This window comes from Mytilus trossulus, chromosome 2, assembly GCF_036588685.1.
Source record: "Mytilus trossulus isolate FHL-02 chromosome 2, PNRI_Mtr1.1.1.hap1, whole genome shotgun sequence".
Lineage (NCBI taxonomy): Eukaryota > Metazoa > Mollusca > Bivalvia > Mytilida > Mytilidae > Mytilus > Mytilus trossulus.
The window spans coordinates 82,908,433-82,966,697 of record NC_086374.1 but is presented as its reverse complement, the minus strand read 5'-3'; the positions used below and the strand labels follow the sequence as shown (position 1 = coordinate 82,966,697).

General features: G+C 32.2%; 3 protein-coding genes across 4 annotated transcripts; 2 read left to right on the top strand and 1 right to left on the bottom strand.

Moving 5' to 3' along the window:
- Nucleotides 1–202: 202 nt before the first annotated feature.
- Nucleotides 203–10,262, top strand: LOC134708166 (uncharacterized). 2 transcript variants are annotated; one of them, XR_010105811.1, is made up of 4 exons: nt 203–587; nt 2,208–2,351; nt 5,161–6,478; nt 7,510–10,262. XR_010105811.1 is itself a non-coding variant. In XM_063568490.1 (3 exons), the coding sequence occupies exons 1-3, from the start codon at nt 254–256 to the stop codon at nt 5,394–5,396; spliced, it is 714 nt and encodes a 237-aa protein (XP_063424560.1). In that variant the 5' UTR covers nt 203–253; the 3' UTR covers nt 5,397–10,260. The 2 variants fall into 2 exon arrangements, 1 of the variants encoding a protein (XP_063424560.1); XM_063568490.1 differs by having other exon boundaries at nt 5,161–10,260.
- A 6,517-nt stretch (nt 10,263–16,779) lies between these two features.
- Nucleotides 16,780–28,756, bottom strand: LOC134708164 (calcyclin-binding protein-like). Its single transcript, XM_063568489.1, has 6 exons — nt 28,607–28,756; nt 26,544–26,754; nt 25,691–25,787; nt 25,004–25,103; nt 17,874–17,971; nt 16,780–17,097 (listed from the first exon to the last, which is right to left on the bottom strand). The coding sequence occupies exons 1-6, from the start codon at nt 28,625–28,627 to the stop codon at nt 16,950–16,952; spliced, it is 675 nt and encodes a 224-aa protein (XP_063424559.1). The 5' UTR covers nt 28,628–28,756; the 3' UTR covers nt 16,780–16,949.
- An 87-nt stretch (nt 28,757–28,843) lies between these two features.
- LOC134708163 (phosphatidylserine lipase ABHD16A-like) lies at nt 28,844–57,891 on the top strand. The gene is made up of 19 exons (XM_063568488.1): nt 28,844–29,038; nt 30,341–30,397; nt 31,222–31,288; nt 31,615–31,701; nt 33,184–33,269; nt 33,652–33,725; nt 39,059–39,148; nt 40,118–40,191; nt 41,234–41,274; nt 41,932–42,033; nt 44,442–44,555; nt 47,323–47,487; nt 49,593–49,656; nt 51,627–51,690; nt 52,658–52,714; nt 53,472–53,617; nt 54,586–54,669; nt 55,449–55,495; nt 56,027–57,891. The coding sequence occupies exons 1-19, from the start codon at nt 28,952–28,954 to the stop codon at nt 56,114–56,116; spliced, it is 1,596 nt and encodes a 531-aa protein (XP_063424558.1). The 5' UTR covers nt 28,844–28,951; the 3' UTR covers nt 56,117–57,891.
- The last annotated feature ends 374 nt before the right edge of the window (nt 57,892–58,265 follow it).

The following is a 58,265-nucleotide window of genomic DNA, read 5'->3' as shown; positions in this document are numbered from 1 at the left end:
AAATAATATTTAATATTAATAAATGATTTTTTAATATTAATAAATAGGGAATAAATTCCACAACGGCTTGCCATAAAAAAAAGATCTTTCAATATTAGTTTATTAACTGCCTTTACTTTTGTGAAAAGTTAGGGGTCAGATATTCGTCTGTTTCCATTCATGGGGATTTGTGGAGTGTTGAAAGAAGTGAGTTAGGAATAAGCCGTTCCTTTCCCCGCATGTAAATGTCCCCTAAATAATTATTTTAAATATCATGGCGCGTTTTGAAAGTTGGAAAAACCTGACATTTTTAAACAAATGTCTATTCGTTTTAACAATTGTTGCAACATTATCGCTTGTCCTTGGATTTTGCACACCTTTCTGGCTGACTGTCAGTGTACCTGACGATTTTGCTACTAAGAATTACAAAAATCCAAGCGAATTGATAATTGATTTGGTTGAAACAAATCATTACCTAGGGCTCTGGCAATGGTGCTTCGGTGGCAATGGTTGTATTGATTTAGGATTAATTGCAAAGTTTGGATCGGAGAAAAAATACCAGTACCAATGGGAGAACGATTGGTACCAAAAAGTTACGAAGATTATTGGTAAGATTAAAAAGAAAATTGTTTATTTATATAGTGCATCTATACATCATATCCATGACTATTTCCAGAAATTTATCAATTAAATATACATGTGTATGCTCAGATATTCAAGTCACAATATGGTGTTGCACCGATCACATTGGCTGGACTGGAACCCCCTCCCGGCCCCCACTTTTTTTTGGTCGATCAATGCTTTTGAATGCTATTCAATGGGGACATATAGTTGGAACCCCCCCCCCCCCCTTTTTTAAATGGCTGGATCCGTGCCTGGGTCAAGAAAGTTGCATTGATTACTTTTGTATTAAGGTGCAGGAATTTAATATCTGTTCTAAAAATATAAATGATGTCATTGTTAAGGTGGTTTTTAAAAATTGGAGTTATCTCCCATAGTCCAGAATTTTAGTTGAATCAACTTCAACTAATGCTTTATTAAATGCAATTTTTGATTTTACTTGAATTAACGCAATCCTTACCCTTAACTGTGCTAAAAAGCACTAAGATTTTTTATATGGATAAATGGACTCTCTTTTTAAGGTATCAGGTCCGTTCGGGCCCAATATACCTTCGCACCCTACACGTTCGCATCTCTCACGTTCGCACCCAAGGTTCGTTCGCACTCTACACGTTCGCGCCCAATTTTAATTCAAATTCCAGTTGAATAATATGAAAATCATGATTGTTGTTTTTAATTGCTTTGATGTAAATACTGAATGTATTTATAGCTTGGTATGAGTAAAAAGATTGAATATTTTAAATACAGAACACAAAAGATAATTGTTTTTAACAGCTTGGTCCCTTTGATCTGAAACAATGAAATAATAAAATATGTCAATACACTATTATAAAAACCAAAACATGATAAAATTTATTCGACACAAAAAAACGTAGTCAGAATCTCCCTTTATTTTGAAACAAGTCAATGAAACAAAGTTATAGGCAATGCACTAAACAAAACATGATTAAGTGTTATTCAGCACAAAATAAAACGTTTACAGAATCCCACTTTAATTAGAAAGGAATGTTATTTTTTAACAATACACTCTCAAAAACTTGATAAAAAATTTATTCAACACATTAAAAATGCTGTCTCGTTTTGGTTTTTTGAGACAATTAAATCAATTATACTTTTAAGAATACTACTTGCCAAAACTTGATTACAAAGTTATTAGACACAAAACCAATTAAAATTGGGCGCGAACATGTAGGGTGCGAACCGACTTTGGGTGCGAACATGTGGGGTGCGAAAGTGAAAGGGGGTGAACATGAGTGGGTGCGAACGTGAATGGGCGCGAACGGACCCGGATTCTCTTTTTAACGGTGAACATTAACATTTTTTCATATCGAAAATGAGTTACAGGTGAAACATGCCTTTGTGTCAAAATAGATATAGGAAGATGTGGTGTGAGTGCCAATGAGACAACTCTCCCTCCAAATAACAATTTATAAAACTAAACCATTATACATTTTAGGTCAATCAGCCTTGGCTCATACCGATCAATAAACTATAAAGGGCCCCAAAGTAACTAGTGTAAAACCATTCAAATGGGAAAACCAAAGGTCTAGTCTATATTAAAAAAGTCTGGAATATGATCAAATAAGAAATTACATATATATTTGTAGATTACTGGATAGCAACAAGAGTACTTGCTTCTTTAGGATTTGTTAGTGCTGTTTTTGTGACGATTTTGCTGCTCTTGTTTATATGTAGAGGAACAGGGACCAGTTTATGTCAAGGTCTAACTGTAATAGGATGCTTTGTAACTGGTATGTAATTTTTAAATTAATAAGATGTCCCGCGATGTTATAATGACACTGCTGTGGAAGCAACACTCAGGGTACTTAGTTAGTGATCTTGAATGTTAAACCTTTTGCAGAGTTGGTTTTTATTCCACATGCATGTATATACAACCATATCAGAAAGAAATTCAAAGGTCTTTTTCTTATATAATTAAGATGTAATAGGATGAACAAATACAGTACCAAGAAAAAGTATTTCTTACAAAATCTATTTGCTATATGTACAACATGTACAATGATGTAAATATGTTTTGCTTGTAAGTTTAATTGACAATTTTTACCATTTGGATTTGTCATATTTTCATATTTATACAGACACGTCAAGTATTTTAAATTTAGTCTTTTCAGAACAAAAGTAATACAAGCCTGAAGAGAACTCTGTATTCAAAATAATAAACTAATCCTTGTAATACATAAATGACAAACATGTTTAACCCCGCCGCATTTTTATACAACCGCAAATTTTGAAAAAATTTTCGTCGTATATTGCTATCACGTTGGCGTCGTCGTCGTCGTCCGAATACTTTTAGTTTTCGCACTCTAACTTTAGTAAAAGTGAATAGAAATCTATGAAATTTTAACACAAGGTTTATGACCATAAAAGGAAGGCTGGTATTGATTTTGGGAGTTTTGGTCCCAACATTTTAGGAATTAGGGGCCAAAAAGGGCCCAAATAAGCATTTTCTTGGTTTTTGCACTATAACTTTAGTTGTTAATAGAAATCTATGAAAATTTGACACAAGGTTTATAACCACAAAATAAAGGTTGGGATTGATTTTGGGAGTTTCGGTCCCAACAGTTTAGGAATTAGGGGCCAAAAAGGGACCCAAATAAGCATTTTTCTTGGTTTTCGCACCATAGCGTTAGTATAAGTAAATAGAAATCTATGAAATTTAAACACAAGGTTTATGACAATAAAAGGAAGGTTGGTATTGATTTTGGAAGTTTTGGTCCCAACAGTTAAGGAAAAAGGGGCCCCAAAGGGTCCAAAATTAAACTTTGTTTGATTTCATCAAAATTGAATAATTGGGGTTCTTTAATATGCCGAATCTAACTGTGTATGTAGATTCTTAATTTTTGGTCCCGTTTTCAAATTGGTCTAAATTAAAGTGCAAAGGGTCCAAAATTAAACTAAGTTTGATTTTAACAAAAATTAAATTCTTGGGCCTCTTTGATATGCTGAATCTAAACATGTACTTAGATTTTTGATTATGGGCCCAGTTTTCAAGTTGGTCCAAATCAGGATCTAAAATTATTATATTAAGTATTGTGCAATAGCAAGTCTTTTCAATTGCACAGTATTGTGCAATGGCAAGAAATATCTAATTTCACAATATTGTGAAATAGCAATTTTTTTTTTAATTAAGAGTTATCTTTCTTTGTCCAGTATAGTAAGCAAGAAATATCTGCAAGAATTTTTTTTAATTGGAGTTATCTTTCTTTGTCCAGAATCAACTTAAATCTTTGTTATATACAATATACAATGTATATTCACTTTTTACTACCAACTGATAAATTTAAATAATCTTTACCATTCAGTGATAACAAGCAGTTTTTTTACATCATGTATTTAAATGAGTAGTAATTGTTGCAAACTCCATTAGAATATTTTAATTGAAATTAGTTTTGGAATAAGGGAAAGGGGGATGTGAATAAAAAATTGGGTTAAATTTTTCTCATTTGAAATTTCATAAATAAAAAGAAAATTTCTTCAAACATTTCTTTGAGAGGATTAATATTCAACAGCATAGTGAATTGCTCTAAGAGAAAACAAAAATTTTAAGTTCATTTGAAAACATTCATTCTGTGTCAGAAACCTATGCTGTGTCAACTATTTAATCACAATCCAAATTTAGAGCGGAATCCAGCTTGAATGTTGTGTCCATACTTGCCCCAACCGTTCAGGGTTCAACCTCTGCGGTCGTATAAAGCTACGCCCTGCGGAGCATCTGGTTGCGCCTGTCCCAAGTCAGGAGCCTCTGGCCTTTGTTAGTCTTGTATTATTTTAATTTAAGTTTCTTGTGTACAATTTGGAAATTAGTATGGCGTTCATTATCACTGAACAAGTATATATTTGTTTAGGGGCCAGCTGAAGGACGCATCTGGGTGCGGGAATTTCTCGCTACATTGAAGACCTGTTGGTGACCTTCTGCTGTTGTTTTTTATTTGGTCGGGTTGTTGTCTCTTTGACACATTCCCCATTTCAATTCTCAATTTTATAAATGATCTTTTTATATGGAAATATACAATATTATAGACCATAATTGTACTTTATAAGCACAAAACCTTTTTAACAATCAGTAAAAGCTACATCCTGTTATTTCACCAAACTCACTTACTATAAAAAAAAAACTGAATTTAAGTGTACTATTTCTAACTTTAGATAATTCAGAATTAAAAGAACATATCTTTTGTATTTGTAAAGACCTACTGTTGAATACCAATTTTTATTTAACACAATCATTATTACCAGTAATAGTTATAAAATTTGCCTCAAATATTATCTTGTAACACAAATCAGGTGAGACAGCAAGTAATCATTTGTTATGATAGGGGGTCTCATTGGGGGTTCCAGTCCCGGATCCCACTTACACTATGAATGTAAGCAATTCTTATTTTTTGTCATTTCCCGGGTCTCGCAAGACCTCATTTCCTGTTTTCACGACACAATAATTTGACTTTCACGTATCACACTTACAAAAAATAGGCAATATGGCGTCACGCTTAGACCCCAATGAGACATGATAGGATAATAATAATTTGATACTATTTTCAGGAGGATTTCTTGTGATATCTCTGGCTGTGTTTGGTTCTGGAATCTACAATAATGATGACATATACAGCTTACACCATTTCGATATTAATCATCATCTGAGTTTTTCTTTTGGGATGACGTGTATTGCAGCCATATTGTACACAGTTATTGGAACTGTTCTGACATTTATCTTATGTACTGGAGGAAACGAAAGTGGAGGAAGGCACAGAAAAGCATCAACCAATGAACATGCTTAAAGACTTGTTTAATGTGAAATCTCAATATGATCTGGGTTAAGTTCAATATCGTAGCGTCTATGTAGCTGCTATCAATATATATGTAACAACTAGTCTATAGCTACATGTTCAAAAGTCAAAATCTACGTAGCAGCTACGATATTGAACGTGGCCCTGTTGAACACTTACTTTCTGTTTGTTGATAATTATAGTTATTTGAAATATGTTGAATGAGATTTTTTAATTTTATCAGATTTTTCTGAAGTACTTATGACCATGATTAGTGGAAAGACTTCATACAAGGACTGAGGTCAGCAGCTTAAAATGATGAGTTTTTACTTGTTACTATTTTCAGGATCTGTAAGACACTGACTTCCCATTTTTGTTTAACTTTGAAATTTTTTATATCAAGGTTGGATGGACTTACAAAATCTTTATTATACTTTTCTCAGGTAATTCTTAACATAATGATGTCATATTTAGTAAGCAGCTCAAATGTTATGAGTTGTAACTTGTGAGATAACTTTAGGTATGTCAGACATATATTTTAGGTTTTTCCAATACTTTGAATCATGAGTGTTGGTTTGCCTTGAAGATTGTATCCATTCTTGTCATTTTTCAATTTTAATTTACTGCCTAAACTTATCTAGTTTCAGAATCAAGCTTGAATATTGTCACCAAATTTGCCCCGATTGTTCAGGGTTCAACCACGGGTCCTATAAAGCTGCGCCCTGCGGAGCACCTAATTCAATTTTAATTTACTGTCTATACTTATCTTGTACTACAAATCTACCAGGGATATTGATATACAACAGATGTCATATTTTTAATGTATTTAAATGTAATCTAGCTGCATTGAGCCATTACAAATTGTGATAGTTGTAATTAAAAATGTCCTCATCTACAATATATTACTGAGGCCCCTCATGGGGTGTTCAAGTTATCACATAATCATAAATGTTTAGCCAATATAATCACATTATCATTTATTTATTTTTAATAAAGATAATCAAATATACATTTTTTTAAACTAAAGATAATCAAATAATCAAAATACATTAATTGTTCTCAAATAATCAAATAATCATGAAATATTTTGTCTGGTAATTAAATGATCACTAAAAAATGGCAAAGTAAATCACATATCTAATCAAATACCATTACTGAATGTTTCATGTTGAAACAATGTTACCCCTTCTTTAAACAAGACTTGGTTTAATATGCAACCCCTTGAAATTGTATGGTTTTACAGTCATGACAGTGTTCAAAGTAAATTATAATGATGATGTGTTAAATGAATAATACTCACGTTTTTTTTAAGAATTATTAAGTATGTCTGCTTCCAACTTAACCTCGGGGTAGTTTAAGTACATGGAGTAAAAAAGCACACACAAAAAATTACCAGTTAGTTGAAAATGTGTGCAGGGGCGGATCCAGCCATTTTAAAAGGGGGGGTCCTTACCCAGGACAAAGGGGGAGGGGTTCCAACTATATGTCACCATTCAATTGCATTTATTGTCCAAAGAAAAAGGGGGTTCCAACTATATGTCACAATTCAAATGCATTGATCTTCCCAAAAAAAGGGGGGTTCCAACCCCTGGAACCGCGTCTGATATGTGTATGCTTAATCAAGGGACAATCAGATTTTAAAGAGCCATTTTTAGCAAGAAATCCTATTCTGTTGGAAAACAATAATGATTGTCTACAGTAAGAATATATTACTTCAGCTTCATTTCCAGGCAAACCTTTTTGGAATTCTCCAATGCTCTTTACTTTTGTACTTTTTTTGGCTTCATATTTTTTTATTAGAAAGTTACTTATTTGACGTGTATGTAAATTAAACCCTTAGTGAACTGCTTTATACAATTGTATAAACACCAATGTTAAAGGTGTACACTTACTGTATAATTCTAGGTTGTACTATTATGTACACCAATGTTAAATGTGTACACTTACTGTATAATTCTAGGTTGTTCTATTATGTACACCAATGTTAAAGGTGTACACTTACTGTATAATTCTAGGTTGTTCTATTATGTACACCAATGTTAAAGGTGTACACTTACTGTATAATTCTAGGTTGTACTATTATGTACACCAATATTAAATGTGTACACTTACAGTATAATTCTAGGTTGTGTTATATTACTGCTATATTTATATTGGGTGTTTAATGTGTACACCTATTATACTTTTGTATTGTTGTTGATCTTTTGACTTTTGTCAACAAGCGAGACATAGTGAGACATAGCTATCCTACATTCTGTTGGCGGTGTCCACAAATATTCACCCTTTGATTAAAGTTTTTGAAATTTTAATAACTTTCTTAAATTATCCTGGATTTCTACCAAAATTTGGACAGAAGCTTGTTTATGATCTTAATAACATGAAAGGTACCATTTTTTCTGCACCAGATGCGTATAAAATAGTATCAATATTAAAGTAAATTTTTAAAAAAAAAATCCGTATTTTACTTATAAATGGACTTAGTTTTTCTGCCAGGAAACATTATGTGGTTAAAGTTTTTAAAATTTTAATAACTTGAAAAAAACTATCCAGGATTTCTACCAAACTTGGACAGAAGCTTGTTTATGATCATAAGATAGTATCCAAAAGTAAAATTTGTAAAAAACAAATTCCCCATATTTTACTTTAATATAAATGGGCTGCCAGGAAACATCTATTAATTTTAGTTCCTTGTGTATGATTCAGAGTTTAGTATGACGTCCATTATCATTGAAACAATATACATGTTTTTTAAGGGGCCAGCTGAAGGACGCCTCCGGGTGCAGGAGATTCTCACTACATTGAAGACCCATTGGTGGCCTTCGGCTGTTGTCTGCTCTATGGTCGGAGCAGAAATTTGGTTCTTGTTTTTCAGTATTTTACATATAAATGGTTAAAGTTTTTAAAACAATTTTTAGATTCATAAACTATCCTATCCTGGATTTTTACCAAACTTAGACAGACGAGCTTCTTACAAACAGATAAGATAGAGAGGAATATTTTTATTAATGTTTTTAAACATTTATGTTGAGCCTGCGATTAACAGTAAAAGTAGGTGAGACACTGGGTTCTGCAGAACCCTTACAATTTTTTTTATTTTACTTACCAGTTTTCAAGGTGTACACCAACTTTACTTTTGTTTTGTTTTGTTTCACATACTGTTGTTAAAGGTGTACACCTAGGTACTTAACTTTTACATTGTTATGTTTTATATACCTGTGCTACAGGTGTACACCTAATTTTAAGATTGTTGCTTTTTTTTTTTTTTTTTTTGTATAGCATGTATACCAGAGCCTTGTGTAACATAAAAGTGTATTTTTAAATTAATTGGTAGTAAAGTTTAAACTTTAAAATCTTAACAGTTAAAATATTAAATTTAAATATCTCCTCTTAATCAAGGGACGACATCAAAAGTTTGATGTAGGATAAAAAAAAAAACTCAATTCACATTTTTTTTTCATTGACCCACCAAAGTTGCTTATCCTGCCTTTTACTCAATGGACTCGATGAATTAACGTTGTACTTAAAAATTGAAACTGTATACTTTACTACAAACACTTTTCATATTATTTGCCAAGTTTTAGGCATTCTTCATAGAATAGTGTTTTTTTTTCTGATTCCATCAACTTAAAGAAAAAAAATAAATCCCGAAATTGTAAGTAAATTCATAACATGTAACACGCTTTGTTAAGAAAAAATGGAGATGGCCAATCATGGCACAGCGGATAATTAAATGAAGTTTATACAAACGATATAATTCATGAGGTTTTTCTATTCTCGGTTGAAAAACGAACGTAAATTATATAGTGTAGATATTAAACCGTTGGTTTTCCCGTTTGAATGGTTTTACACTAATTTTGGGGCCCTTTATAGCTTGTTGTTCAGTGTGAGCCAAGGCTCCGTATTGAAGGCCGTACATTGACCTATAATGGTCTACTTTTATAAATTGTTATTTGTATGGAGAGTTGTCTTATTGGCACTCACACCACATCTTCCTATATCTATGTAAATAGAAACAAACAATGTCTGTATTCATTAAATCATTTAAATGTATTTATAAAAAGGTGAGTTTCATCTTGTACATACATTTAGTCATCCTTAATTTCTTGATATTTTTTTTATCAGTTTATCATACACGTTTCGTTTTGTATTTTATTTTAAATACGAATACATACTACATATACTCAAGTTAGCGGATTGTTCAACAATGTTATGCAACTCTATTCTTACAGTATAAATTTAAAAAATAAATATTCACCCATTCATAATCGAAAAACAGTACATTTAATAAATGTAAAAAAAGAAGATGTATGATTGCCAATGAGACAACTCTCCACAAGAGACCACAATGACACAGAAATTAACAACTATAGGTCACCGTACGGCTTTCAATAATGAGCAAAGCCAATACCGCATAGTCAGCTATAAAAGGCCCCGAAATAACAATGTAAAACAATTCAAACGGGAGTTGTTCCTTATAAACTACGACATTTCTCTCAAGTATTAATATTTATTTAGTTTCAAACATGCGAAAGAAATAATCTTCACTGAATTCATTCAGGTGCACAAATGATATGATTAGAGTTATTTTGTTTCTATCTTTGGGGGACAACTTCCTCCTTTTATGGTAGCTACTGTGTGTGTTTTTTAGCATAAAAATAATAAAAGAGGAATGTCAGTGCAACCCATCATTAATTATTGTAAAGCGGGATCAGTATTATGAAATACTTTATAAGTGACTACGACATTGTAAGGATTATAACCTATCGTAGGTATGAAAGAAATTAAAAGTGGTTCATTTATTCATCCGTATAAAAGCAGCACATGTATTTTATTTTATCCTTATATTTCTCATCATGCCGGGTACAAGATAATTGAGTTGCTGCATGCATAAAGAACTTGGAATATCAGTATACTATTTCGACCCCACTATTTGAAGTTAACAAAACATTTATTTAAATCTTTTGGCCAAAGGTTTGTAATCTATAACAAATCATTGTTTTTATACGACCGCAAATTTTGAAAAAATTTTCGTCGTATATTGCTATCACGTTGGCGTCGTCGTCGTCGTCGTCGTCGTCGTCGTCGTCCGAATACTTTTAGTTTTCGCACTCTAACTTTAGTAAAAGTGAATAGAAATCTATGAAATTTTAACACAAGGTTTATGACCATAAAAGGAAGGCTGGTATTGATTTTGGGAGTTTTGGTTCCAACATTTTAGGAATTAGGGGCCAAAAAGGGCCCAAATAAGCATTTTCTTGGTTTTCGCACTATAACTTTAGTTTAAGTTAATAGAAATCTATGAAATTTTGACACAAGGTTTATAACCACAAAATAAAGGTTGGGATTGATTTTGGGAGTTTTATTTTCAACAGTTTAGGAATTAGGGGCCAAAAAAGGGCCCAAATAAGCATTATTCTTGGTTTTCGCACAATTACTTTAGTTAAAGTAAATAGAAATCAATGAAATTTTGACACAATGTTTATGACCACAAAAGGAAGGTTGGTATTGATTTTGGGAGTTTCGGTCCCAACAGTTTAGGAATTAGGGGCCAAAAAGGGACCCAAATAAGCATTTTTCTTGGTTTTCGCACCATAGCGTTAGTATAAGTGAATAGAAATCTATGAAATTTAAACACAAGGTTTATGACTATAAAAGGAAGGTTGGTATTGATTTTGGAAGTTTTGGTCCCAACAGTTAAGGAAAAAGGGGCCCAAAGGGTCCAAAATTAAACTTTGTTTGATTTCATCAAAATTGAATAATTGGGGTTCTTTAATATGCCGAATCTAACTGTGTATGTAGATTCTTAATTTTTGGTCCCTTTTTCAAATTGGTCTACATTAAGGTCCAAAGGGTCCAAAATTAAACTTAGTTTGATTTTAACAAAAATTGAAACCTTGGGGTTCTTTGATATGCTGAATCTAAAAATGTACTTAGATTTTTGATTATTGGCCCAGTTTTCAAGTTGGCCCAAATCGGAGTCCAAAATTAAACATTGTTTGATTTCATCAAAAATTGAATAATTGGGGTTCTTTGATATGCCAAATCTAACTGTGTATGTAGATTCTTAATTTTTGGTCCAGTTTAAAAATTGGTCTAAATTAAAGTACAAAGGGTCCAAAATTAAACTAAGTTTGATTTTAACAAAAAATAAATTCTTGGGCCTCTTTGATATGCTGAATCTAAACATGTACTTAGATTTTTGATTATGGGCCCAGTTTTCAAGTTGGTCCAAATCAGGATCTAAAATTATTATATTAAGTATTGTGCAATAGCAAGTCTTTTCAATTGCACAGTATTGTGCAATGGCAAGAAATATCTAATTTCACAATATTGTGAAATAGCAAATTTTTTTTTTAATTAAGAGTTATCTTTCTTTGTCCAGTATAGTAAGCAAGAAATATCTGCAAGAATTTTGTTTAATTGGAGTTATCTTTCTTTGTCCAGAATCAACTTAAATCTTTGTTATATACAATATACAATGTATATTCACTTTTTACTACCAACTGATAAATTTAAATAATCTTTACCATTCAGTGATAACAAGCAGTTTTTTTACATCATGTATTTAAATGAGTAGTAATTGTTGCAAACTCCATTAGAATATTTTAATTGAAATTAGTTTTGGAATAAGGGAAAGGGGGATGTGGTTAAATTTTTCTCATTTGAAATTTCATAAATAAAAAGAAAATTTCTTCAAACATTTTTTTGAGAGGATTAATATTCAACAGCATAGTGAATTGCTCTAAGAGAAAACAAAAATTTTAAGTTCATTTGAATACATTCATTCTGTGTCAGAAACCTATGCTGTGTCAACTATTTAATCACAATCCAAATTTAGAGCGGAATCCAGCTTGAATGTTGTGTCCATACTTGCCCCAACCGTTCAGGGTTCAACCGCTGCGGTCGTATAAAGCTACGCCCTGCGGAGCATCTGGTTACGTTCGTAGTATCATATAGTAAATTCCATTGTCGGTCACCTGTGTCAATTCACGTGCAAACTGACTACATTGCTGTTGCATTTAAATCTTTCGGCCAATGAAATGAGACGTTACAAGTTGTTTGTTTATGATACGCCAGAATGTTATCAATGAACTATCAAATGCTAAACTTCACTGCATATCACTGTAAAGGCTCGGACACTTCAAATGTATAATAAAAACAAGAATCCTCCACCTATGGATACTGATATAACAGCATAAAATAATTACAAAAGTACCCGTATTGATTCAGTTGAAAAAGGCAAGACTCATCAGATTAAAACAAATAGCCCACAAAGTGCTTATCTGAGAGGAATCACAGTTACTGAAATCTAGTTAAAAGCCAATAATAACTGTTTCAAGCAATCTTGAAAATGAGGTCAAGGTCATATATACCAAATGAGAAATACATGTTCACCTAACAATCATTCAATACACTAAATATAGTTCAGTTATTGCTTATAGTTTCTGAACAAGACTTAACCAAGAAAACTAAACACTGACTAATGATCCACGAAAATGAGGTCAAGGTCAGATGAACCATGCTGGGCAGACATGTACAGCTTAGTCAAATACAACAAATATAGTTGACCTATTGCTTATAGTTTAAGAAAAACAGACCAAAACAAATAAACTTAACACTAAGCAATGAATTGTGAAAATGAGGTCAAGGTAAAAAAACTGCCAGACTTGACATGTACATGTATCATAAAATAGTTTGATACATCAAAAAAATTATAACCTATTGCATATAGTATAAGAAAAACGACCAAAACTCAAAAACTTAACTATAACCACTGAACCATGAAAATGAGGTAAAGGTCAGATGACACATGCCAGTTGGACATGCATGTACACCTTACAATCCTTCCATACATGTGACCAAATATACTAGACCTATTGCTTAATTACTGGTAGAGTATCTGAGATATGGACTTGACCACCAAAACTTAAAAGTTTTTAAAACATTTTTTAGTTTGGATTTTTACCAAACTCTGAAAGAAGCTTCTTACAAACAAAAGATAGTATAGAGAGGAATATTTAACCTTTAAGTATCTGAAATCATTAAAATGCTGATATATCACTTTCAACTTATCATGCTTTGTTAGGGCACTGATCCATAAAATGAGGTTGAGGGCAAGTGCAAACTGTCTGATGAGCATGAGTATCTAAGTCCTTGCAAGGTATTCACATACCAAATATAGTTATCCAGTAACTCATAAATTAGAGAGAAATAAACATTACAAAAAATCCTTACATTTTTTCAAGTAATCACTGAACTATAAAATGAAGTCAAGGACAATGAACATGTGACAGATGGAAACTTCATAAGACAAGGCATCTATATACAAAGTATCATGAAGCATCCAGGACTTCCACCTTCTAAAATATTAAGCTTAACAGAAGTTAGCTAACATTGCTGCCGAATCACTATCCCTATGTCAAGCTTTCTGTGACAAAAGTCAGACATCATGTATCAGAGACTAAATTATCAATAAGTGCATTGTAGTAAACATCCAATGGATTTGGTGAATATCGTGTAATAAAATTTGGAGAAAAACATGATCTTGTGTAATGCCGATAAAGAAATATTGACAGAATGTAGAACCATAGATGTATAGCAATAAGATCTATTTTGTTGATAACAAAATAAATATGTGTACCAAACACAATATTCAGCGATCTTATGAGTGTTAAATTGATTACCTTTTGGAATAAGTTTATCAATACTGAGGTGGTATAAATCTGGCAGGTGGCAGGTGTGTTTAGCTCCAATCTTAATTGACAGTTTGTCACTTTTTCTGTCAAAGGTCAGTGATTTTCTCCAGGCACTCTGGTTTACTCCACAAATATAACTGACCCCCATGATTTAATCCACCAATATAACTGACCCCCATAATATAACCCACCAATATAAGTGACCCCCATGATATAACCCACCAATATAAGTGACCCCCATGATATAACCCACCAATATAACTGACCCCCATGATATAACCCACCAATATAACTGACCCCCATGATATAACCCACCAATATAACTGACCCCCATGATATAACCCACCAATATAACTGACCCCCATGATATAACCCACCAATATAACTGACCCCCATGATATAACCCACCACTATAACTGACCCCCATGATATAACCCACCAATATAACTGACCCCCATGATATAACCCACCAATATAACTGACCCTCATGATATAACCCACCAATATAACTGACCCCCATGATATAACCCACCAATATAACTGACCCCCATGATATAACCCACCAATATAACTGACCCCCTTGATATAACCCACCAATATAACTGACCCCCATGATATAACCCACCAATATAACTGACCACCATGATATAACCCACCAATATAACTGACCGCCATGATATAACCTACCAATATAACTGACCGCCATGATATAACCCACCAATATAACTGACCCCCATGATATAACCCACCAATATAACTGACCGCCATGATATAACCCACCAATATAACTGAACCCCATGATATAACCCACCAATATAACTGAACCCCATGATATAACCCACCAATATAACTGACCCCCATGATATAACCTACCAATATAACTGACCGCCATGATATAACCCACCAATATAACTGACCGCCATGATATAACCAACCAATATAACTGACCGCCATGATCTAACCCACCAATATAACTGACTGCCATGATATAACCCACCAATATAACTGACTGCCATGATAAAACCCACCAATATAACTGACTGCCATGATAATACCCACCAATATAACTGACTGCTATTATATTATCCACCAATATAACTGACCCTCATGATATAACCCACCAATATAACTGACCGCCATGATATAACCCACCAATATAACTGACCCCCATGATATAACCCACCAATATAACTGACTGCTATTATATAACCCACCAATATAACTGACCACCATTATATAACCCACCAATATAACTGACCGCCATGATATAACCCACCAATATAACTGACCCCCATGATATAACCCACCAATATAACTGACTGCTATTATATAACCCACCAATATAACTGACCACCATTATATAACCCACCAATATAACTGACCGCCATGATATAACCAATTGTGCTGAAAGTGATGTTGAACACCAATCAATCAATCAAACCAAGTAATTGTTTCATTATTTTTTGTAATTAAGTTTAAACAGGTTTATTTACAGTGGATTGGGAAACAAGTTATTTGCAACTTATATTAATCCCTTTCCACTTTGTGGGTGCAAGTTCTGCCTTGTAACAGCATTTGCCTTCTCTTTTTTCGAAATCTACAAGGATGTCTTTTATGTGCAAGAGATATGGCTTTCTCTTTACATGAGTCAGACATTTATTGTCCCCTTTCGACTGACTATCATCGTTTCTCAAGATCATACTGTCAAATGGTGTCAAGAGAGATGATTTACCATCTTTTTTGGATTTGGTTGATCTAGATGAACCATTTAAGCAAACACTTACAAAACAAAACACTCAAAAGTCTGTTTGTCAATACCCGTTTTTTTATCCTGTATTTAAATCAGAGATCCCTTTTCTGGTTGTCTCCCTTAGGAGGCACATTAATATTTATTGACAATGGAGTGCTAGCAGAAAGAGCAAAGGTATCTGTGTGCAATGTGTGTAACCTTTAAGTATGTCAAATCATTTAATAACATTTAAAATTTGTTGTTAAGTAGGCTTGAGGGTACAAAAAAATCAGCAAAAATTCAAACATTTTTGTTTTCATTACAAAGTTTATTTATTTCTTTATTGGATGTTACTCTATCATATGGTACAAAAATCAACCAAAAAAATCAATTTGTTTTGGTCCCAGATGACTTTTAAAATTAAGGCCTCTTGATATTCATGAATTTTCTTCACATAAATTTCTTGACTGAATTGCTGTTTTATAAAGTGATATTGTAGGCTTCCAGTAAAAACTTATGATTTCTATATGGAAAAATTCTTAAGCAGCCTTTGCATTTGGGCAAAATTCATTAAAATGCAAAAAAACAGCCATGAAATGTATATCTTTTAGTGTATGTACAAGAAGTCAACAAAATAAAGAAGAAATGGTAGGAAATTGTTACAAGACTAATAGATGAAAAATCCTAAGACATGCTAAAAAATTACAAATTTTAACAACCTAGGGTCCCTTAATTGTGTACAGAACTTCAAAAAAGCATAATCAAAACACTGACAAAATAAACACCTTTGGTATATGAACAAACAGTATTATTAAACATAAGTACATAACTGTATAAAAAGTGTGCACAGACGTTTGAAATCCTACTGTGATAGTCGACTTTGGTATATTTTTACCCGGTTATTGATAGGATTTCAAACTCCTATGGAGTGTGCTTTGATATGAGATGTGGCTTAAAAATAGGTACAAACTACAAAATCAGAAATTTATTAGTTGATACATGATTATGACAGTTTAACACAATTAGTATGAAATTATACATTGATGAGTTAATTATTCTTCAGATATTTGATACATTTTAAAAAATCTATGCTACTTTTTGCTGTCAATCATTTGTACATGTATGTGATGATGACTGGAATTATTCCGTATCTTTGGATTGTTTGTTCCTATTTTCACTCCATGCCTTTGCTATAGTTTTCTTCATCTCATCATCTCCGTCTTCATACATCTGTTTCATCATAGTCATCAAACTGTCATTGGGATCAGCATTTTCATCCACTTTGGGTCTGAAACAAACAAGACAACATAAACTTTGAAAAAGATTGAAAATATTGTTCTATTTTAAAGATTTTTATAAGAGATGAAAAAATGCCTTGTACAACTTTCTTTTTTTTTAGAGTAGAAAAATTCGTAATATCGTATATGAATCAAATGTTACCAATTTCTATCTTGAATTATGAAGTTGTACTAAATTGACTCTCATTATTACAGTTATCTTTAAATAATAAATGGGAAATGTGTTAATTGGACACAGATAATGCCCCAGCTGGCATATATTGTTATAAAGAGACATAACTCAAGAATGGTAGAAGTGACGATACCTAACTTTGTACTTGATCTGAGTTTTGTGATAAGAACACATTAGGTTAGAGAAAGGAACCAAGAGAATCAGTAGTTTTTCCATTTGAACAGGGGCATAACTAACAGTAAAAGTGAAATCACCAAAATTCAAACTTGATCTGTGTTTGTGCTAAGTAATGTGTAAAAGTTAAATCACTAAATTCAGGCAAACTGAAGTTAGAGAACGGAAACTAATTTTGGGAAGTAAGGACAGACATATGCAACATTTAGTACAAAAAACGTTTTATGAACAGTATTAGACACAAAATTCTTAATAAAATATTTTATCAATATATAAGTTTGGCTTAAAAGTTGTCATCTGGCTTAATCATGGTTTTGAATTTCATGACTTTTATAGCAGGCAATACAAAAATGTAAAAAAGATGGATTAAAAGATGGAATTATGGGTAATGCAAAATGAATAAAAAATAGTATGTCTTACTTTTTGGCTTCCTTTTCTTTATGATCTCGCTGAGTGACATGTGACCAGGTTTTGGAATTGTCCTTTCTCATCATTACCAGGACAGTGTCTGTTTTAATCTGTAATAAAAAACAAAATTGTGATACCTCTTTACAGACAAACATTTATACCATAATTTTTTTGGTGAAATATCATTCATTTCACAGGTATCACAGGTTAAAAACAGGATAATCATAATAAATATGACAATTCATTGGCAGAAACAAGTTGGAGGAAAATATCATTAGTGTACAATAACACACAGAACTCTAAAATCTGGCATAATTTATGTCAATGCACCATAAATAATGACAAAGGTATTTCAGCAGATTACCTATGCCCCTTAAGGGAATACGATACAGTAGCAGGGGCAGATAATAACGTTTTCAAAACTGTTCGTGTCGTTTTCGCGACGTTGGTATCCGAACGTTGTAATTTCGCGATGTTTCTAATGAGAACGTTAACATTTCACGACGTCGCTTTAAAAGAAATCATATTTCGCGGAATATTCACTGACGTCATTAATTTCGGTTGCGCGAAAAAAAAAAGTACATGCTAAAAAAAAAGTTTCTAAAAGACGGAGAAATCCGCCGAAAATCAGTGAGATCAAAGAAAATACTTGAGATGTACAAAAATAAATCAAATACAATTTTGAATGACGAAATTGAAGAAATGGTGATAAACACAGAAGAGAGTACTGACAGTATAACATGGAAAGACGGAAGAAGTATTGTGGAGCTTTTTAGTCTGGCACTGAATAACTGCCAAAACTGCACGGCACAGCGGAATCTGCTCAAGGTAGAGAAAGAAAAATTGCAAGGAATTGGGGTCTTTCTTACTATTCGTTGCTTAAACTGTAACATGCTGAAAAACATTTTACCAATAACACAATTCGGAACAAAACGACCTGCAATAGCTAATTAGGAGTATTGGTCAGTATTGGTAGCTGCTTAATACGGAAGCCGATAAGGGCCATTCAAAAAAATATTTTATGTTGTAATTACGACATAGCATGTCGTTTTTACGACATCGCTATGTCGTAATTTCGAAATAACATGTCGTAATAACGACATCGCTATGTCGTAATTTCGACATATCATGTCGTAATAACGACATAACTAAGCTATGTCGTTAAAACGACATCGCCATTTATAAAAGAATATGTATTATGATTGGCAAATGACTAAATGACACAGAAATTAACAACTTTATGTCAGCATAATGCCCCCAATAATAAGAAAAGCCCCGCATAGTCAGCTATATAAAAGAGGGAGGAAAGATACCAGAGGAAGAGTCCCCAAAATGCTGTGTGGCAGTCAGTGTTATTATTTAATTATTAGCTCCCTTGGTAAAACTCCAAATTTCATATTCAATGTATTTTTTTTAAATAATTTACATGACGCATAATATGTATATATTTGTTAATTGCATAGCTTTTGCTATTTGAATTCATTGGTTAAAGATTTCTATTTATATTGTTAAGTTTAATATTTGCATCGTTGCAAAATCTTTGGTTACCTTCTTTGGATACCTTCAGTGAGAAACTTATATATTTCATAGATTCTATCTACAGATTTAAAGAATAAGAATAGGATTTAAACTCTTCTTTTCTAAAGTTCAAACTATGGGAATGTTATTAAAAGGGCTATACAGCCAGACTAGGTCATATGAAACTTAAAAGATTCTGTGGATTGATATATAAAGAAGGGACTGAAATTGCAAGTCTAGCATGCATTCCATCATCCTGTAAATAAGCGCAAACTACATGTCTTCTTGTAATAAGGGTGAATTAAAGTATTGACTGCTCACTTTCTACTTTTAAACGTTGGGCACGATGTTCCTACAACACGTTACACATAAAAAACGGTGTCGAAGAGGGTTTTTGACTTCGATTAATTTTTCCAAATTTTATTCGGTTTTTCATATTGTTGGTTGATTCTGGTTTTGTTCGTTTTGTGATGTCATTATATCAAAAATTACCTCGAGTTGTGGAAATCGATTTTATAATGTTTACCCTTTATTAGTTATTTCAACTAAAAATGCAGTACTGTCGCAAGTAATGTAGGAAGGAAAGATGGGACGGAAGTACATGTATACGGTTTTCCATATTTTTTCTATCATAGGATGTTTAACTTTCAAGGTGCATATCAGCCACTGTGATATCATCTGTCATTGCAAACTTTCTATATCTAAATTCAACCCCAATACAAATATATCTGACACTCTGCAAGTAAATTGAACATTTCTACCCTTGGTTGAATAGAATTGTATTTTCCCTAGCACATATGTTGCAGGGACAGATCAAGCCATTTTAAAAGGGGGTCCTAACCCAGGACAAAGGGGGGGGGGGTCCAACTATATGTTCCATTCAAATACATTGATCGTCCAACCCCCCAACCCCTTAACCCCTTCTGGATCCGCGCCTGTGTTTTCGAAATACACCCCTTCAATTACTTGAACCTTAGCTTTAGCATTATTTCCCATGTCATCTTCAGATATAAACATTTCAAAATATTAGTAATCTACTCCTGGATTGTCCGCGAAAACGGCAAATATAATCCCGGGGTTTTCATTAATACGATGAAACGGGTTTCGTTGCTGTTTGGGATTCGTCTTTCAATTACCTCCATTTCATGCACAAGTTTATATTGACGAAAAGTTCCGGCTTCGCTAGTACAGGAATTACTTTCATTACAACACTTATAACATGAATAGCAGGACAAATTGGGAAGTAAAACATTCCGTTAACTGTTATTAAGTCTTTTAATATTGGTGATTGCACCTCTAAGTTACTGAAGTGACGACTTTAAATGATCTATTTCGAAGTACTTCCGTAACATAAATTTCAATTCGCATTTTACATTTAGAGGACTGTCTTGGTGTCTCCAATTTGTCTTTGCAAACGTTGGACGAAGTTCATGTAATGGGATTTTTCCCCATTTCCAAATTCTTTTAAATAACTCGTTAAAAGCTATATACTATTAATAAACATTTCAAAATTTAACCTGTGTCGACCTAGGCGGGCGGAGTCTATATCAACATGCACTATTCTTTTTTTTTCCGGCAGCAATCATCAACCCCTTTTTCTAAATTTCATAACACGATTTGTTTTTTAATTATCATGAACATTTAATGGAAACTTTAGCACATGTAACGTCGGAATTTAGCGTCTTTAGGATTATAGACGTTTTCAGACGTTTGGACAAATTGGCTACCGTAATGTAATGTATGGAAGCATTCTATTCCTTTAAGACCCAAATGTGTAGTTAATAAGAAAAGCATCTTGGCATTTTTTACCCTTCGTGTATCTAACTTTTGTTTTGATCAATTATAAAAAATACGCGTTAACTGCTTTGAAAAATGAAATATCAACTTGGACAAAATGACTACCGTTTGAAAAACGACTGTGTAGAGAAGATTTTATTGAATCAGCAATATTGGAACTCACATGAGGCAAATATTTGTACTTTTGTTAGATATTATTATAATTGTCTTACTCTTTTTATTCATTTTCTGCTATATCTACTTTCAGTCGTTGAGTTAACGAAAAACGTCGGACAGTTTTCCTATTCCAGCCTAATATGCAGCCACCGAGTCAAATAAAATTTGGTAAAATAACGGCTTTAAAGCCACAAAAATCGACACCTGTCGTTGTTCTTGCCAAGAATCAAGAAGATCAGAGAATGAGAAATAGGATTACTATACATAAGAAATAAAACAGTTTTTCATAAATGTAACGTTGGACATCCGTTTTTTCACATAGCTTTCTTATTTCAATCCTCAAATATACTACATATTACTTAGGATATGACCAAGAGCTGTAAAAACATAATTCAAAACATATATTGAATTTGTTTTAATATTGGTTCGTGTTTTCTAACATTTTTATTTTGTTTTGCGGACGAAATTGTGAAGATTCTGTTTTAAATCCTAGGGGTTGTAGAAACATCGTGGCCAACGCTTGAAAGTAGAAATACAGTAATCAATACTTCAATTTACCCTTTTTTACAAGAAGCCATATAGTTTGCGCTTATGTGTAGGGAGGTAGAAAGAATGCCTTGCTTTGGTATGATAAGTCGGGTGCTGGAATTTCTCGCTACATTGAAGACCTGTTGGTGACCTTCTGCTGTTGTTTTTTTTATTTGGTCGGGTTGTTGTCTCTTTGACACATTCCCCATTTCCTTTCTCAATTTTATCAGTTCTCTAATAATTTCACATATCAAGTTTATATCCATCATGTCTTGCTAAACAGCTCTTATCGGTATCTTCCAATCATAACAACAGACAAATGGAATATTTTAACGACCTTGAATGACTATACAGCCCTTGCACGGTCGGCCCTGGCTTGAACCTTATAGGGCCATAATAATTTAATTTAATCCATATAGTTATCACCCTTTGTTGATATCTATAGAATATAAAATTCTCACTGAAGGTATCCAAAGTTGGTAACCAGGTAACCAAAGATTTTGCGACGATGCAAATATCACACTTTACAATATCAATAGAAATCTTTAACCAATGAATTAAAATTGCAAAAGTTATGCAATTAACAAATATAATTATACTTATTAAGCTTTATGTATTTTATTTAACAATAAAATACATTAAATATAAAATTTGGAGTTTTACCAAGGGAGCTAATAATTAAATAATAATACTGTCTGCCACACAGCATTTCGGGGACTCTCACTCTAGTATCTTTACTCCCTCTTTTATAGCTGACTATGCGGGCCTTTTCTAACTATTGGGGGCATTGTGATGACCTATAGTTGTTACTTTCTGTGTCATTTAGTCTCTTGCCAATCATAATACATATTCTTTTATATATAGCGATGTCGTTATTACGACATAGTTATGTCGAAATTACGACATAGCGATGTCGTTATTACGACATGTTATGTCGAAATTACGACATAGCGATGTCGTAATAACGACAGGTTATGTCGCAATTACGACATGCTATGTCGTAATTACGACATAAAATATTTTTTTTGAATGGCCCTTATCGGCTTCCGTAGCTTAACGTCCAGCGGCAAATATTTAATTGCACATTTATGACATCCAAATGTTATTTTAATGAAACTTAAAGAAATGAGAAAACGTATGAACCCGTAATTAATGAGAAAAATTTAACAAAATATATGGCGCATAGGGTGGCCAAATCGGGTCTGGTGTTGAAATCCATACACAAAAGTCATTACTACGGCGTGTTGTACAGCTGTGCAATATTTTTCATGACGAGAACAGTTATTTTCATTTATTGATAATGAATTCGAAGTAAATAATACTTGAATTGAAAAACATCCGAATCAAAATAGTTAAGTTTGTGTCTTTTTTTTTCTTTTCTTGTTTAGCATTTGGCAGCCTCCAAATTTTACGGAGAATTGTCATTGTAAGGCCAAATTTAACAAATTTATCAATGAAATAACAAAATCGACTGCATGTGCGAGACCCTCATTGGTGGACAAGGTCGTATAACACCCCTATTCGTACATAAAATAATAAATAAAGAGAGTGTCTCATCCTGTTCTGGACTTGAAATTGGTACATAAAAAAAATGCTGATTTTAATTGATATTTTAAAAACATATAATAGTGTATGTGTATGTAGAAAAACTGTCAATAAAAGTCCGTTAAAAAGATTTTTAAAAAATATATTGATGTCGTTTTTGGTTTGAATTTAAACAAAATATTACCAATATATGCAGAATTGTCACACATTAGTTTGTTTAATTGGTTGTATTCTTTTTGTATATGGAACTGGATGTAATAGACCAAAACAAGAAAACACCCGTTCACATGCTGTTAATTAATGGTGTCTTTTGGTATTGTTCATCATATTTGTATTTTGTTCATTGTTTTGTACTTAAATCAGGCCGTAAGTTTCCCGTTTGAGTTGTCTTGCATTTGTCATGTAGGGGCCTTTCATAGCTTAGTATGCGGTATGGGTTTTACTCATTGTTGAAGGCCGTCCGATGTCCTATAGTTGTTAAGCCATTTGGTCTCTGATTGAGATTTGCCTCATTGGTAATCACATTACGTCTTCTTATTTGTATAAGCATGTCAAAGCAATCTGCTGAAATCCCTTTTTTGTCTTTTTATTTTATTATGAAAAGGTTCCTGTCCAAATTTCGTTTCGTAAATATTTAGCACAAATGTTTTTCCATTTGATGATTAACCATCTAATAAAAGTTTATGATAAGTAACAACGCTTTGAAAAACACCTGCATATACTTGCCAGCGAACTCGTGTACGGCGGGAATGATTACACGACGTTGTTGCGATTAAAACTTAATTTAACGTAATTTAGCGCCATACTGACAGACGTCGTAAAAAATTAAGGTATATGGCTTTTATTGAAAAAACAAGCACATGGACCCCATTTTTTTTCTTTTGCAATCAATCAAGTACTGTTTCAAGAACACTCCGCCAAAATTTCAGGAAAAAATCAACGATCAAATTTTTTCTGCACTTCCGAAAAGAAGCAAAAATATGGTCAATTTCTTTATTTTGGATATAGCAATCTAAATCCGGAACATGATGATTTAATTTAACCTTAAACTTGTTTCAGACTGTTGATGCCACGGATCAAGGGAATATTTTACAAAAAAAACGGTTAAGTTATGACTTTTCGTTCAAAAGTATTGTTACTTTCTTTAAAAGTCATAATTTATGAAATTTCAGGGATTTTCTTCCAAATATGCAAATTTCGAACCAAATTATCTCAAAAAGTAAGTCATGAAGGTACTTTTTTCTTTGCATATTTGAAAAGTACACATTGAAATTGACCTTCTATCAAAATTTTAAGAAAAAATCAACGAGGGATCTCTACTGTATCGTATGCCCTTAAGTCTTTGAGCATTGCTATGGTAAGCAGAATGCAGGCTTCCTACAAACAACTAAGAATCATTCCATGCTCTCTACAATGAGCAATTTTATTCAGCACATCCATGATCATCTATGTACTCAAAGTAATTTTGTCTTTTGAGTAATCTTAATTTTACCATTTATCTGTGTATTATAATCTTCCTGTATTTACCTGAGTTTACCTGTAAAAAATGCATATTATTGATAAACTGATTGATATAAATATCAAACTTCTAATTTTACCTTGAAAAAACTTTCACTGGGTTGTATATCCTCAAAAAGATTGGAAATATAAAGTTCATGATTTTTACCATCCAAGTCGTTCACTTTTAATCTGATGGTTCTGAAAAAGGAAAAAAAATCTTGCATGAGAAATCGCTTTCAAGAACTGGTGAATTATATTTGTTTTTGTCAAACATTCATTTTGTTCATACATCTTTGTCAATCTAGTGTAATTGTATGTGACTGTCATACAAGAGAGAGGTTTGGATAGATGTGAAACAAATCCACCATTGTTTTCATTAGAAAATGCATTTACTAGGTCAGGAATATGACAGTTGTTATCCATTTGTTTTTTGTGTTTGAGCTTTTGATTCTGTCATTTGATTAGGGAGTTATGGATTTGAATTTTCCTCAAGTTATTTTTTTTGAGATTTTTCCTTTTTTCTATAAATACTCCAGTACGAACTTTTATGAAATTGACATTCCTGGTACTTATTAAAACTTTAAGTTTTGAGCGTTTAGAGTTTAATCAAGAAAGACACTTTAAGCACAATAGCTTCTATGTTTGATTGGATAACATTATCTGATTATTGTCATAACTGTATTCCTTTAATATTCCTAAAAGAGGACCCTTATCCATAAGTTTTTAAACATTATTCCATACATATTTAGGTCATACAAAACTACTACAACATTATCCTAACTTACCTTTTTGTGAATTGACTGGTAATTTGATCTTTAGGTAAAGATTGTACACCTTTAAGGGTGACATAGAGTTTCATGAACTTTTCTGATTGATCCCATGCTGAAAGAAAATTAAAAATCAGAAAAATACTTTTTAATCCTTTAATAAATTCATTTGTCTAAATTTGTCTTTTGTCAAAATTATAGAACTTTTGTATTTTAGAAACAATTGGGCCTTCGCTTTATTCAGGAAAAAACTTTTCTATCTATTTGTAATTTGAAAAATAAATAATTGTAAAAATTTTAAGTTTAAATCTGGAATGGTTCTATATGCATGATATGATATAGTCATTGACTGAACAAAACATTTGCATGAAAATGTACAGATTGTCATACTGATTTTTAATGAAAGGTTGGATTTTAAGAATGAGCTAGGAACATTCATTACTGATAATAGGGGGGCAGGCCCGTAGCCAGGAATTTCCAAAGGGGGGTTTGTTGGACTCACAAACTCGACTTTAACAGTCACAATTCGAACAGGACATTGACTTTAACAGTGCTTATTTGTTTTCAAGGGGGGGTTCGTCCGAACCCCCCCTGGCTACGGGTATGGGGGAGTTGTCTTATTGGCAACCATACAGCATCTCCTTTAATATTTTGATAAGAACCTTCGTTACTCACCATAGTTATGTATTGTGACTGTGTAAGGTCCTGTCTTTGCTTTACTCACCATAGTTATGTATTGTGACTGTGTAAGGTCCTGTCTTTGCTTTACTCACCATAGTTATGTATTGTGACTGTGTAAGGTCCTGTCTTTGCTTTACTCACCATAGTTATGTATTGTGACTGTGTAAGGTCCTGTCTTTGCTTTACTCACCATAGTTATGTATTGTGACTGTGTAAGGTCCTGTCTTTGGCTTCACTGTTGTTCCAGGTATTGATTTTTGTTCTGTTGAACTTTTTAGGCGATCCTGTTTTTGTATTAACTCAGTTTCCAATTTTCTTTTATCCAATCCAAGAAGATCTTTAACTCGTGTTCGACAAGCAGATTCGAGTAAACTGTTAATTTCTTCAATATCACTCTTCAACTACATAAAGAAATTAAAAATAAAGAAAGCTACATATTTAGCAAGATAATATCATACATGAAAACTTTATTTTAAACATATCATTTTGTAACAGTTAGTATAATAGTCCCAGGCCTTATCAATATGAGGGTCATCATTATAGGAGTACCTTCAAACCAAATAAATAATAATAAAAACTTGCCAAATGACTTTAATAAACAGTAATGAGGGGGGATAGGACCTTTATAGGGACTCCGGGATCATGTGTTTTTAAGCTCGGGATTTCCAGATTGATCCTTTCGGGACCTAGGGATTTCATGTTTTTAAGGCCTGGAATTCAGGATCTGGTGTTTTTAAGCCCAGGATTTTGGGATCAGGACCCCTCCTACCCCCTCTTAGTAATTTTTTGTGCATGATGATAAAATATGTATTTTCTTTAAGACAATAAAAAAAAATGAATGCTTATGGTGAATCATGATAAATCGTTTCTGAAATTAACAGAAACAGATAATCATATGAGAACCTCAGAGCTCTAAAAGTATATTTTGAAGAATCAAGATAAATTTTAACCAATTAATGATAGTGTTAAAGGAAAATTACCATTTGACAAATGACAGTAAAGGTATTTTGTAAATTTTATGAATGCCATCACACGGACTGTTATGAAAATCTGTTTCTCAGATGATAGCAGATATGTTCTATCACAGGAGTTTGAAATCCTATCAATAACGGGGGAAAAAAATACCAAACTGGATTATCACAGTAGAGCTTCTCTCGAAGACAGCATTTATTCCGACCTAAAACGTCCCTTTAAAAAAAAATTAGGAAAATGTGTTGCATTCCTGTTGCTTCTCTCGATTACTGTGATTAAAGTTTTACCCTGTTATTGATAGGATTTTCATCTCCTGTGGTTCCATATGTGAAGCAGGATTTGCTTAACCTTTCGCGAGCACCAGGGTTTGTGTTACAAGGTCTTTAGTTTTCTATATTGTGTTTGTGTACCAGTTTAAGGTTCATGTGGACCCTATGGCTAAAATGGCCGTATTTTCACCTCAAAATTTACTCTGAGTACAGGCAAACCTGTGCATCTGGAAAAGTTTTAAGGCATAGCATGCCCTAGATAAATAGAATTTAAATGCATTGTATGATCTAGAAAATTCATAACTTAACTGGATTTTGCCGTACACTTTTTTTCATCTCTGCAGAAGATGATAAAATTAACAAACAGTTGAGTTTACCTTGATATGGTCCACTCAGGTACACAGTTTAAATAACCAATTATTGTTGGGTATCTATTGTCCATCTAATGTCCATGTCAATTAAAAATGCTCACTTTATTTTTTACCTGTGGGGAAGTTCTCAAACCTGTTTCCCAACTTAGTTTATTTTGGCACCTTCTGGAGGAATGAAAAAAAGTGCACGGCAAAATCCTGGTAAGTTTTTATTATTCTAAAACATTAAACATACTTAAAATTCATTTATCTAGGGCATGCTATGCCTGAATTTTTTTACAGATGCGCAGGTTTGTCTGTACTCAGAGTAAATTTTGAGGTGAAAATACGGCCATTTTAGCCATAGGGTCCACATGAACCTTAACTGTTTGTCTTTTTCTTGTGTTTTTTTTTTTATTTTGGAAACAGAGACACAAATTTTAATATTGATTTTTGACGAGGAGACTCAAATTTTAATAATGATTTAAAAAAAAAATATGAACAGTTCTGTTATCTTTTTTTCATAAAAAAAAAAAGGGGGAGGGTGCCATGCACTATCAATATCAAACCGAAACCAAAATTTTATAAATATGGCACGTGTAAAAAATTCTACAGTAAAGCGTGTAACTACAAGTGGATGGAAGTGAACATCATATACTTACTTCTTCGATTTGTTTTTCCATGTTTAAACTGAGGGATTTATTGAATTTCGGTTGTGAGAGGCAAATTGGTCTATCCAACTTTCACTTTCGATTCTGGAAAGTTCAAATTTTGGTAGTATTAGTGTTTGAATTTGTATTTGATATTTGCGCTCAAAAAAAACGTACAACTGATTTAAGTGCGGTTATCTTTTCGAAATTCTCTAGACTTTACTTTAAATATGATGTTCAAACCCGAATTTTCCTTTTCTTTGTTATTGAAGGGTTTGAAACTATGTGTTTTCATCGTCTCTCAATATAAACATAGTTGACATTGACTCATTAGAGATGTTTTGTTGAACAAGCAAAATGTCATTAATTCGGCAAATATACAATCTTTACAGGTGTTGTAGGGGACCTCGGTTATTTAGAAAACACAGTGATGACACTCATCAGGTGATTAATCATAAATTATCCAAATAAATAAGGTTAACAAGTTCAAAGTTTCATACTGCACAAATAGATCTATCATAAACTTGTATTCCTCTTGGGACCAGTCACTGATAAGTGATATAAATTTTAAGTATAATGCCAGATTCAACCTTTGATTAAAGAGAGATATAAGTACTTTTTATTTTCAATATACTTTTAGCGGAATCTGCTTTTCAAATTTTCTAAATCTGTCAACTCGAATAATTTTAATAGAACCCAGGACTATACTGTAGTGTTTTATCTAAAGCCATTTCATATGAGTTCAGGTCCGTTTGCGCCCAATACACTTCCGCACCCTACACATTCTCACCTGGCACGTTTGCACCCAAGGGTCGTTCCCACTCTACACATCCCCGCCCAATTTTAATTCAAATCCCAGTTGAATAATTTGAAAATCATGATTGTTGTTTTAAATTGCTTTGGTGTAAATACTGAATGTATTTATAGATTGGTATGAGTGAAACATTGAAGATTTTAGATGAAAAGATAATTGTTTTAACAGCTTGGTCCCTTTGATCTGAAACAATGAACCAATGAAATATAGCAAATTATACACTATTATGATCAAAACATAATAAAATTTATTCAACACTCAAAAAAAATGTAGTCAGAACCTCACTTCATTTTGAAACACGTCAATGAAACAAAGTTATAGCAATATACACTAACCAAAACATGATTAAGACGTTTTTCAACACAAAATAAAACATTGACAGAATTCCACTCCGAACGGATTTTGGGTGCGAATGGATATTGGGTGCGAACATGTAGGGTGCAAATGTGAAAGGGGTGAACATGAGTGGGTGAGAATGTGAATGGGCGCGAATGGACCCGGATTCATTTCACATGGCCCAACACCAAGTTTTTTTTTTTCTGACGCCCTGCCCTTTTTCTTATTAGAAATTTTACCCCATATGCCCTTTAATTATCCGAATCAAGATTGGGTTATTTGTTGATAGGAGGGAGTCAAGCATTGTTTTTTTTTTATGAAAGACTGTTTTAAGGGAACTGTAATTCAGAAGCTCATCGTCTTCATCGATAATGCACAACTTTATAGTGTCATATACTAAATAGAGAGGCCTGCCTTTACCCTGCACTATTATCATGATTAAAGTTCATCAAGTGATCGTCAATATGCAGGATAAACTATAAATAATTGTTTCTACAATGTAATCAAATGATGTAGGGAAGAAAACCAATGAGATCATGCATGTTACAAAGTAGTTTTTACATTTAAAATGTCATGAATGTGATATTATATTTTAGGGTAAAGCATATGTTCCCAATATAGTAGAATCTGGTGCTGACAAAGTTATCAATGTGGTGAGTTTATCTAAATACCAAAACCTCATTGTAATGATATGTGTAGCAAGTCGCCATAAACATTCAACCCATGGGCCACATTGCAAAGATATGTGTAGCAAGCTGCCACAAAAATTCATTCCACATTGCAGAGATATGAACAGCAAGTTGCCATAAAAATCCATGCCACATTTACCATGTTTCAAATGCATGCATATGCAACACATTCCTATAAAATTTTCTAACTACATTTTATAAATATTAGAATTTACCGGGTATCAAATTTTTTCTATTTTTTTTTTTATTTTCACATGTTTCAGATAACCCAAATAATACAGTCGTTTTATTACGCTTACTAAATTAATGCCTGAATGCATAGACAATGAAAAATCTTCAATCAACCATTCAGAATTAGCTCGGGATTTACCTATCTCGATAAAATTGAGCTAATTGGTGATTGGTCACCTCTACTACAGGGCACCAATCAAAATACAGGATTCGTGAAGAGTATTTATCGTGTCAGGAATTCAGGCCCTCACAAGTAGGAGAGATTGATTACGGGGAGGGACTGAATTATTCCGGTTATGTTCCAGATGGCACTCACAGGCTATTATTAAGAAATTTGTAAGGAAATTCAAGGTCAATCAAAAATATATCTGGATTTTTTTGATATATTTGTATATATATACATGTATATAAAATCACAATTTTACAGAATATCAATTTGATAAAAAAACTTGTGTTTTCTCTTCAAAAAACAATAACCATCATCAAATAAACAGGAGCATACACTTGAAACAACATGAGTTTCAACTGAATTTAAAAAAAATATGTTTAATTTTCAGATAAGATTTTGTTACTCGTTTACCTACTGGACCTCACCGGTAGTACTAACCATCCTGTACAGAAGGGGTAAGTGAGACAAACATGATTATATACTCAAATATTAGACCTGCCAACAATCACAATTTTTCTTTCATCCCGATCATCATGCCTCAACCCAAATCCTGATTTCAGGATCATCAAAACAAGTTAAAATCCTTCTAGAGTTAAAGAATACAGTGCACAGTGACACAGAAACTCAACAAAATATTTAGATGTACTTGTACCTTCTTGACTTGCTCTATCAATGTTATTGTTTAAACCAGGTTTTAAAAAAGTTAACCTGTCAATTCTATTTTGTGTTTTTCTGCAATATGAATTTTGATCTCTCACATACACGTTTTGATATTTTACAGGATATTTTACTCAGGAAGGCGGTAAAACATTACTTGGTTATGTATTGTCAATATCATTTGTATATGGTCTGGCATATATGATAAGGGGTGAGTTTAATACTATCAAAAATATTATACATGTACTAATTAATAGTACTGATAAATTCAAGTTAAAGTATATAGATATAGAAAGATGTGGTATGAGTGCCAATGAGACAACTCTCCGTCCAAATAACAATTAATAAAAGTAATCCATTATAGGTCAATGTACGGCCTTCAACACAGAGCCTTGGCTCACACCGAACAACAAGCTATAAAGGGCCCCAAAATTACTAGTGTAAAAACCAACGGTCTAATCTATATATAAAAACTTGAAATGAGAAATATATTACATAAACAAATGACCACAACTGTACATCAGATTCCTTTACGTTCTTTTCTATCATGGCTGATTTTTTTCTTGCCTTGACAGAGTCAAAAAGCGAGACATAGGTATGCTGTTTCCGGCGTCGGCGACGGCGAAAGTGACGGCGACGGCGTTAACAATGTATTAGTTTGTGATTAGCTCAGTTTTATGGGGAACCACTAGTGGTATGTCAATGATAATTGGTATGCAGATGTATTACCATTGCCACATCTCATTGCCATGGAGATTATTTGGCTCCGCCCCCTCAGTCATGGTCTATTGACTTTGAATGGTTTGCTTACTTACATGTATTAGTTTGTGATTAGGTCAGTTTATGGAGATCCACTTGTGGTACGTCAATGATAATTGGTATGCAGATGTATTACCATTACCACATCTCATTGCCATGGAGATTTTTTGGCTCCTCCCCCTCAGTCATGGTCTATTGACTTTGAATGGTTTGCTTACTTTACATGTATTACTTTGTGATTAGGTCAGTTTATGGAGATCCACTTGTGGTACATTAATGATAATTGGTATGCAGATGTATTAGCATTGTCACATCTCATTGCCATGGAGATTATTTGGCTCCGCCCCCTCAGTCATGGTCGATTGACTTTGAAAGGTTTGCTTACTTTACAATCAAAATTACAAAAAGGCGAGACATATCTCTGTGATAACAGTTTATTTAATATATCATATCAACAGATATTTTATTTTGTTGTATATAAATGTATATTGAAATTTAATATTTTTCACTGATATAAATTATTTTATATGTGTTAGGGACTTAGGGTCTATGGGAACAGGTACCTAAAAAATAATGTTAAATTACCCAAGCTTCAAGGGAAGTAATAAATGTTGAAAAACCCAAGAATCAAGGAAAGTAATTTTTGTAAAATTACCCTGAACCAAGGGAATTAATTTATGTAAAATTGCCAAAGCGTCACAGGAAGTAAGTAATGTAAAATTACAAAAACATCAAGGGAAGTAATTTATGTAAAATTACAAAAGCATCAAGGGAAGTAATCAGGTCAAAGTTATCTTTTAATTAAGTATGGAAGATTAAATCCAATCTCATTGATTTTAAAATGAAATGCTTGGAAACAACTTTTTTATGCATTAAACTAAACAGAAATTTGATTTCCTTTATGGACAAATGTATATATACCTTATCTTGTCAGGTATGGGAAGAGCATATAATGCAGATTATACCTTATTCCTTGAAGTACTTCTTGCAGCAGAAAAGTCATGTACACCACAGAATAGGGTAAATTTATATTTTATAATGCTAATGTAGTTGATTGTGAAACATCTTCTGTCGATTTCTTTTGCAAGACATATGTTGACCTAAAAATGTGTTTTTTTATGCTTACATAATTTAGATAAGTTGTTTGATTGATACTAACCCAAAATCAGCTACTATTCATAGTCCAATGATAATGCAATGGATTCCTCATGCCCAACAAATGCAAACAGGAAGCACTTCACTTTACCAATTATATTTTGCATATTGCTGTCATCTGATGCTTTCATCAACAACCTGTCAAGAATGTGTATATAAATTCAACCTTTATTTAGTTTATAAATAGATGAATTCACTTAAATTGATAGTGATTTGGACTTTTTAAAATTCTGCTTTTTTTTTACAGAAAATGTTAGCAGGTTTTGACTTTGAGTTCTGGGGTTGGCCAATTGATTTTAAATGGAGTGATGTAAATAACAGGTAAATACAGAAAAATCATGTGTTTATTATATTTTTTTAAATTATATAGATTTCCAATTTGTATAAAAATTATGCATAACTAAAAATAACATTCATTTCTTTATATATTTGTGGTACTCATATTCAAAGCAATTTTAGTGCAATAATTGATACTATGACCTATAAGCACTCATAATGACAATAACACTTTGTAAATTCCATCAACTCTAAGTGCAGATCCATGGATGGTTATGTGTTAAACTAAAATGTATGTCAGATTCTACTATTGACTGTATACAGTACAGGTAGGGACTTATTTTTATGGAAGCCTTAATCCGTCTAGATGTCAGACTGGTCGGACAGTTGTCCCAGAGTAATAAACACCTGCTGTGCAATATCCAAGTGGAAGGTCGTAAATCAATCTGCACCAGCTTGATTAGAATTAAATTTTACCTGTACAGATATATTTGTATTTATGGAGAATAGATAAATATAAAATATTGTCTTGTATTCAAAGAGAAAGAATTTAAATTAAAATTAAATATTAGAATTTAAATTAAAAATTAAATACTTAGAATTAAAATTAAATATCATGAATGTGGATTTTTTTTTTTATAATTTGAAAATGAAATAAAGACGATTTTTAACAATATATTGTGTTGCCAATTATTATAATAGTTTTGTGCCAATAAAATATTTTGTATTTGTATTTGTAAACCGTAAATATTTCGTCTAATTAAAAATAAGCCTAATAACAACCAAGACTGTTTTCAATCGAAGTTTGAATCAAATTGTTGAGACATCAATCCCGTAAATTATACGAGTTTTCATTGATGGTTATATTATTTCCCCCTTTAAACGTCCTGTTCCTTTATATGTTATTATTAGAAACACAATTTTAAGTATAAGGCCAACATATCGTATTTATAAAATATGTATAGGCATTGTGAATAAAGTTATTTTCCTTTTGATACAACTTTCCCCGTCGGAGCCTTTACATCAATTCACACCTGTCAATCATTTCTCGCAAGTAAAACATTTTGGTCAGACAGATCACTCGTGCTTTCTATTTTGACATATTTCCCGTTAATCTCTTTGAAAGTCAAACAATTGGTTTCTTTAATGACAACAAATGCAGAATTAAATTTCAAAATGGTATGAGCCATGAATTTATATCAAATTATGGAGTAAAACAAGGGGATGTACTTAGCCCCACTTTGTTTAATATTTATATAAATGGCCTTGTAAATGACCTTGATCATGCAAACACTCAACCAATTATTATAGGAGATGTTAAATTAACATCATTATTATATGCAGATGACATTATTTTATTATCTGAAACCCAAGAAGGGCTACAAAATGCACTAAATGAGTTAACTAAATTTTGTTCCCTATGGAAACTTGATGTTAACAAACAAAAATCAAAAATTATAATATTCAATTCTAATGGAAAATCTCACTGTAATTATTTTAAAGTAGAAAAAGAACATCTTGAGACTGTTAAATCTATTTGTTACCTTGGAATAACTATAAATTGTTCAGGAAGTTTAAGTCATTCAAAAAAAAATCTTATGGAAAAAGGGAGAAAGGCTTGGTTTAAAATTAAAAAAACAGTCTCTTTAGATAATTCCTGCAGTATGCTTGAAAAATTATTTGATACTTTAGTTGTTCCAATAACTCTTTATGGGAGTGAAGTTTGGGGTGTAAGCCAAGTGTTCAAAGATTCAGATCCATTTGAACATTTACATATTAAATTTATTAAAGAAATTTTAGGTGTACAGTGCAAAACAACAAATGTAGCCTGTTTAACTGAGACAAACAGAATCCCTTTGTACTTTAAAATTCAGCTTTCAGCTATAAAATTTCTAAACCATATTGTAAACTCGCCTAACACTTTAGTCCATAAAATATATAATAATGTAGAGAAAACAAGTAAATGGGTTAACATTGTAAAAGACTGGTTAAATAAATTAGGTTTTGGTCATCTCACTTTCGATACTTTTAATTTAAAATATCACATAAATAGTATCCAACAAAGAATCTATGACCAGGCTTATCAAATTATAAATTGTTCTATCAATAAATGTGAAAAATTAAATTTCTTTTGTCATACTAAAAGAATTAGAAAAAGGCCCCCATATATTGATATATGTAAATTCAAAACTGACCGATCAGTTTTCAGTAAATTTAAACTAAGTGCACATTCCCTAGCAATTGAAAGAGGGCGTTATACCAACATTGAAAGAAGTAAACGCATTTGCTTATCCTGTAACAGACAAGAAATTGAGGATGAATACCATTTCTTCTCAATCTGTCCATGCTATACATCATTAAGGGATACCTATATACAAAATATTAATAAAAATCTTAATTTCAATTTTATTAAATTGCAGTCCACTATAACACTTAAGCATTTGACTGTACTTTTAAATAGCAGTCTACCAGTCATTATAAAAATCACCATAAAGTATATTAATGATTGTCTTTTATTAAGAACATCTGTATAACTTGTATTCCTTTTAATATGCAATGCCAACCTAATTTTTGTTTGTGTTCTTTTTTCAATTGTTCATGAACATTAATAATGTGTTAACTGTTGATATTTATAGCCTTTTTTTCTTCTTTGCTGTGAATACCACTGTCACTCTATTATAATTGTAATCAATTTAACTATTGTAAGTTTATTGTCTTAATTTTGTATGCCATAACCATTTAATGTAAATGTGTTTGTGCGAATAAAATATTGTCTATATTGTCTATTGTCTATTTAAATACAATATTTATAACGCCGTGATCATATTTCGATTCCTATTTTTTATTTTAAAAAAAATTGTTGACATTGGAGATATTGCCTTTCTATTTTCATGTCTTGACTCTTTTATGAAAATCGCCGGAGTTTTTATTATAAATATATTTTACGAATCGATACACGAAAATCAAAATTTAACCGTATATAGTTTATTAAATAAATGCACATTTATACCCCGATGGGGTTGAAGGCTAATCGTACTAGTCATGATCAGCTGTCTTTACTTTTTCGTCATACTTCTAGTCATTCTATAGCTCGCGCAGTCCGTAAGAATTTTTAAATCGATGTTGTATTATTTCCGAAGTTTAAAGGAGTTCTCCAAAGTAGAATATATTTAAATGGTAATCCGGGAAATGACTGATAAAAATAAAACAAAAAATAGTTAAAGAAGACTAAATCTTGTTTTAATTTTACATGTATGTAAATCAATTAAATTTCTATTCTGGTCAATCGATCAAGAGCCTCAAAACTAACGCACAATACTGTCAATCATTCCACATCAAATTTAATCATGAATGGATTTTCCCACGGTAGTCCAGTAAGGTCACCTGAGTTTACTGTTACGACATTTCCCGCCATATAAAAATCTCGTGCAGTGGACAAAATCGATCATCTTTTATTAGCATTCAATAATATTGTGAGTGGAGTCAAGTTAAAGTTCAACCACGTGCACACGTTGTTGATCACTAATACATGTATGTGTATCATGGAATTATCTTTTCACGGCAAATTTTTCTTAACAAATTGCTGTTAAATATATAACATACAAGTTTCCTTTTTTACATGGATTGTGCGTAAATTAATATTACACAATTAATTTAAGTTCGGGATTTCGGGATTAACACTATAGTGATCTGGGAATTCTTTTTTTCGCGATGTCGGGATTTTGATTTATTTAAATTCGGGACCTTGGGACTTCCGTGTTTTTAAGCCCGGGATTTCGAGATCCGGACCCTATTTACTCCCTACCCCCAAATGCAGATCAATTAAATGAACAAACACGGAAATCTTAAAATAAACTTATGTCCGGAAAGAATCAATATCTTCTTCTTGTGTTATTATTTGCGTTCTATTTTATTGATACATCTCCAACTTTGAAGTTTCGGACAATAAATTGTTTACAGTAAAAAGTAAAAACTACAAAGAATCAGCAAGCTACTAAATAATATACAAGTATAGCTCACTGTAATTATATTTTTTTTTATCTCGGAACTGACCCAACACAGACTGAATATTAAATACATATTATAGAAATGTGGCCGCTTCAAACTAACCCTGGAGACAGCATTCTGCTAATGGATTTACGAGTAAAACAAAAATAACCGTAAGCTTCCAGAAATAGAATACATGTAAAAATATTTATGTTTGAAATTTTATGCAAATAAATAAGAAACAGATACACAAAAAAAACAAAAAATAAACAACAAAGAACATAGAACAAAAATAATTTTGAGGAACAAATTAGAAAATAAATAGCAGTTGAAATATAAAAACCATAATTAAAAAAATAGGCTATTTTTATTAAAACAAAGTTGTCTCCAGTACTTCACCTGTAAAAATATGTTATGTCAAAAACGATGTTATCAATAAATTGACTGAGAGGTTAAAATTACAGGTAACCTGATTCTGAAATCAGTGAACCGTAATTCTAGCAGCACGGATTAAGATGAAAGGACAAATATATTGCCAATCACACCTGGATTTGTTGATTAATGACCATACTACCTACCATAAAAATGTCCGATTATTCATATCCGACTAGACGGATTAAGACATCCATAAAAATAAGTCCCTACCCGTACTGTAGCTAATCTACAAAACACTTTCATACTCAACCAATCAAATTTATTTGGGATAACAAATACACTTTAACCCTTTCCTCCATGGATTTTTTTTCTGGCATACTTGATTCACATAGGATTTTTTCAATAATTTTTTTTTATCAGGTTTAAAGTTATAATGCATTGTGAAAAACGAATATTTAAACATCAATGAAATTCAAGTCAGATATTCTCATGAATATCCATTACATATTAGATAGATACAAACTTTTTTAAGTCTGATGCAGACATTTTGTAGTCAAAGTGTTTCAACTGAGGTACTACACAGGCGTCAAAAGGCGTCATTGTGGAGTAAAGGGGGCTGGGGGTGGTGTCAAAAAGTGTCATTATGGAGGAAAGGGTTTTAACATAATAACTTGAAACAAATGGAGAATTCATCTTCACACTGGACATAATAAAGTGTAAGTGATGAGATAAACCAGGTTTTATATTGCTTTACATTCTTGAATTGATGCAGACAAACAAAAATAACCAATTAAACCAGGTTTTATAACACAAATCACCAACTTGTATGTCAGTCTTTACTAATTTATTTTTTTTTAATCATTTTCATGTAGTTTCAATCAGAAATATTAATACAATGTATGCTACTTTAAAATATTTTTAAACACGTCTTATCCATTTGCATTCCATAGTTCTTGCATGTTTTTGGATATATAATTATTAGAGATTGGTATCAGGGTGATTCATTATGTTTTCAGGGAAGTAAAAAGAACAAAGATACAGGTTCCAAAATCTTCTGCGACATTAGGTTTATCAAAAGTATTCCATTATCCTGCAACACTAGTAAGGTAAGGTACAAACATATTAGAATATAAGAATAAGGAGATGTGGCATGATCGCCAATGAGAAAACTATCTGCCCAAGATCAAATGAAGTGGTTGTAAGCAATTTAAGGTGTCAGACATTAGGTGTTCAACATTGAGAAAACCCATACCATATAGTCAGCTATTAAAGGTCATGACATGAAAAATATGAATCAATTCAATTGATATGACAGACATGAACAAACAGCAGCAATTAAACTATAGGCTCATGACTTGGGACAGACACACTAAGAATGTGGTGGAGTTAAACATGTTTGTGAGCGCTCAACACTTCCGTAACCTGGGATATCTTTTATACATTCCTAACAACAAAAGACATTTTAAAGTACAGATTTGATAGTACTTACAGTTACTGACTGCTAGTTGAAAGTGAATAACAGCTAATACAAGCATTTCTCAATTAAAACATTAATGTGGATTCCTTTTTTTTTCGTTGATTTTGGTTAGTGGTGAACCACAAATTCAAATGTTCAACGACGTACAACTTAACTTTAGGCTAGTATGAGGGTTTGGATGGAGTTAAATGATTAAAGAATGATGCCCTTAAAAAATGAAGATCAGAGAAAAAAGGGGTAAATCTTTTGAAGATTAGAGAAAAAAGGGGTGAAAATTAAATGTTTACAGAACAACAGACTCCCCCATCTAGACCCTCTATTATGAAGACTTTGGTAAAACCAGGAAATACAATATTTCCTCAATATCATGAAAATTGGAACCCACAAAAGTAGATGAATCCACAGTAAGCATTTATAAAGGTAATACAATGTTAACCTGCTCATTACTTATTCAATAACTCTTGTATCAGATTCAAATATTTTATATGAATACATTAACACCATTTGATTATGTAGAAATTTGCCATTGAATATGGAATTTTTTATTTTGCTCTTTCATACCATTTTGATATTGATTTGAATATGTCCTGATTTGTAGCTATATGTGTGCACACACATTTGGTAGACGTATGATGTATCCTGGAGCCACAGCCCTGATGAATACATTACTTGGTAAGTTATTGCTAGATCTTTGTGTTAACAGTGATTAATTTAATTATTATTAATTAACCTTTTAAATAACTTTTTCAACTTTATTTTTAACTACTTACAGAAAAAAAGAAGCATTATGAATTGTTTTGCTTCATTACATAGAGAATTGGGACAATTTGACCACTGTTGGAAATATTTGATTTTTCCAACATTATTTGAACTCTGATATGCTATCTGTCTTTCTGTAGGCGTTGTAGGCAAATTAAAAATTTACACTTTTGTATAACAGTACATAATAGAGTGGGGATAGGACCTTTATCGGGACTCCTGGATCTGTAGTTTTAAGCTCAGGATTTCGGAATTGACCCTTTCGGGATCCGGGAATTCTTTTTTCTAATTTGGGATGTCAGGATTTAAACTTATTTTTAAAAAACAATTAGCGTTGTTATGTCCCTTAAACATTCAGATTTTTACTTATATAAGTGACAAAGTCATCTTATCTTAATTTCTTAAATTCTTAGGATTTCTTTGCTCTAATAGAATTTTAATTTGTCTGCCCATTGCAGATGTCTTTACTAATCATTTAGGTGTAATTTCATGGACAATGAAAATTCCATTTGTCTGTTACCTTCAGAACATTCGTCATTTACAGGCCCCAAAGGAGCAAAATTTGAAGGCTTTGTTGAAGGCAGTTTCTTTGTTGAATAATGAGATGAAACATAGAACTCTAATCAAAACTTATGAGCTAACCTGGGGAAAATAATTAAAGGCATGATTTTACATCTCAAAACTTGAGAATTTTGGTGAGATTGTGAAAAAAAATTACTTGTATAAGTAAATTTTTGAGAAAATTAAGGGGAGATTATTCAAACATTATAATTTACTCATATAAGTATATTTTTTTTACTCCTTCAAGTAAATAAAAATCACTTGTACAAGAAGTAGTCCTGACACTAAGGGGAGATAATCAAACTTTTTAAATATTTGTCAGGAGGTATCTTTTATTTGATTCACTCACATTTCTTTAAATTTGATTTGAATAGATTCATTTTGTTTGTTATAGAACCAACTTTATGCCAGAATAGATCTAAACTGATTGAAGAGGTAATGTTTGATATCTTAATGAATTAATAGAATTGGCACTACTTAAATAAAAACCATTTTTGTTAGGAATTTAAAGCAAAGTGATGTGAACACACTTCTCTACACATCAAATGTAAAATTTTGGTATACATGTAAGTTTATTAAAAATGTTCTTGTATGCACTGAAAGTTTTTCGGGTTTTTTTTTATGTTTAAAAAAATCTTTCTATGTTTAAACAGACTATATAGACATAAAAAAGCTTTTTATGCCCCACCTACGATTGTCGAGGGGCATTATGTTTTCTGGTCTGTTCGTCCGTCTATCTGTCGGTTCGTTTGTTCGTCTGTCCAGTTTCAGATTAAAGTTTTTGGTCGAGGTAGCTTTTGATGAAGTTGAAGTCCAATCAACCTGAAACTTAGTATATATTTTCCTTATGATATGATCTTTCTAATTTCAATGTCAAATTAGAGTTAATACCCCAATTTCACGGTCCACTGAACATAGAAAATGATAGTGCGAGTGGGGCATCCGTGTACTGGGAACTCCTTCTTGTTTAAACTAAAATATCCACCAAATAATGTATTTTACAATCTCTTTTAAATACATCAGTATAAAAATCACTGTCTTTTCTATAATTTTACAATCAGTTATTTTCTCAACTCTCCATCTTTATAACAGAAACATGGTATTAGAGCCAAGGTACAGACAGAGGATAAGAATGAGATAGATACTCTCTTCTTTGATAGACGAAGCTCAGTAGGGAGTAATGGCAAAACAGTGGTAGGTAAACATTGGGATGGACAAACAATATAATGGCAAAACAGTGGTAGGTAAATATTGAGATGGACACACAATATAATGGCAAAACAGTGGTAGGTAAACATTGGGATGGACAAACAATATAATGGCAAAACAGTGGTAGGTAAACATTGGGATGGACAAACAATATAATGGCAAAACAGTGGTAGGTAAACATTGGGATGGACAAACAATATAATGGCAAAACAGTGGTAGGTAAACATTGGGATGGACAAACAATATAATGGCAAAACAGTGGTAGGTAAACATTGGGATGGACAAACAATATAATGGTAAAACAGTGGTAGGTAAACATTGGGATGGACAAACAATATAATGGCAAAACAGTGGTAGGTAAACATTGGGATGGACAAACAATATAATGGCAAAACAGTGGTAGGTAAACATTGGGATGGACAAACAATATAATGGCAAAACAGTGGTAGGTAAACATTGGGATGGACAAACAATATAATGGCAAAACAGTGGTAGGTAAACATTGGGATGGACAAACAATATAATGGTAAAACAGTGGTAGGTAAACATTGGGATGGACAAACAATATAATGGCAAAACAGTGGTAGGTAAACATTGGGATGGACAAACAATATAATGGCAAAACAGTGGTAGGTAAACATTGGGATGGACAAACAATATAATGGCAAAACAGTGGTAGGTAAACATTGGGATGGACAAACAATATAATGGTAAAACAGTGGTAGGTAAACATTGGGATGGACAAACAATATAATGGCAAAACAGTGGTAGGTAAACATTGGGATGGACAAACAATATAATGGCAAAACAGTGGTAGGTAAACATTGGGATGGACAAACAATATAATGGCAAAACAGTGGTAGGTAAACATTGGGATGGACAAACAATATAATGGCAAAACAGTGGTAGGTAAACATTGGGATGGACAAACAATATAATGGCAAAACAGTGGTAGGTAAACATTGGGATGGACAAACAATATAATGGCAAAACAGTGGTAGGTAAACATTGGGATGGACAAACAATATAATGGCAAAACAGTGGTAGGTAAACATTGGGATGGACAAACAATATAATGGTAAAACAGTGGTAGGTAAACATTGGGATGGACAAACAATATAATGGCAAAACAGTGGTAGGTAAACATTGGGATGGACAAACAATATAATGGCAAAACAGTGGTAGGTAAACATTGAGATGGACAAACAATATAATTGACAATTGATTTTACAAAACATAAAGGTCTTCAGCAAAGTTGACCAAAGACATTATGTGGTTATTCTTTTATGGTTTGGTAAAACAAATTTCCATTTTGACTGCTTAAACTTTAAGATGTATTGTTTCAAATGATACCAAATGAAGTGAAAATCGACATAAAACTACTAGTAGACTCTTGGTCAATGGTTGCAATCATAAAACTACTAGTAGACTCTTGGTCAATGGTTGCAATCATAAAACTACTAGTAGACTCTTGGTCAATGGTTGCAATCATAAAACTACTAGTAGACTCTTGGTCAATGGTTGCAATTATAAAACTACTAGTAGACTCTTGGTCAATGGTTGCAATCATAAAACTACTGGTAGACTCTTGGTCAATGGTTGCAATCATAAAACTACTGGTAGACTCTTGTTCAACGGTTGCAATCATAAAACTACTGGTAGACTCTTGGTCAATGGTTGCAATCATTATTGATGATTCTTTCTTAAAATCTTCTTTATGTGTGTTAGTCTCCAATGAAATCATTTACCTAATTATCTTTCAAGTGTGTAAAATTTTAAGGTACAAATTGTTTCAATGAAAGACTTCTCTGATTGCAGTGAAAAACAAGTATTTGGTCAGAGTTTTAGGTGTAATAAGATTGAAATTTGCAATAGAACTAGAATGTATATTAATATTTTGGATCAAAAGGCTATATGATATACTGTGAAAGTTCTTTTATTCATGGGGTACCAAATTTCGTGGATGACTTTATCCACGAATTTAAGTGTCCCAACGAAATAAAACAACCATTGTCCATTGAATCAAGACATGGAAAGATCCATCGTTTGTTTATGTTACTGTTTTCTTTATGTGACATGTTTGTGGCATAATTAAGACCTTTGATGGTGTTTAATCTGTTGATCACTTTATAATGGGTTAATAAGTGTTATCACTACGATTTACACAGGTCAATGTTTACATTGCAATTTCTTAATCCAGACTATTTGTAACCTTTGTTTCTAATAGCTTTAATTTTATTTTTTTTATTTAGAAAACTAGTATTCACAAATTAAAAAACCCACCAACATGTGAATATTGCTCAAACTACAAAAATTGATACCCACGAATAAAGTACTTTCACAGTAACAGTACTTAGCTGATAAGTGTGAGACGTTTTGACTTATCATTGTAGGTTATATGCTGTGAGGGTAATGCAGGTTTCTATGAAATTGGATGTACAGTTACACCAATGGAGGCTGGATATTCCGTACTTGGATGGAACCATCCAGGATTTGCTGGAAGTTCTGTAAGTATATGTAAGAGCAATGTTAGTTGCGGTCCTATATTGGTATGAAGTTGGCGTCGTTGTCTGAAGACACATTGGTTTTCGCACTATAACTTTAGTGTAAGTAAAAAGAAATCTATGAAATTTAAACACAAGGTTTATGATCATAAAAGGAAGGTTGGAATTGATTTTTGGAGTTTTGGTCCCATCCGTTAAGGAATAAAGGGTCCCAAAGGGTCCAAAATTAAACTTAGTTTGATTTTAACAAAAATTGAATTCTTAGGGTTCTTTGATATGCTGAATCTAAACATGTTCTTAGATTTTTGATTATGGGCCCAGATTTCAAGTTGGTTCAAATAGGGGTCTCAAATTAAACTATGTTTGATTTCAACAAAAATTGAATTCATGGGGTTCTTTGATATGCTGAATCTAAGCATGTAGTTTGATTTTTGCTTATGGGGCCAGTTTTCAAGTTGGTCCAAATCGGAGTCAAAAATTAAACTTTGTTTGATTTCAACAAAAATTGAATATATGGGGTTCTTTGATATATGCTGAATCTAACCATGTGTTTAGATTTTTGATATTTGGGCTCGGTTTTCAAATTGGTCCACATTGAGGTCAAAAGGGTCTAAAATAGAACGTTATTTGATTTCATCAAGAATTGAATTCTTGGGGTTCTTTGATAGGCTGAATCTAACCATGTATTTAGATTTTGGATATTGAACCACATTGAATATGTAAATGTCCAATTTAAAATTTTTAAGTTTTTAAGTTTAAGTTCTTAGTCCACATTCATTCTGTGTCAGAAACCTATGGTGTGTCAACTATTTAATCACAATCCAAATTCAGAGCTGTATAAAGCTTGAATGTTGTGTCCATACTTACCCCAACTGTTCAGGGTTCGAACTCAGATTTCGTATAAAGCTGTGCCCTGCAGAGCATCTGGTTATTCTTATTAAGAAGAAACTGTATTCTATTGTTTGATTTTATCATCTGATTCTTAAAACTGGTCTCATTGTTTTGGTGTGCATTTCAGAAATCAAAAATATGTATATGGATCCCTAGTCAGTCAAATTATTTACATTAAAGACTGCTTATTAAGTGAATAACAAGAAATTGTCAAACCTGAGGAAATCAATAAAATTGAGAAAGGAAATGGGGAATGTGTCAAAGGGACAACAACCTGACCATAGAGTAAACAACAGCCAAAGGCCACCAATGGGTCTTCAATGTAGCAAGAAACTCCCGCATCCGGAGGCGTGTGTATACTAGTAAAGTTATAATGGATGTCATACTAAACTCCAAATTACACACAAGAAACTAAAATTAAAAATCATACAAGACTAACAAAGGCCAGAGGCTCCTGACTTGGGACAGGCACAAAATTGCGGTGGGGTTAAACATGTTTATGAGATCTCAACCCTCCCCCTATTCCTCTAGCCAATGTAGAAAAGTAAACGCATAACAATACGCAGATTAAAATTCAGTTCAAGAGAAGTCCGAGTCCAATGCCAGAAGATGCAACAAAAGAAAAATAAATAAAATGACAATAATACATAAATAACAACAGACTACTAGCAGTTAACTGACATGCCAGCTCCAGACCTCAATTAAACTGATTGAAAGATTATGTCTTCATCATATGAATATCAGGCACAATCCCTCCCATTAGGGGTTTAGTATCATACTATCATAAAATATATGAGAAGAACATAACCCATGTCATGCCAACAACTGTTTTTTAAATAAATGTGTTTAGTTCTGATGCAAAGACCCTATGAATCAATCAATATTAAAGCCAAATCTAACTGTGTATGTAGATTCTTCATTTTTGGTCCTGTTTTCCAATTGGTCTACATTAAAGTCCAAAGGGTCCAAATTTAAACTTAGTTTGATTTTAACAAAAATTGAAATCTTGGGGTTCTTTGATATGCCGAGTCCAAACATGTACTTAGATTTTTGATTATGGGCCCAGTTTTCAAGTTGGTCCAAATCAGGATCTAAAATTATTATATTAAGTATTGTGCAATAGCAAGTCTTTTCAATTGCACAGTATTGTGCAATGGCAAGAAATATCTAATTGCACAATATTGTGAAATAGCCAATTTTTTTTTTAATTAGAGTTATCTTTCTTTGTCCAGAATAGTAAGCAAGAAATATATAATTGCACAATAATGTGCAATAGCAAGATTTTTTTTTAATTGGAGTATCTTTCTTTGTCCAGAATCAACTTAAATCTTTGTTATATACAATATACAATGTATATTCACTTTTTACTACCAACTGATATATTAAAATAATCTTTACCATTCAGTGATAACAAGCATTTTTTTACATCTTAATATTTTATGATATAAATGAGTAGTTATTGTTGCAAACTCCATTAGAAATTTTAATTGAGATTAGTTTTGGAATAAGGGAAAGGGGGATGTGATTAAAAAAATTGGGTTCAGTTTTTCCCATTTGAAATTTCATAAATAAAAAGAAAATTTCTTCAAACTTTTTTTGAGAGGATTGATATTCAACAGCATAGGGAATTGCTCTAAGAGAAAACAAAAATTTTAAGTTCATTAGAACACATTCATTCTGTGTCAGAAACCTATGCTGTGTCAACTATTTAATCACAATCCAAATTTAGAGCTGAATCCAGCTTGAATGTTGTGTCCATACTTGCCCCAATCGTTCAGGGTTCAACCTCTGCGGTCGTATAAAGCTACGCCCTGCGGAGCAACTGGTTTATCATCATATAACATGTATAATGATTCATAAATCTTATTAATATTCATAGGGTGCACCCCTTCCAGACCAAGAACAGAGTGCTATAGATTCAGTTATTCAGTATGCGATTCACAAATTAGGGTTTATGCCAGACAATATAGCCTTATTTGCGTGGTCAATTGGAGGATACTCAGCAACATGGGCAGCAATGAATTATCCTGATATTAGTTTTGTAGTAAGTATGCCATCACAATATATGTCACAATATTGGGTTATGATGGACAACAAGGACTTGTTTCATCAATGCTGTCCAGTGGTCAGGGCATATAGTGTTACCCATCCTTTAAAATTCAACTCTTGTCTGTGTAGATATTGAACTTATTTTTGTTGTCATGGAATTATGGGGAGATATAGCTAGGTATATAAATGGAGTTCACACTTTTTTTACTTAATTACATCTTCCATGTCTCATTCTGCAGGTAGGTTAAGTGTGTTATCCCACCACATTAAGAAACATAAACACTAGTTAGAAGCCTTAAAGTAACTTTCATAACAAAATGCATGAGAAATGTTTGAATTCCTCTATTAAAATGTACCTTACCTTTAACACTGCCATACCTTACTTAGTTCATTTGGCAGATTTAAAAGCATCATTCATTTAAAGTACGCAAATCTATACTATTAAACGAGAAGACCTCATTTTTGGTGTCGCTTCTCTTCTTTCCACACTAAATTGATCAACATGCCTCTGTATCCTATAGGTACAGCGCATAGTCGCATTTGTCATCCATTCATATGATTATTCAGATTGAGTTATTTTGGGAGAAAAACGAGAAAAAAGGCATCCGGATATTGTCCCGTCATTGGACGAATTTTTAAGTTTGATTAGACTTCCGGTTAGGTTTGCGTTTTTTTTCTCTGTATTCTGTATATTAAGAATTCTATCTATTATCATTTTCAAGTTTACTATCCACGGCGGTCACATAGTTTATTAAATAGAGAGGGTCTATATGCTATATCAATGACCACCATTGATCGATTAGTACAGTAATGAATGTTCATAATATACAGATAAGCGCTAAAATTATTCAAGTGAACTTTTGACACCTTTCAGCTATTAAATCTTTTACAAAATTTATTGATTACAAAAAAAGAAGATGTGGTATGATAGCCATGTTGAGACAACTTTCCACAAGAGACCAAAATGACACAGAAATTAAAAACTAGAGGTCACCATACGACCTTCAACATCAAGCAAAGCCCATACCGCATACTCAGCTTTAAAAGGCCCCGAACAGCTAGGTAACACAATCCAAACCAGAAAACACAAGCGGCCTTATTCATGTACAAAAAATGAACGAAAAACAAATATGTAAACATAAACAAACGACAAACACTGAATTACAGGCTCCTTACTTTTAAAAATGTTCATAACATACTCAATGTATTATGTTCGACATATTGAAATTGATAGAAAACCAAAATTTGGGAATTTTGGAAATAAAGGAGGAGGGATATAAAAAAAAAATTCCTGTACCCAATAACTTATGACTTATGAAACATTTTCTGAAATTCCCCACTAAATGTATTATGTTCATATTGAAATTGATAGAAAACCCAAATTGGGAATTTTGGAAATAAAGGAGGAGGGATAAAAAAAAAAAAAACACATTCTCCTGTCCCCAATAACCTTTGACTTATGATACTTTTGCTGAAATTCTCCAGTCATTCAATATTTTACATAATTCTTCCAACAACACTTTACATACTTTCAACTACGCTCTGAATGCCCGCGATTTCGCGGGTGTGTTCTAGTAAGATATAATTAAAACGACCGTATGTTTGTTTATGTAATATATACGTGTTTCTCGTTTTGTTTATATAGATTAGACCGTTGGTTTTCCCGTTTGAATGGTTTTACACTAGTAATTTTGGGGCCCTTTATAGCTTGTTGTTCGGTGTGAGCCAAGGCTCTGTGTTGAAGGCCGTACTTTAACCTATAATGGTTTACTTTTTAAATTGTTACTTGGATGGAGAGTTGTCTCATTGGCACTCACACCACATCTTCCTATATCTATATGTAAGACAGACTGCAAGGTCTGTGTAGCCAGTCAAGGTCGTTAAAAACTCCTGTCACCATCATCAATGAGACAGCAATTAAATGGCACAAAATTCATCTACAGATTAAAAAACACTTGTCTACAATCAATAGCATAGATATATTAATTTAAAAAGAATTGTTTGTGATAAATTTCTATTTCTTACTTTTAGAATTTCTAGTTTAAAAAAGAATACAGAAAGGTTTTAATGAATAAATAATAATTTGACTCTTTTATTCAGATTTTAGATGCAACATTTGATCATGTGTTACCCTTAGCTGAAGCAAGAATGCCCAAGTCTTTCAGTGAGTTTATAAATATCATTAAATTTGTGGAGAGTTATCTCAAAAGGTTGGTATGACATATTGTTATCCCTTGAATGATATCTGTTAATTCTTGCAATGCTGACATTTTACTGCAACCGTTTAAACCAGCTAAATGAAACAAATGTATTGTTTTGAGTATCCATACTTTTAACATGATAGCTGTAGGTACCGATTATCAGATGGTCTGCATGTTGATATTGTAAAATATCAGCTGCGAGTCACAATATGAAGATTTTTGTTGAGTGAGTGCAGCAAACGAGATCTTTCTTAGTTTCACTAATAACCGGAAGTTGACTTGATAAGTTCAGATCAAACCTATCAATGTCAGTTCAAATATTATGACAATATTAAATTAATGTATTTAACATTACAAAGCCTTGATATGGAATAATATTAGGAGCTGAGCAGAGTGATATAGTTAGTGAGATGCCTGATAAATTTGATTATCGTCCTTTCCTACGCTTATATCACCCTGCTCTGTCGCTCAGTAGTTCTCATATCAAGACTTCAAAACGAGACCAGACATTATCAGCGACGTCACAATGTGAGAGATATAGATTATCGGGTTTTCTACACATTGAAATCGTAAAATATCAGCCGCGAGCCACAATGTGAACCTTTTTGGCGAGTGAGCATAGCGAACAAGTTGAAAAGTATCACATTGTGTATAGCGGCTGATATTTTACGATATCTATACGTAGAAAACCCGATTATCTGTTTTTCGTTCTATTAATGGTGTTTTTCCTCTCCCTAAGACAGTTTTACGCTTGACGAAAGCAAACTTGATAACGTCTCCTCTTGCATTGTGACGTTGCTGATAACTTCTCCTCTCACATTGTGACGTCGCTGATAATGCCTGGTATCGTTTTGAAGTCTTGATACAAGAATTACTGAGCGACAGAGCAGGGTGATATAGGCGTAGGGAAGGACGATAAAGGACGAGAAGTTATCAGCGATGTCACAATGCGAGAGGAGACATTATCAAGGTTGCTTTCGTCAAGCGTAAAACTGTCTTAGGGAGAGGAAAAAAGACCATTAATAGAACAATGAACAGATAATCGTGCTTTCTTTGTATAGATTTCCTAAAATATCAGCCGCTCGACACAATGTGAAACTTTTTAGCTCCCTCGCTACACTCACTCGCCAAAAAGGTTCACATTGGCTGATATTTTACGATATCAATGTGTAGAAAACCCGATAATCTATACTTATCTGGAGTCGGTTTCACAAAAAAATTACGACTAAGATTGATCGTAGAATACTGAATTTTACATGACTTTAGATCTATCTCAGTCTTAAGTTTTTATGTGAAACCAAGTCCAGGTATTTAGGTCAATCACTGCACAAGAACAGCATACCAATATTTAGGAGATCCTAGGCCTATTAAAAAAAAAAGATACTTGATAATTCGCTTAATTAAACTATGATCTTAGATTTGAGTCCACAACAGGAATATATAAAGAAGAAGAGTTTACTACTGATCTTTGATGAATAACATATACTGTAAATTCAGAAATTATTGCATAGATTTTATTTCTACTTATTTTGTGACCAGGGGTTGAAATCATAAAACTTAACTCAGTGCTTGGAGCACAAAAATCATGCTCAAAACACTTAATCTTGTATTTTGATTGGTTGAGTATCAAGTCTGAGTACAAAAATATTGCTTGAAAGTTTTATGACCGTAAGGCCTAGATGCAGATCTTTCTGACATCACATTGATAATTATCACATTCTTGGTCTTTCTTAGAAAATACATGCGCGAAGTCATTTCTGAATTTAAAGTTAGAATTACTGTCTGAAAAAATATTAAATACACTGAATTAGAAAAGGGAAATATGAAAGAGTAAAATGCTAGAAATAGAATGTCTCAAAACCATATTTTTTCAAACAAGACTGTAATATGGATATTAAGTGCTAATTCTATTTTAACTTCATTTATTTTCCAGATAGCATAACAAAGCTAACAATAAACAACTACTTGAATTTAGAAAATAGTGAACAATTATGCAGGTAACCAATTAAACATGTTAGAATTTGTTCTTTGCTTCAGACTCACCATGATGTAGCTATTTTGTGCCAATGTGAATGAGACGTATAGCAAACTTATTTAAGTATCAACTGCATATAATTAAGAATGGCTGTTAAATTGTGTGAAAACTATTGAAAAAAATATTTTCTATCATTGCAAGCAGTCGTTATACGTATGGAAAATAATAAATGATTTTTTTTTAATGTTAATAAGTATTAACCACTTTTTTGTTATAACATTAATTTTTAATGAAAGAAAAATCAGGAAAGTATATATTTTGTTGAAGACAGTAAGACATTGCCATGATTGTAAGATAGTAATTTTTATCATATGTTTAATAGTAAATACAGTAGTTTTGCATATTTGATAAATAGCCTGCTGTTTAATCCATATCGCACAACTTTGATGCGCACCCTCTATTGCATACCCTTTATTGCATACCCTTTATCGCACCCCTACCCTTTATCACACCCCTACTTTTGAATGATGTCATTGTTTGGTATGTGACATCTGGAATGTCAAGTTTTCATATTTTTTGGCACACTAAATCAGCAGCTTTATAAAATACAAAAAACACAAATAAATACAATAATAAACAAAATATTTTTAAAACAACAGCACGCAAATTGAAAGGTAACCCAGGTGCTTCGGATAAACAATTGAGCAGTTCTTTTAAGGCCTTTGAAACAAGACAAAAGTAGAACTGAAGGTAACCCAGTGCTATGGATGAGAACACAGTTCATATAATATAATACACTGCTGTTGAAATAAATGATAAAGCGTATAATACATGGCAAAATACGTATCACATGCCGTATCACCCTCGACCAATATCATCCCTCGAGCCTAAAGGCCCTTGGGCTGATATTGATGTCTCAGAATGAGACGACATATGGTATGGATTTTGCCATGTATTATTCTCTATATATTGTACACTGTTGCTTTCAGATATCCAGGTCCAATACTGCTGATAAGAAGACTAGAGGATGAAATGATAACAACTCAGTAAGTCACGGTTTCATACTTTTTTAGCATAAAAAAGTTACTGTAATTGGTTATTCAGTGGTAAAAATCCATAAAAACAATTGGTTATAATACATTCAATGAAACAAATGAAAAACATTAAAGTCAAAAGTTGATGTTCTTACAGTTTTCTTAACAAGCAGTACTGTTGTAAATATAAGGATACTACAATGATGACAAAATGGTTAAAATGCAAAATCTAAATTTGATTAGAAAATTGGTTGTTAACATGAAAAATAAGGGCAGACGAAATCAAAAGGATATTCAAACTCTAGACAAAGACAGAATGACAAAACATAAAAATCATCGAAATTAAAGACAAGTCTGAAAACAAACCCCCCCCCCCCCCCCCCCCCAAAACAAAGGTTTATCTCAACCGATCAAGAAGGGTACAACTCATTGTGTTGCTTATGTGATTCAAATTTAAAGATAAATCTACTGCAAATTCAGAAATTATTGTGTGCATTTATTAATGCAATTTTGTCATAATAGACTTAAATGCGATTTTAATTTTTACGATTTTGAGAAAAATCCTGTTTGATTCATATAAAATATTGCAAAATGCAACTTTAATTTATTGCATTTACCACTCCGTCGCATTTTTGCAATAATAAAAACCTTGCAATAATTTCTGAATTTACATGTCAGATGTTTCATTGATTCTAAGAAAAAACACTTGAAACTGCTAGTATGGTTCTGAAGACTGATTTTGTTGGGTTTTTTTTTATCTAATTTGTAGAGGTGATGGCAGAGGAACAGTTCTAGAGAGTAATAGAGGAAATTATTTACTGCAGCATCTACTTCAATACAGATACCCAAATATTGTAAATGAAACAACATTTAGTGTATTATCAAGATGGTTAAGTAAACCTATTTCACAGCAAGGTATGGTGTTTTTCTAATGTCAGTTTCATTGTTTGTATGCCAAGAAGATTTTATATTGTTTTTATGAAGATAGGGAGGTTATGTCAACATCGTAAACAGAAAAGGCGATTGAAGCTTTAATAGTCGCATTCCATACTTCTTTGTAGAAAAAAAATGCATGCAAAATTTTCAAACTACATCTAGATACTTTTATTGTTTAAAAACAAATAGATCTATAATTCATTTTTAACATAAATAAGGCCGTTAGTTTTCTCGTTTGAATTGTTTTACATTGTCTTATCAGGGCCTTTTATAGCTGACTATGCGGTATGGGCTTTGCTCATTGTTGAAGGCCATATGGTGACCTATAGTTGTTAATGTCTGTGTCATTTTGGTCTTTTGTGGATAGTTGTCTCATTGGCAATCATACCAACATCTTCTTTTTTATACTATAAAATAGTTCAGTCACAGGAACATTAGGTATTTAGATACTATCTTATATGCTTTTGGTAAATTGTTATCTATTTATAGTTTAATAAAACCAATTGTAACATGAAAAAAAGGAAAGGGGAGGTTATTAGTCTGACAGTTAGTTATTTTATGTATCCAGATGTGAGATAAGAGATATAACCTGCATATATAAACACATGGAATGAGAGGAAGATCCCTAATGATTTCGTGTATGATGTCCAAGGTCAAGGTCATAGTTATGATAAACAAATGAAAAATGTGTGTTAGGATTCTTACAGATGGAATTGCAATCTAACTTGAATGTGAAGACTAAGAGGATGCTCTCTGTTGATTATAAAGTCATGTGGTCAAAAGTCAAGGTCAAAGTTAATAAAGACAATATAACTGTCTGAAATCATGATTTATGTGGAGGGTTAGGCGAATGTGATCAAAGGTTAAACATTCAAGTTCAAACCTATTGCTTGAAGAATTGTTTTCCACATAGAAAATTACAATTAAAATTTTGTTTTTATTTTCAGAAGACATTTTTGATGGTGATCTTTGCCTTTCACAAATAAAATCTTACATAAATGAAAATTCAGAAAGTTTTCCTTGTTTAATAGGTAAGTTGATATATAAAGTTAAAATTTTTAAATAAGTTATATATAAAAATGGTCTAAATAAATGTTCAAAGATAATTGGACAGAAACAATTCAAACCATATCACAATACAGCTATCTCCATTCTAATGCAACATATTAAAACCATATCGCAATACAGCTATCTCCATTCTAATGCAACATATTAAAACCATATCGCAATACAGCTATCTCCATTCTAATGCAACATATTAAAAAAAAATCCATTGTATTAATATTTTAAAATTACTTTGGCTTTATAAATGACATGAATGAAAAAGTCAAGGAATGAAACTTTTGCATAGTCTTTAACAATTTAACAATGTGACGTCATATGCATACTCACAATGTTAAACATAATCACTAGAGGTATTTATATCTTTTTTATGCTTCAAAATGGTTTCCCTGTTGACTTGAAGAATATTTTGAAGCTCAAAATGTGACTTTCTTAAGAGAAATTACAATACCAAAAAATATGTGAAATTTTTAATGGTGTCTTTCTTGTATTGAACTGGTAGAACAAGGAATCTTTACCCTTCAAAATATTTATCCACATCCAATGAAAATTATCATTACAATCAAATTGCATTAGAATAGTTTATTTAAGTTGTGCACCAGTTTTGTGCCTTCTATATTAATCTTCTTGTTTTCTGATACTTAGAAGAATTTAGAGTAGCCGTATGTTAAGCTCCATTACATGTGCATTCTTGTTAAACTTGCATTGTTCTAACTGGAGATTGTTGTTACACACTTTTCTACTTTAGGTGAAGGCTTTACACAGGACGAAAAAGAAAACATGACTTTATTTTTGGTAAGTTGACTTCATAAGTTATGTTCCAAATAAAAGATTTTACAAATGTCTTATATCATTTATCTAATTCCTATGAAAAATTTACCCAAATTTCTTTTTAAAAGACATGTACAAAAGAACTTATAAAAATAATGCTGATGCATTGAAAAATACATGGTAGTTCGGGACACTTTGGAAAGAGGGTAAGCTCCTTAAGACATATTCCAAAAGAAAACTGTACACCAACTAATTTTCGTGACTTTCATGAGTAGAAAAATAATGCAAATATGTAAACCTGGTTTTCTTTCTTCTTTATCTTCATGAAATAAATTTTAGAATCGCTAAAATAAATCACAGCAAAATGGGTTACAAAGGGCTTAGCATGAAATAAAGTACAATGTATCTAGAAAAAATAATTTGATTTACACCCTTCTGAAGATGAGATTCCAAGTGCCTTCTGAAAGTTCCATGGTTTTTTTAAAATTAAACCGTCCTAACTTGGATTGCTACCCCTATATCATTTATTAATGTTAATCTTTTTTTATTTTTCAGGCATCTAAGTATATGAGTGAGTTTAATTCAACCCACTGCTCACCGCTACCATCAGCCTTGTTCCATCGACCATGGACTCTGGGGATGTGAACTTAGAATATTTTAATTTAGTCTTTAAATTTGATATTTTCTATTTGTATATCTCCATTTCATTAAAAAGAATGAGACTTTGAACTACATGACCTTTTCACTCAGGTTATTTTGTCGCAATAACTATTATTCTGTATTTACAAAGTTAACCTGAATAAAACATTAAATACATAAGAGTACATGTACCACCATTGGAATAAACTTAAGACTTTTCTTGCAGTAAACTTGTTATTTGTACATTATTACATGTATGTCACCCATGGAAGAAATTGTTACATTGCTTGCTATGAGTTGTAAAACTTTTCTGACAGTATTAAAACAGTTCACAAGTTCTTAATGCTTCTGTAGGTAGAAATGGCATTCTCTTGTTAGCTTATATAGTCCACTTAATTGCATAATGCTTAATAGCATAATTGGGTTAATTGCATAATTTTCTCCTGCACAAAACCATTTACCATTCATCTAATGTTAAATTATCTACAAGTGGCATTTCGGTAAATTGCAAAAAATATAATAACCAGCTATGTATGTTGAAATGGACCAGTAAAAAAAAAAGTCATGAAAGGTTCCCAATATCCATTAGGAAAGCACCTTGTAAACTCAATGTTTGTGGCCTAGCAATTGTATAACTTCAATGACCCTTAATTTTATAGTTTTGTTGACAATTTTGGAAATTTTCCTTTAATGTTTTACATGAATTTTTATTACATTTTCATATATAATATACCCATAGTATTTATAACTTACAAAACACAGAAATTTGATGTTATTCAGAGAGAAAGGAGGCCTTTAAAATGAACTTGATGTCTTTATATAAGTATTGAAAAGTATAATAATGATAAGAACTTTTTATGGGATTATTTTTTCTTATATAGAAAATTATTATTTACATATATGTGTGAGAAGCTTTTTTTTCAAACTTAAAATAACAAAATTAATGTTTTTTTACGTAGATTTTTTCTTTAAATAATTATAGCATCGATGTGTACAGTAGTCTTGATTGGCTTCATATTTTGATAAGTTGCTTATTGCCTGTAAAATTGGTGGCTTCAATTAATTGCAAACGTTTATTTTATATTATATAAAGGATTCTACCTCTACAAAAACATGAATACTGCATTCCTTGCATACCCTTAGCCAGGGTAAAAACTAATAAGCACTGTTAAAGTTGATGTTCTGTTCAAATTGTGACTGTTAAAGTCGAGTTTGTGAGTCAAACGAACCCCCATTTGGAAATTCCTGGCTACGGGCCTGCCTTGTATATTGATGCCTATTGTTACAAAGTTTCTGCCTGTTCTATTTTCATTCTGCTTGACCTCATTTTCATAGTTCAGCAACTGCTTAAAACAAAATTTCAAAATACACTCAATTATGATCCATAAAGCAGGTGAGGCATTTCAGTGTGTAAGCTCTGGTCTTTCATATTTCTAAAGATCATCAAGCTTTTTATAGGGAGAGGGTGTAAAATTTATTATATAACCATTTAGTTTGAACATCTTAATTCCTGAAATTTTAAGTCTTTACTATTTGATGCCACATATAAAAATATGAATTTTCAATAAACTGAGGAGTTTGTAAACATATGTTCATTTGATGTTTTTGTACAATTTTTTTAATTATATTGTAAGTTGAGAAAACTTAATGCAGTTTGCACTTTATTGTATTGATATTTGTACAGAATATATTTAATCAGAGGTGAATGATGCAATACGTTTAACTTCTGAATATTTACTTTTTGGACTGCTTTAAAAAAATGTCACTAATAAAATTGATACAACCTTATTTCTTGTTTCTATATTTTACTCGGGTACAAATGTAAATGGTATTTCAGTGACTTGATTGATTGTAAGTATTGCAGATCTGACATAATTGCAATATGTTCTTTTTTCAAATATAATTGTTCAACTAGTCAGATACTTTAACCACAGTTCAGTCATCAAATAAACTTATCATAGATACCAGGACTAAATTTAGTATATGCCAGACGCACATTTCATATAAAAAAAGACTCATCAGTGACGCTCGAATCCAAAAAAGTTAAAAAGGCCAAATAAAGTACGAAGTTGACAAGCAGTGTGAACTGATAAAATAACGCCTACAATAACCTATATGACTTGAATTCTACTTCAGGGCAATAATGAAAGTTTTG

Bases quoted from the DNA above. Each gene is read 5' to 3' on its own strand.
- LOC134708166 (XM_063568490.1), top strand. From the start codon at position 254: ATGGCGCGTTTTGAAAGTTGGAAAAACCTGACATTTTTAAACAAATGT. The intron at 588-2,207 runs GTAAGATTAAAA...ATATATTTGTAG, and splicing joins AAAAGTTACGAAGATTATTG to ATTACTGGATAGCAACAAGA. The intron at 2,352-5,160 runs GTATGTAATTTT...TACTATTTTCAG, and splicing joins AATAGGATGCTTTGTAACTG to GAGGATTTCTTGTGATATCT.
- LOC134708164 (XM_063568489.1), bottom strand. From the start codon at position 28,627: ATGGAAAAACAAATCGAAGAA. The intron at 26,755-28,606 runs GTAAGTATATGA...TTCTTTATGTAG, and splicing joins TGGAAAAACAAATCGAAGAA to TTGAAGAGTGATATTGAAGA. The intron at 25,788-26,543 runs GTGAGTAAAGCA...ATTTTCTTTCAG, and splicing joins AGTCACAATACATAACTATG to CATGGGATCAATCAGAAAAG.
- LOC134708163 (XM_063568488.1), top strand. From the start codon at position 28,952: ATGTCATTAATTCGGCAAATATACAATCTTTACAGGTGTTGTAGGGGA. The intron at 39,149-40,117 runs GTAAGGTACAAA...CCTGATTTGTAG, and splicing joins TATCCTGCAACACTAGTAAG to CTATATGTGTGCACACACAT. The intron at 51,691-52,657 runs GTAACCAATTAA...TGTTGCTTTCAG, and splicing joins AATAGTGAACAATTATGCAG to ATATCCAGGTCCAATACTGC.